Source organism: Chenopodium quinoa, unplaced genomic scaffold (assembly GCF_001683475.1).
Source record: "Chenopodium quinoa cultivar QQ74 unplaced genomic scaffold, ASM168347v1, whole genome shotgun sequence".
Classification (NCBI taxonomy): domain Eukaryota; kingdom Viridiplantae; phylum Streptophyta; class Magnoliopsida; order Caryophyllales; family Amaranthaceae; genus Chenopodium; species Chenopodium quinoa.
Window position 1 is genome coordinate 3,138,663 of NW_018744066.1, and position 71,901 is coordinate 3,210,563.

General features: G+C 35.9%; 4 protein-coding genes and 1 long non-coding RNA gene across 9 annotated transcripts; 3 read left to right on the plus strand and 2 right to left on the minus strand.

The window, feature by feature from the left end:
- The first annotated feature begins 11,121 nt into the window (after positions 1–11,121).
- On the plus strand, positions 11,122–15,783 carry LOC110691055 (probable serine incorporator). Of its 4 annotated transcripts, none has more exons than XM_021867993.1 (13): positions 11,122–11,582; positions 12,591–12,856; positions 13,308–13,381; positions 13,492–13,651; positions 13,751–13,775; positions 13,862–13,951; positions 14,195–14,366; positions 14,460–14,533; positions 14,628–14,697; positions 14,810–14,881; positions 14,969–15,105; positions 15,518–15,591; positions 15,724–15,783. In XM_021867993.1, exons 2-13 carry the CDS (start codon positions 12,616–12,618, stop codon positions 15,780–15,782), a joined length of 1,248 nt encoding a protein of 415 aa, XP_021723685.1. In that variant the 5' UTR covers positions 11,122–11,582; positions 12,591–12,615; the 3' UTR covers position 15,783. The 4 variants fall into 4 exon arrangements, with proteins under 4 accessions (XP_021723685.1, XP_021723683.1, XP_021723684.1 ...); XM_021867991.1 differs by having other exon boundaries at positions 11,123–11,582; positions 12,473–12,856; XM_021867992.1 differs by having other exon boundaries at positions 11,123–11,582; positions 12,490–12,856.
- A 2,294-nt stretch (positions 15,784–18,077) lies between these two features.
- LOC110691054 (probable ADP-ribosylation factor GTPase-activating protein AGD14) lies at positions 18,078–27,537 on the minus strand. 2 transcript variants are annotated; one of them, XM_021867989.1, is made up of 15 exons: positions 27,323–27,537; positions 26,994–27,107; positions 24,498–24,559; positions 24,283–24,370; positions 24,147–24,208; positions 23,012–23,108; positions 22,324–22,767; positions 21,547–22,176; positions 21,364–21,465; positions 21,169–21,282; positions 20,954–21,061; positions 19,203–19,389; positions 18,993–19,038; positions 18,639–18,743; positions 18,078–18,606 (listed from the first exon to the last, which is right to left on the minus strand). In XM_021867989.1, coding segments are annotated over exons 2-15 (2,142 nt in total). In that variant the 5' UTR covers positions 27,090–27,107; positions 27,323–27,537; the 3' UTR covers positions 18,078–18,605. The 2 variants fall into 2 exon arrangements, with proteins under 2 accessions (XP_021723681.1, XP_021723680.1); XM_021867988.1 differs by having other exon boundaries at positions 18,078–18,743.
- Positions 27,538–39,281: 11,744 nt separating this feature from the next.
- LOC110691056 (heavy metal-associated isoprenylated plant protein 35-like) lies at positions 39,282–41,699 on the plus strand. The gene is made up of 3 exons (XM_021867994.1): positions 39,282–40,182; positions 40,414–40,489; positions 41,237–41,699. The coding sequence occupies exons 1-3, from the start codon at positions 39,976–39,978 to the stop codon at positions 41,362–41,364; spliced, it is 411 nt and encodes a 136-aa protein (XP_021723686.1). The 5' UTR covers positions 39,282–39,975; the 3' UTR covers positions 41,365–41,699.
- A 2,769-nt stretch (positions 41,700–44,468) lies between these two features.
- On the plus strand, positions 44,469–48,190 carry LOC110691058. Its single transcript, XR_002505197.1, has 2 exons — positions 44,469–45,136; positions 47,908–48,190. It is a non-coding gene; the product is annotated as an uncharacterized LOC110691058 (long non-coding RNA).
- A 7,785-nt stretch (positions 48,191–55,975) lies between these two features.
- Positions 55,976–57,232, minus strand: LOC110691100. The gene is made up of 2 exons (XM_021868033.1): positions 56,851–57,232; positions 55,976–56,769 (listed from the first exon to the last, which is right to left on the minus strand). Exons 1-2 carry the CDS (start codon positions 57,230–57,232, stop codon positions 55,976–55,978), a joined length of 1,176 nt encoding a protein of 391 aa, XP_021723725.1.
- Positions 57,233–71,901: the final 14,669 nt, after the last annotated feature.

A 71,901-nucleotide genomic window follows, 5' to 3' on the forward strand; every position in this document is an offset into this window, starting at 1 on the left:
TCATTAACATCGTTAATAGGAGAACAATCAAGCGGAAAAAGTGGTAAAATAAAGATGCAAATCCCTGAACCAATTAATTAATTATTTTGATCAATCTTTGATTAGTTTATTAAAGCAACGACATCTTGTCCTTTGTTTCTTCATTACTTTGGACTTAATTGTCCACTTACTTTATATTAAGATCATTTTTTATTTTTTTTAATACTGTACTAATTCTACTTTTATGTAACCATTGTAAGAGTATTTATCTATGTCTCTCTTTATTATTTATCTGGGGTCTTATTAATAGAGCGCATTTATATATTACTATATTAGTATATAAGTTGTATAACTGTATATGAAATGATATTTAAAGCAAAAATAGTTTCTAAAAGAATTGAAAAAAAAGAGCATAATGATAATTAATTAGTTCGGAGTATGTAATACGAAGTATTCTCTATCATATGGTAATGGATATTATGATCACGTAAATTATCATCATAATTTACAATCCATTTGCACTTACCAATGGTGCATGTCACCATATGTATATTCAATACAAGTTTTATGTATCCGTGTTATAAAAGATTGTGTAACTATATACATTATCTACATAGATATGAGTATTTCATAGTAAGTTTTGATAAGATAAGAAGTAGATGAATATAATATAAAACGTACCCAAATTTTAAATGTATTGTTCATAATTAACATAATTTACTTTCCTCCTTTACATCCTATATGAAATATCAAAACCTAATGTTTTGCATGATTTAAAAATTATGTACCGTACTACATTGAAAAATATCCTCTAAATAATTAATAAGTTTATAAATATGAAAACAAACTATGTACACATGCAGTCTGGATTTGGGATCCATAAAATCATGAATTATTGTGATTTTGAAAGCTTATCATCAATAATACACCATATAATTATAATGTGTGTTTTTCAACTAATTGAATTATTGAAAGTTGAGCATCCTCGTCGGACTTACAGTGGCCTTAGTGCTTTATCATTAAATACAGTTCAATTTCCAGGCAAATGCCAAATCTAGTACATCTTACAACTATAGTCTAAACTGTTACGTTGAGGTATTAGCATCATACATTATTTGAATGGAGTATTAATTTATTCCTCTTCCTGTGTTAGCGGTTTTAAATTTTTATGATATATAATTGGGTAAAACTACTAACGGTACACCAATAGCTAGATTTTAATTTCAATTATATTGTTATTGTTGAGCCTTTTGGTTTTGATGGACAAATTGACAAACTCGACTAATGAATGTTTTGAGTCTTTGGTGAATAAAGGGTTCAAGCAAAGTTCGTTCCGGAGTAGGAACTTGGATGCGGAGTAGCATTCACTAAAAAGCCTCATGCAAATCTCACGTTCTAGTTTTAATTGTGAGCACTCAATAATATAAAGCCGGAAAGGAACTCAATGACTTATGTTATTAAAAAAACTACTGGAATAAAAGTTAGTTTTAAAAGATAATTTCTTAAAGAAAAGATAATTTATAAAAGTTGTATTTAGTCATCTATTTTCGAATAAAGATAATTATCTTGTTGTTTTAATATAAATAATTAATTTATATTTTCAAATAAAATCTTTTTAAACAAACTTTTGATAATCTTTTTAAACAAATTTTTGATAAAGTTAGCAAGCAGTTTTTCTGTGTGAAAATCTCTGATTATACGGCTAATGTTTATCAAGTTGTTGAGATAGTGGATTAGTGAGATAAGGCTAGGAAACCTCCTTCATGATCACCATCTGTCAAGATAACTCCACAAGTTGTTAGTGGGGTGTTGGCATGTGGACGGAATTATAGTGGAGGTTAATGACTAAGCCTTCTCTATAAATACTCATGCAAACTATCTCAGCAAAACATAACTCTTGAGCATAAAAATTCCAGTAGCCATCTAATAACATAAAGAGAGTTATTATCCTTCTTATATTCTTGAGTGCAATAGGTATTTGTAATCACAGATTGTATTCAAGTACTTTGGGGTTGGGATTGTGAGTTTGTGTAAGGTGAGGTCAAGGAAGCTTCGCTGCTGAAGTCTTCTGTGAGAGTTGGGAACAAGTTCCTAATTTGTGGAACTTGTTAACGGGTTTGAATCTTCACTTGTAAAGAGTTTGATTACATAGTAGAAATTTAGAAAAGCCTATATCTTCTCTCGTCATTATTTCATTTAGTTAAATTCCGCAAAAGTTTTTAGATTTCACCTCAAATACAATTCACCCCCCCTCTTGTATTAGCCAGTTAAACTTTCAGTTGGTATCAGAGCGGGAACTCAGAGCACGCAGGCAACCCTGTTGAGTAAATTCCTGGGAAAATGGCTTACACAGAGGAAAAGGAATTCGGGAGTACATCCATTCAAAGGCCTCCATACTTCAACGACAAATATTATCCTTATTGGAAGGATAAGATGGAAATCTTTATCCAAGCAGAGAATTATCAGGTATGGCGGATTATACAAGTAGGAGATTACGAAATTACGAAAACGAATGCTAACAATGAGGTAATCCCTAAACCTATAGATGAATATGAAAAAACTGATTTCGAAAAACTAGAAATGAATGCTACTGCCAAAAAGTTTTTAATTTGGGGACTTGGACCCGATGAACATACTCGTGTCAAAGGGTGCAAGTCCGCAAAGGAAATTTGGGATCTTCTGGAAGTTACACATGAAGGAACGTCAGATGTTAAACGTTCCAAAATAGACATTCTTTTATCTCAGTATGAGCGCTTTGAAATGGGAAATAAAGAATCCATTAAAGACATGTTTACTCGATTTAAAAGTATTACTAACGAACTAACGTGTCTTGGTAAGATAATTCCTATAGATGAGCAGGTCAGAAAGGTCTTAAGAAGTCTTCCAGACAATGACATATGGAGAGCAAAGGTTGCAGTTGTGCAGGAATCAAAAGACTTCACCAAGTTCAATCTGGAACAGCTTGCGGGTTCCCTCATTACCCACGAGATCCAGTCGAACAATCGGACTCAGGAGACTGTCAAAAGTCAAGGGCTAGCACTAAGAGCTAATGAAGAATCCGAAGAGAAGTCTGACATTGATGAAGAAGAAGCTGCAATGTTGGTGAGAAGGTTGAAAAAATTCTACCGTAACAACAATTTTTTAGACAAGAAGAAAGGATACAGTAAAAGAAATCAGGAATCCAAAGTCAAGTCTTCTTGTCACAAATGTGGAAGCACCAACCACTTCATCAAAGAGTGTCCATTATGGGAATCTGAGAAAGGCAGGGGAAAAGAAGCTGATCAAAACAGAAACTCCAAGCCTAACTTTTCTAAAACAAATTTCAGGAAAGCAATGATTTCCACGTGGGGAGAATCAAGTTCCGAAGAAGAGGAACAGGAACACACAGACGATGAAGTAGCCAATCTCTGTCTAATGGCAAAGCATGATGATGAGGTAGTCATTCAACCTAGTTATTTGAAATCTCTCTCAAAGGATAAATTAATCTCTTTATTGTTAGAAACCTTAGATGAATATAAAGAATTATGTGCAAAACTAAGGCAAGCCAAAAAGGCAACTGGAATTTGTAGAGATCATGTAAAGTATCTGAATAGCTTAAGAACTGATGTTCAAGGCAGATTCTTTGAATTGTTAGATAAAAATATTATGCTAAAAGAATCCCTTGAAAGAGTAAAGAGTGAGAATATCATGCTGAATATTAAATTGACTCAATATAAAATGCTGTGTACTAACATTGATTCTTGCAGGTCTACTGAAGTTCCTTTAATCATGTTTAATAATGAACTAGAGCATGTTAAGAAAGAGATAAAGGAAACTAATGATAAAAATGAGAAACTAGAAAAGGACCTAGAAATAGCAAGAAAAAGTAGAAGTACAGCAAGCACGGGTGTTCCCAAGTGGGTAAAGGAAGCTCAGACAAAAAGAACAGAAGGTCTAGGCTATGTCCATAAGAAGAAGTCTACTGGAAAGAAAAAGAAATATGTGAATTTACCTAGTGAGACCGTTTGTTCTTTTTGTGGTAAAAAGGAACATCGCAGTGAAGAATGTACTAAGAAAGCAAATCAGTACAATAAGAATGTGAACTATGTTTGGCAGAAGAAAACTGATTTAAATGTGTCAACACAGGAACCCATGAATGAAAGGGTTCCTGCTACTAACCCTTAATTTCTTTTGCAGGTCGCAGTGAGGGGGAACAACCAGTGGTACCTCGATAGCGGTTGTTCTAAGCACATGACAGGAGATGAATCCAGATTTCTCTCACTGACGGCCTATACAGGGGGAACAGTGACCTTTGGAGACAATAAGAAAGGCAACATTGTTGCTGTTGGCAAAGTAGGAAGGTCAAGTTCCCATGCAATTGACAATGTATTTTTAGTCGAGGGTTTGAAGCATAATCTACTCAGTATATCTCAGTTTTGTGATAAAGGAAACTCTGTAAGCTTTTCTTCTGAAAAATGCAAAATCATCAACAATAACACTGGAAAAATCGTTTTGGAAGGAACTCGTAAAGGGAACACGTATACCGTGGACCTTAACAAAGTTCCAAAATACAATCTATCCTGTTTAAGTGTTATTGAGGATGATCCACTTCTATGGCATAAACGTTTTGGACATGTTAGTCTTTCATTGCTTGACAAATTAAGGTCAAAGGACTTGGTAATCGGATTACCTTCTATCAAATTCCTAAATGACAAAATTTGTGAAGCTTGCATCAAAGGAAAGCATGTTCGATCATCATTTAAATCAAAGAAAATGGTAAGCACCACAAAACCATTGGAACTCATTCATATGGATTTGTGTGGCCCCGTTAAAATTCAAAGTAGAAGTGGAAAAATATATGTCTTAGTTCTTGTGGATGATTATTCTAGATTTACATGGGTCATATTCTTACATAGTAAAGATGAAACTTTTGATATGTTTATGACTTTCTTGAAAAAGGGCTTAATTAGGCTAGATTTTATTTCTACTGAATGTCAAATTGCTGATATATTAACTAAGCCTTTAAGCAGAGACAAGTTTGAAAAGATGCGTGTGGAATTGGGATGCTACGGCTAAAGTGATTTTTGTTTGGAACCCCTAAGGTAAAATCGGATGTAACTAACAATGCTATGCTCAATCTTGTGTGCATAACACAACTGAAATTACCCAGGGAAAAGATTTGTGAAGTATTGAAAAGTCACTTATACATACTTTTAATATGTTAAAAATATTGAGCCATGTTGTTTCAAGTTCCCTTTTCATCATTCTTTATTCTCTGTATTATGATCACGTAAATTATCATCATAATTTACAATCCATTTGCACTTACCAATTTTTTTTATATTGTTAATTTGTTTTCCTTCCTATTATTATCTTTTTTGCCTTCCTTATTTTTTTTATCTTTTATTCTTATCTTTTATTCATATTTTTATCTTTTTTTTTCCTCCTTATTTTCCTTTGTTCAGTTCTGCTTTTATTTGTTACGTAAGATAAGAAGCATGTATATCAACTCCTTAACTTACGATTTTATTTTATCAACATTGAATTAGATGAGTGCAATTATTTCACCAAATTAAATCCTACTACCTCTAAAACTACCCCACTACCTCACCTTTTAAACCGTCACTTTTCTTTCTCACTCCTCCCAATTAAACTCTTCTTCTTCTTTTCACTCCACCTTCACCTATCAAATCAATTAAACTCCCCATAAACTCCCATAACCAGCCTCACTCTCTCTCCTTCCTATTCACACTATTCATCTTCTCCTTCCCTTCATTTTACCTTCAACACCATGAAAACCAACCGAAACACCACCCCAAAAACCCGATCACCACCATCCAAACCCTCCTCAAACACGGGGTCTCCACAACCGGTGCCAATTGCGATGATGCATCCATCTGCTCAGCCAAAGAGGAAGGCTAAGGTTGTGAAGGGCGGCGACAGGAAACGGCGCGCAACCACCAAATTCCCATCATGGAATTACACTCTCGGATATCACATCAACTATGATTGGTGTGTGGCGAGTAAGTTCACTGAATTTACTTCTTTAATTGATTATCAAAAATGGACTCACTTGTTCCAGAATTGTTCTCATTACCCTGTTTATCCTAAACTTATTTATGAGTTCAAAAATACCTTTCAATGTGATAATGGTGTGTGCTCGGCCGTAGTTAATGATATTCCAATTTCGTTTGATGCCAATTATCTTGGAAATCTATTTCAAGTTCCTGTTAAAGGCTATTGTTCTTATTTAAAGCACAAACAATCTGTAAATATTGGCCATAATGATGAATGCAAAATCCTTCAATTTATTGGAGGAAATCCGAAAGTGAAAACTACTCACCATCATGCCCTAACACCCCTTCATAAGCTACTGTTTACCTTCACCTGGAAGGGTATAGTACCCCGTTTACAAAAACGGAGTACTGTATCACTCTTGGATGCCTCCCTCATATTCTGTCTTGCATGCAAAATACAGATTAATTTCCCTGCTCTAATGATTGAACACTTGAATTTTTATGCTCAAAAGACCACAATTCCATATGGCTCTTTCCTTACTGTGTTGGTCAAATCTTTTGGTATTGATGTTGAATGTGAATCCCCAACATATCTCAAACCCGATAATATCCTCTCTGAACAATCATTACTTAGACTGAGTCTTAGGCTTACAAATGGCAAAGTATGTTTTGTGCCTCGGAAAGGGGGGGAGAAAAAGAAAGGGAAAGGGAAAGAAGCTGAGGAAGAATGTGATGCAAGTGATGAGGAGGGCAGTGACCAGGGTAGTGAGGTTGCTAGTGAGGGTGCTACCACCTCCAGTGATTCTGAGGGAGATAAGGAAGAAGAAAAAAGTTCTAACGGAGAGAAAAACAAAGAAAAAATACTTGAGGGAGATGTGCAAGGAGAAAAACAGGAAGATTCTGAGGGGGAACATAAGGAAGTTTCTGAGGGGGAAGCTCGAAAATCTGACTCACATGAGGGGCAGGGAACTGATCAAAGTGAGGGGGAACATACCACAGACTCTGAGAGCACAGCTGGACCACCTGTCATTCCTGTGTTTACAGGGGGCCTTAGAAGAAGTAAGAGGAATGTGGTCAAGCCTGCCCTTTCTACTACACACCCTGTGACTGTAGAAACCATCAGCTCCTCAGACAAATCTGATCCCACCTTCAAACCTACCCAAGTCCCCTTTGCCATTGAACCCTCTTCTATTCCTGTCTCATCTACTAGGCAGCCTCCTCATTCACCTTCTCCTCCTCCATTTCAGCCTACTGGCTTTGCTGCTTTCTCTGGAACTCGTGTGTCTGTTTATGATTTTCAACAGGTTAAAGCAGATATGGAAAAGTTGACTACTCTGGTGAGCAAGAAACTGGAGGAAATGGCCTCGGAACTGCTCTCTCTTAAAGGCCAGGTGCAGGCTCTGGCAGAATCTCAAGCAACCGGATTTGCAGGCGTGGAGGCAAAGCTTGCACAGGCTGAAGGCAAGTTTAGTGAAGGCAACAAGGAGATCTTGGAAACTATCAACAAAGTAGCCTTTGAGGAAGTCGAGGAAGACTCTATTGATCCCACAAATCCAACCCTTGATCCTACCAATGCAGCCTCTTAAATCCTTGATTGCACTTATTCTAATTTCATATGTTGAACAATTTTATTTTGGTTTTGTTTAATCTCTCTGAACTTTGGTTTGTACGCCTTTATCCTTTGCTACATTCTCTATGTTCCTTTTCTATTTCCTAAATCGGAACTTGGCTCGTATTTTTCATATGATTGTGTGTGTTTGCTGATAATTTAGTACCTAACTTATTTTTGCCTTGCATTATTTGAGCTCACTATTCCCTACGTAGTCTAGTGGGAGTATAGCAAAATGTTTTTTTTCAATCTTTTGATAATGCCAAAAGGGGGAAAAGACAAACTTCATGGCGGCTAAGGTGTTTACCAAGGAACTCACACATCGAAGGTACAAACTTTTGCTAAGTTCAGTTAACTCAATAAAGTCCTAGTAATCTAAGTTTTTAAAGTCTTTGTTAATTTTTCTTTTGCTTAATCTTTTTAAAATAAACACTTTTTAGTATTTTTCTAAGTTCTTTAATTACTCTGTTTTTTTGTTTTCATGTCTTGCTTTAAATTTTTGTTGCATGCCTGGATGATTTTATTTACCTAAGTTTGTCAATGTTTGTCATCATCAAAAAGGGGGAATTTGTTGAGCCTTTTGGTTTTGATGGACAAATTGACAAACTCGACTAATGAATGTTTTGAGTCTTTGGTGAATAAAGGGTTCAAGCAAAGTTCGTTCCGGAGTAGGAACTTGGATGTGGAGTAGCATTCACTAAAAAGCCTCATGCAAATCTCACGTTCTAGTTTTAATTGTGAGCACTCAATAATATAAAGCCGGAAAGGAACTCAATGACTTATGTTATTAAAAAAACTACTGGAATAAAAGTTAGTTTTAAAAGATAATTTCTTAAAGAAAAGATAATTTATAAAAGTTGTATTTAGTCATCTATTTTCGAATAAAGATAATTATCTTGTTGTTTTAATATAAATAATTAATTTATATTTTCAAATAAAATCTTTTTAAACAAACTTTTGATAATCTTTTTAAACAAATTTTTGATAAAGTTAGCAAGCAGTTTTTCTGTGTGAAAATCTCTGATTATACGGCTAATGTTTATCAAGTTGTTGAGATAGTGGATTAGTGAGATAAGGCTAGGAAACCTCCTTCATGATCACCATCTGTCAAGATAACTCCACAAGTTGTTAGTGGGGTGTTGGCATGTGGACGGAATTATAGTGGAGGTTAATGACTAAGCCTTCTCTATAAATACTCATGCAAACTATCTCAGCAAAACATAACTCTTGAGCATAAAAATTCCAGTAGCCATCTAATAACATAAAGAGAGTTATTATCCTTCTTATATTCTTGAGTGCAATAGGTATTTGTAATCACAGATTGTATTCAAGTACTTTGGGGTTGGGATTGTGAGTTTGTGTAAGGTGAGGTCAAGGAAGCTTCGCTGCTGAAGTCTTCTGTGAGAGTTGGGAACAAGTTCCTAATTTGTGGAACTTGTTAACGGGTTTGAATCTTCACTTGTAAAGAGTTTGATTACATAGTGGAAATTTAGAAAAGTCTATATCTTCTCTCGTCATTATTTCATTTAGTTAAATTCCGCAAAAGTTTTTAGATTTCACCTCAAATACAATTCACCCCCCCTCTTGTATTAGCCAGTTAAACTTTCAGTTATGCACGGATTTGCATTATTGTAATCTATACGCTGGGTTAAGTTATACCATATAAACATACCCAGCGTCTTAACATTAGGGCTACAACTAGTGTGTTGTATATTTGGACCTGTTTAAACTCGATTTTAACATAATAATATATATACACAAAGTTATATAGAATAAGTAGTTATTTGTATAAAGCTAAAAGAATATACCTCGTATATAACCATTCTCTTCTCTTTCTCAAGTGTTCAACATGCATCTAGATCTGTATTAATTTTGTTATTGCACTTAGCTAGTGAGGGAACAGGAAAAGAACACGTTGACTAATTAACTTGTTTAATCTAATTAGGCGGTTTCGTTTCTTTCACATAATCTATCATTATGTCTGTAATCACCTTACACTTAATTGAATAGCAAGTTACTTTCTAGACATACATGGATATAGTTTATATTAGTGTGAACAACATTCACGTACTATTAATACTAAGTGCTTATTAGTGCATCTACTCACAAACAATTCACAAATTTCTAAGGTTTTAGATATGTTTTTTTAAGCTTACAATTGTTAAATAATCTTAAGAGAAAAAAGAGTGGAATGTTGATGTAACACCTAAATCAAATCCCTTAATTCTAGCTCATTAGTAGTTAAAGTGTATTATTCTCTTTTTTTTTTTTAAGTACACAATGACAATGAATAAGTTAAGATGAGATTATGAAAGTCCTTATTATATAAGTTTACATAATACTCTGTATAAGTTTAAGTAAACATATTATATATTAGTTAAACCGTTCTCTTAGGCTTCTTTGTCAATATTGGGATGAAAATTTTTATGTTTTCACTTCATTGCTAGTGTTCATACATATAGTTATGCATTTTCTATATAAGTAACAAGAAAATATATACATAGATGTTTTCAAATAGGATAACGTATACTACCCGTCAAAAAAAAAAAGTATACTAATTATAAATAAATTTTAAATAATATTTTAGAAAAAATAATTATTTTTTGGTGTTTAGAGAAACAAAAAGGCGGGGTGAGAATCAATTCCTAGACTTAAAACCGATAGGAAGTCTAAATGTCTAACCAGTTGAGGTATCCCGCACTCTTTAGAAAAAAGAAATATAAGTGAATTGATACTCGTTTCATAAAAGCTCATTATATTCCATATTTATCACAATATAAGTGGACGGATGATTATTTAAAAACAATGTTAATATATGAACCCTATCAAACACGTATATGGTCAATATACTCAAATCCACCAACATACTATTCTCTTTATACATTCAACCTACTTGATCTAGATACACATCAACTATTCCAAATAAAAATTCCAATCCACAAATTAAAAAGCAAGTGCATCTCTCATCATCTTCTTATCTAGAGACCTCCATTTTAAATAATTTGGTATGTGAAACTATTCCAACTTATCACAACTCTTCACCATATAATATGACATAAAATAAAGGTGTAATAATATGAGAAAAAAATTGGCCACAAGAGAACTCTAAAATGCCCTCTTTTATTTGGTACTATTGCATCTTCTTTTTAGTGGGCAACTCTTTTGATTTAAAGACAAGTGCCCCAAAAATAAAAATAACAACCCATTTTGAATGGACTTTCGTCACTCCAACTTCAAATACGATGCCGTTTCGTACAATCACATTCAATTGCCTAAAAGGCTCAAATCTTTAGTTGATGCTACGGCGGGAAAAACAATAATTAATTTATAAAATAAAATAATTAGCATTGTATTTTGTGTATAGCGGATCGTTTGTAAAATAACAAATAACTTCTATGACACTAATCGAGTAAAACCCCTGTAAATTTGTAATATTAACTGAATAACCACTGTAATATTAACTGAGTATTATTTGTCAAAAAAAAAAAAACTGAATATTCATTATAACACTGATCGGGAAATCCTATTAACACTAACAAAGTAATCTCTACAACACTAATCAAGTAACCTCATTAACACTAACAACGTAATTTTAATAACATTGACCAAGTAATTCTCATGATGACCGGTCACATATAAGAATCTGTAATTAACTAATTAAATAAATAAATAAAAGCAAAAAAATAAAGTTAAAATAAAAGCTACTCAATTCAATAAAGCTAGCCTATATATAAAAAGAATTTGCAGAAACAAAATCATAAACAGAAACAGAGAAAACTTACTTATAACTTGATCTTTCACACTTTCTCTCTCCTCATTTTTTTTACCCCAGATTACCAAATTGTCTTAATCGCCGAAAGTGAAAAAGAGATAAATAAATTGAGCTGAATGAGCTGAAAAAGGTTGAATCTTGAAGATACTTTTACAGAAGTACTGCATAGATCTCTGTTTTCTGAATGGCTCATTCTCTCTCCTCACATTGCAATTCTTGATTTCTGGTAATACCCAATTGTAATTTACTTCATTTTTTGTAAGTTTACTTAATTTTCATGTTAATTACCACATTTTTGCTTCTGGGTAGTTTAATTTTTGTTTAATTTGCAATGCATGTTGCATTCATGAAGTTACTCTGTTTCTGGGTTTTGGGTTTTTAAGTATTTATGATTATGATGTTTAATCTTGTTTTGAGTAAGAATTATGGTATTATTTTGTGCTAATATGATCTGATACCTTTCTGGGTGTTTTGGGTTTTACTGATTTTGGGGTAAAGTTGGCTTGCCATCTGTTTTTTTAGATTCTATTTTTTTTTTTAATAATAATAATGTTGATAGAAATGACAAAAAAAGAATCTAAAATATCTTTTGAATCATAAAATTTGTTACAGTAGATTTTCTCTCCAGGTAAATTGGGAAGAAATTTTACTGTTTTTGTTTTTTGTTATGAAAATGGCTAACATATGTTGATGTAGTGAAATGTGATTTAAAGGGAATAATTTTTATCACACTAATAATGTTTGAAGATGAATTAGTAAACCCATGAAATTATTAGTTTTAGAAGGTGTTCCTTGAAAGCATCTCACCCAATTTAGGGAAGTCATTGGAAGTGCCTTATAAAGTAAGCAACTACATGAAAATAGTGGTGTAGGATAAAAGCTTTATCAACTAGGAAACTATTCTTGCATGCCAAATGTATTTTTTCTTGTGAAATTTGTTATATAACAATGTTTTGTGTGAGACTTTTATGATCATGTTGATGATATGCATGATATGCTCTTAGGTAAGCTAGGGCTTAAGAATATTGTTCAATGAGTCTTGATTTTCGTCTTATTGTACTAGTTTGATGTAATAATTTGTCATTAATTAGGCTCTTTATTGTGTATGTTTGTAAGGAAATTCTATGTTTTAGGTAACATTAATTATGAACCTCATTCGATTTGCTAGATCAAGAGAAGGGGTGTTGTGGAGGAATATATTCGAGTCTTATTTCTTGCCTCGATGAAATATCAGATGTGAAGGAATTGTTGCAATTGCAATGGATATGGAGAGTGGTATGAGCACGAGCACTGCCACCGCCACCCCCACCACCACCGCCATCATCACCGTGAAGGAAAAGTATCCGGGAGTAATCAAAGACGGGTCTTGGTTTGCCCAATTTCGTTATGGTTGTAATCCATGGATGGCTAGATATGTATATGGATTCATTTTCCTCATTACAAATTTTCTAGCATGGGCTGTTCGAGATTATGGCAAAGGTGCAATGAAAGAGATGGCAAGTAAGTCATTCTTTTGATCCTTTCTTTTTTCTTCATTATTAGGGGAGTCAATTTGTGTCCAAGTTCAACTAGCAGCATAATTTGCCCCTTTTATTCACCTCAAACACTAATAGTATATCGATTTACATTAAGAATGTCCAATAAAATCTTATGTAAAAGCATAAATTCGAGCTATAAACAATAATCAATTCATCTGAACGCGCAAACATGCTGGCTTGTATGAAAACTATTTATGACTTCATTCTATTCATCTGAATTTTATCTGAATTAGATTAACTTTGTATATCAAACTTGGCTAGGCCTTATCTAAACATTTTGGCCCTTGTGTGAACTTACTTTTACATTCAGTTACTCTTTCAATTGAAATGTCATGAAATAGCTGAAGACATATGTGATCTTCAAACTTCATACCAAGAAATTTTCTAATCCTTTAACCTTTATGTGTACACAGGATTGAGAGGATGCAAAGCCGGTACAGACTGCTTGGGCACTGAAGGAGTATTGCGCGTGAGCATGGGATGTTTTGTATCCTAATCAACCTCTTTAGCTTCTTAAAAATTATGTAGAATTTGAGAATGTTCTTTCTTATTGCTTTGAGTTTGTCTAAACTATTGTTTTCCTTAACCACAAATTAGTTGTTTTTCTTCGCAATGTTCCTATCCACTGTCGGTACCTCAAAAGTGCATGATCAAAGAGATACTTGGCATTCAGGCTGGTGGTCTGCTAAATCTAGCATGTTTTTTGTGCTTATGATGATTCCATTTCTCCTTCCAACCCCAATCGTTGAGATGTATGGTCAGTGCTCTCAAATAACTTTTGAACTACCTTGTTTTCACAATTCACATCTATGTACTCTTTTTGCCAAAAACTTATCATTTTTTTTTCTGTATGCAGGAGAGATCGCGCATTTTGGTGCTGGGTATATATCTTGTGCCTGTATAAGTAATTTGTGTATTGAAATATTTTTATTGAACTTTCCTTACACTTTTCTTTATGTTCTTACAGGATCTTTCTCTTAATTCAGCTTGTAAGTGTGATTAGTTTCATTTTCTGGCTGAATGATAGTTGCCAGTCAGAGAAGTATGCAGATAGATGGTGAGTACGATTTTTTTGATCTTTTGTCCTCATATAACAAGTAGAGATCATTAGATTGTTCTTAATATGACCACAAGATCGTTTTGATCTGTGATCCTACACTGGGGGGAATGACAAAGGGGAGTGTTAGTAATCTCCCCTGGAGGAACAAAAACGAAAATCCTGTCAATTTAAAAAATGCACTCCTTAGCTTCCTGGTGGCATTGAAGAAATATTTTTTAACATATATGCTTGCTTTTGCAGCCGTGTCCATATGATGTTTACTGCCACCACCGCGTATGTTCTAAGCATAGTTGGGATAATTTTGATGTACATCTGGTATGCACCAGAAACATCATGTCTCCAAAACATTTTTTTCATCACTTGGACTCTCGTACTTCTGCAGTTGATGACAAGCGTCTCCATGCAACCTAGAGTAAGTTATTCAGATAAAGAATAACTAATGCTTGGATACAGTAATAAAATATCTAATGCATCTAATATCATAGCTTATTTCCAAATTCTGCAGATCAGTGCTGGATATCTGACTCCTGGGTTAATGGGACTTTACATTGTGTATCTATGCTGGGGTGCAATCCGAAGGCAAGCCCGATATCTTAGTATATAGGTTACTTCTGATTACCAAACTTGTGCTTAAAACTCTTGTTCTTACACAATTACATTGTTTTGTTTACAGTGAGCCTCCAGGAACGAAATGCAACAAGAGGTCGGAAGGTTCAAATCAAACTGACTGGCTTACCATCATTGTAAGTTATCAAGAAATTCTTGACATCTCTAAATGACAATTTCAGAATAAAAACTGCGAGTTATAAACTCAAAATTAAAGAAAACAATACTAAGTTTTGTTTGTTCATGCAGAGCTTTGTTGTTGCACTACTCACCATAGTGATCGCAACCTTTTCAACAGGCATTGATTCCCAATGCTTTCAGGTCATTATCTTCTCTCATTTTCCCTTAATTAGCCGGAATCAATAGCTATTAACTTGAAAGTAACAAAACAATAATGAACATATGCAGTTCAAGAAAAAAGATAAACAACCAGACGACGATGGTATTCCATATGGTTATGGTTTCTTCCATTTTGTTTTTGCGACTGGAGCCATGTACTTTGCAATGTTGCTCATCGGTTGGAATACACATCATGCAATGAAGAAGTAAGTTTTCTTCGGTTATTTTATTTTTATAATGTAGTTTTTCTTTAAGTTGTTTTCTTACAATAACTTGCAATCAACAATACTTTGATCTTGAATTGGAAACAAATAAGTAAAAAGAGTTTGTAGTGACATTTGATTGACCTTAATGATATTACAAGTAAGCTTTATACATCTCATTTGTTACAAAACCTACCTTAGTAGGACAAACGATGGGTGTAATTTTATGAGGGCGGACTTGCCATAACAATTTTTATAAACGTAATTTCATGCGACATAAATCTTTTTTTAGGATGTAAAAAGATGACTTGTTTAACGGTTAAGTCATGACTTATTGCGCGTCTCACTTAAGACAAACAGGTCCGGAATCAAACCATTGTTCAAATTTCAAAAGAGACTAATGCTTGTTTTGCAGGTGGACAATTGATGTAGGTTGGACAAGCACTTGGGTCAGAGTAGTGAATGAATGGATAGCAGCTTGTGTATACAGTAAGTATCAGAACAGCAGAACCCTTGGCATTGTCTTAATTTCTGTGTTTTAAATAATTCTTTTTCCAAAAAAATACTACGTATAAATATTCTTACAAAATTTAAAAATTAAAAATCATGTTTTTGATGCAGTATGGATGCTTGTAGCACCAGTAATACTAAAGAGCAGACAAGCAGATGAATTCCCCTGAACAAAAAAACAGCCTTATTTATTCTTTATCAAGACAAGATCTGCCCATCTAAAGCTGTCTTCATTTGACAATGACAAGAGAAGAAAAGACAAATATCAGAATTCTGGAGGAATTTGACTATTTGTGTTGGCAATTGGTATATATACAGCTCGTGGGGGTGTTCAAAATTACCCGACCCGATTGACTCGGTATACATACAACTATACAGTATCAATAATTTGTACTCTCCTTGTGACTGATGAAATGACTCTAGTACAACTACAATTCTACAAAAGGGTTTCCTGATGATTTTTGTGATATCACAATATTCATTTGTACATAGGGTGCTATATTTATTCTTATTTAGAGATGAAAGAAAAATATACATTTAGTGTTAGGTGTTACCAAAACAATTTTGATCTCCTTTTCTTTTAGAAGCTTAGATTTTCTAGTATGGGATGAGAATACATGTAAGTCTGATTCAAGAAACCGAGGATGCGCATACCAAAATAAGCATTAATGATTTAAAGATGGTTAGGAGGTGCAAGATCTCTCAAAGTCATCAAGCAAGCCGGGGAACAAACCAAAGATCAGTAGTGACAATAAAATTTTCGAAAGACTTCAGTAATGAGAAATCTCAGCTGTTTATCCCCTGCATACGGAAGGATGTGTGATTCCGAAGGGCGTAATGGAAGAGAAAGGCGAGGAATGTTGGAAATAAAGAAAGGAAATTCAAAGGGTTAGATATGGGCGCCCGATCAGGCGCCCGACCGAGCGAGACCCGCCCGATCGGGCGCGAGAAGAGTCGTAAAATTCTGGAGTTCTGCCGCCCGATGGGGCAAGCCCTGCCCGACCGGGCGCGAGAAGACGTCCGGAAAAAGGGAGTGCCCGCCCAATCGGGCGAGCTCCGCCCGATCGGGCGCGTGTTTGTCCGTTGGACTCCAACGGTTCCCTTAGATTCCTCTTCTTGTTTGATTTCTTGTAACCCCCCATTTAAGAGGTTGATTATGGTGTTTTTAATCACCATAATATTTCTGATTTTTTTTTTTGGTTCATAGAAGATTCCTCCGTGATCTTTCATCTTCTTTATTCATCTTTATAAATTGGAGGATGTTTTCTGATTTTGAGATATACAAGAAATACTTATCAAACACAAGTTTGCTTAAACACATACTCTATATTGGGCATAAGTTACTTGGCTCCAGCCTTCCACCCAAAAGTGCCTTTGTGTGGAGTGGTGTGTTAACCTTAGGAAACGTGCCGGCGAATACAATAATGCACCCCGGTTGCGCCGGAATTTCGTTTTCAAGTCAGTGATTTGCATCACGACACACCGTACTCTTTCATTGTCTCAAGATCATCTTTTCGATCTTCTTGTTTTAGAGTATAGCCTTGAAAATACTTCTTATATTACAACATGGAATAATGAGCAGATTTCAATCTTAACTGATTCAGAAAAGATCTGCAAGAGTGCAACTTAGTTAAGTCTAGAGCGTTGGGATCGCATGACATCTCCTCACTGCAAAATGATGTTAGAACAATAGGAAGCTCTTTCTTCTTTTGCTCGCTGATATTTGTTAGCGAAGAAAATAATGTTAGTCCATGAATTTGCAGGAAAGGCTGAAGCGGTTAATACTCTTTTTAGTCCTTGTTCTGTCTTGCTCTTTCTGTTAAAAAAAATAAAGATGGTCACATTCCTGCTATCGTTTGAGCACAAATATGGATGTCAATGAGCAAAACCAAACCAAACTTCGATCAAGCTGTTCACGAAAACATTGGCTCATTGACGTCCCTGAACACGAACAATTTCTGAGGCGGATAACTCTTAAGGATTCAACCATCGTTATGGGGCTGGTAGAGTATTTATTCTACGAGACTACATAATAACACTGTGAGCCTATAACAAAGGTCAGGGCTTGGGGTCGTCGTATTGCAAGGAAACCCTCGGTCCAGTCGATACCGACTGCAACCAGCCAACAATTCCTTCCCTTCCCATATATATAGTTTAAACCTTGCTCACAAAAAAAAAAAAAAAAAAAAAAAAAAAAAAAAAAAAAAAAAGTTTTAAACCTTTGCCACTGGGTGGATGGCAAGAGTCTAACCAACTCAGGTAACCTTCAACTTCAACCTTTAAAGACTGTTCTAGTGGAGAATAATTTATCTAGAGATACTACAAGTCTACGATATTCAATCAAATTTTAACACAAAAAGAATAAAAGAAAAAGAAAAATTTAGAAAAGGTGTGGCTAATATAAGTAAGAATTAAGAAATACTTGTATGTGGTTATTGCACGTAATATTCAGATGCTTCAAAATGGAACACAACCAGAAAGTCTCATATAATGATATGCAAGATATTTATTCAAACAAAACATCTATATTCACATAAATAAATTGGAAAAAAAAAATAAAAAATTTAAAAGGGATACAAAAAGAGTTCTAACAAGCCAACTAAAATATATTTTTCACAAATGGATGCCGCTTACCGGTATAAAAGCAGTAGACTCCAAACTAGGTTACAATAAGATTAAAAAAAAATTGTTACAACTTAGAGTGCAGAAGCTTAGAGCAATTGCCAAAGGCTAATCCATCATCTAAATGAACGAGACTCCAAAAATGGTAAATATGGCAATTCCGCAGTCTTTCATGCTTCTTTTAAATCACAAGATTTACTCTTTGTCTCTTCATATTCTCTGGATGTATTCTACATACAGGTGCAAAATATCTTTACATGGGAACAAGGCAAATGAACCTACGCCCCAAGACCTCAAAACTTCCTATTTGAGGTGGAGTATTGATGTATCTACTCTACACAAGGACTTAGCGTTGCCACAAAAGAATTGTTTAAGGGGGTGCAGCAAGACGGGTTTTTGCTTTTCAGCCAAATGGGTTCCCACCAAGGGAAGGGTTTGGCATGGCAGCAGCCGGATTCAATGAGGCAAAAGCAGGAACTTCATTACCAAAGCTACCAAATCCCTGAGGCCTGCATAATTAACTCCAATTTCAATGAATGCAATGTGTTTTATAGGAAAGGAAATCGAAAATTGTATAGGAATTCAAGCTACAATCTACACTAGATTTCATATACTTCTAATAACTATAGACAACCATAAAGTGATGCTCAAACTGAAATCTTGATGTCATATTAATAATTAATTTGCATAAATCTACTCATTCAGGAAATACGATATTGAGCATTAACATAATTTTAAGGTCTGATATAAGTATTCACCTGGATGATGCCATGTTAGGGGGTAATTGCTGGCCCATGTATGTTCCTGGCAATATAAAGCAAATGTTAGAAGCTAAAACAAAGCACATTGGGCCTCCCTATGTCCACAACGACCCACTTTCTAAAGCAACAGTAAAGTAACTCTGTTCCATTTGAAAAACAAAGACAATTTAGATTATGGCTGGAAGACTGGAGGTTGCATTAAATTACCGCCTGGCATGGCTGATCCGAGAGATGGTGCAGCTGGATGCACTGTTGACGTCTGAGGAGGAATCGAATTAGCACCTGGCATGGCTGATCCATAAGGCATAGCAGTACCGATGTTGGAAGGATGCACTACGCCTCCTGGAGCCGCTGCATTGGGAAGAGCAGCATGCAAAGTTGACATAGAAGGGAACTGCATCAAAGCATTTGTTTAGGGTTTAAAATTTTCAATACAAAATTACATCCTCCAGTTTAAAGCCACATGTAAAACTCAGATTAGACTTTTTCCTATCTTGATTTTTAATGCATTTACTGTGTAAATAAAATATTTACAACAGTCAGCAATACATTCCACTATTCTAGCACCTCTTCATGGCTACAGGTCAGACACAAAGTGTGTATAGTAACTAACGGCAACAACCAACCCAATTTGAACAATTTGATTGCACAAAAAGCCTACGAATAGTAATGAAAAACATAGCAGTGTCACAGGGGCCTAGTTTATATTAGAAAAGACTTTTCATTCAATAGAACTAAAACCTTAAAGGTGAGTCAACTTTACAGACAGATCAGTCAATCGACAAAAAGATTGACCGAGAGGCAACTAAATTGTCTAAACAGCAACAATTTGGTAATATCATCATGGGTATATAGGACCTTTGCTTGAGGCCCCACAACAAAAAAGAATATTTTTAGGAATCATCAACATAGTTACAAGTTAAATGCTTAACCGTCCCCACTTCCCACCCTAAGAGGGTACTGGCAAAAAATTTAAATAGGATGACCGTACTTGTTAGAAGTGGGGAACCGGAAATCAACAATTCCACAATGTTAGTGCCAGAAAGCTTTTGTGTATGCAAGGATGATAATTAACAAAGTTGTCCTTGATGCCCACTACAAGGGATTGCAGTGATTTCATAAACTGGGTTGTGAGATTGCAGTGATTTCATAAGAACCACAACTACAAGGGATACAAATCTCCATAGTTAACCTTTGATTAAAGCTCATCTGCTTCACCCAAAAAATTTCAAGTTTATCTAAATTCATCTGAACTTCTATATTAGCTTATGAGTACTTTCCTGTACTTCTGAGAGTAATTTTATAACCAGTTTTGAATTTATGTGAAGAGTTTTAAAACACACACACACACACACACACATAGACGTATGGATAGTAAGGTCAAAAAAGGTTCACGAAGGCAATATATCCCTCTCAAAATTATCACTTCCTTGATTTGGACATGATAATCACATCATTTCAAGCCCTCGTACATAAGAATGTAACATGATTTCACTATGAACTCAATAAATGAGTACAGACCCCGTCCTCACCCTATCAATTATAGTATAGTTGGGAAAAATGAAAAATTCCGATCATAAAGCATTACTAATTAAGAAAGGTGATAAACATCATACCATAGTATATGCGACTATTTTATAACATAGCATATAAAACATACATGAAGTATCACTCAACAAAAGTCGGCTACTTTAGATGGTAAGATTTTCAGGTAGTCATTCTCAAGACTTGGATACTCAATCCATTTTGATGAATAATAATTGCCTTCTGTGACTCTCTGGAAAACAGAATACAAAAACTACAGGTGACTATATCTACTTTTACTAATGTCCACCCTAAACCTGAATCTTTCCACAATTTCATTTTATTTACTCATTTCTTTATTTTTAATTTTATTTCCACAGTTTGACCTAAATGCACACAAAGAATAGTTAGTTCAAAGTAATTTAATGGCCTACCGCTGCAGGTTGCCCAGAAGATCCTTCAGCATCAAAAGGATTAGATGATTTGTTTGGCTGCGGAAATGTTTGCTGCGGAAATGTTGGCTGCGGAAATGTTGGCATAGACTGCAACATGCACGTACCAAATTAGCATATTTGTAAGCACATGAAAGCATATGTTTGTTTAGTAAAACCTATAAAAAGAGTAATTCAAATATATGGGTTTGACATACCATTGCTGGGTTATACTGCATCGGATATTGCATGCCAGGATACATACCACTGACACCAGGTCGCCAACCAGGAGCTTGATAAGGTGCAAACGAGTATGTAGCAGTAAAGAGATCCTGTGGAGAATTTAAGAAGGCATTATGAGATAATCTACTACTGAACATTAAAAAGATCATAAAAAGCAAGCACATCTATACCGCAGGAAGTTCTCTTCTATCATTGGGTTTAACTTCAACTGTTTGTGACTGAAGAGTTGCAATAACTTGAGAAGGTTGTGCAGCACGATTGCCAGCCACACCCTGAGTAATTAAGGCAAAATGTCAACAACACGACCTCAGCATCTTTACAGTGAAAAGGTTAGGATTTGTAGTCAATGTTACCTGACTACTAAAACCATTAGGAAAACCTGAAGCCAATTGTGCTGCAGCAGGCTGACCTCCAGCATTATGGGTGAAAGCCTGTTGCTGATGCTGTATCCCATACTGCTGATAATTACCACCATTTGAGGGCAATGTTGGTGGCAAGTTAGAACCAGCCACAGCACCTCCAGATGGGAAAGATGACAAAGTGGTCAATGGTGAGGATGCAGGAGCAGCCCCAGGGAATGCATCTGTTGGTGTACTACCCACAGAAGCAAAAAGCAAATCGCCACTAGTCGATGATGGGAACACGCCATTTGAAGGCATGGGAGCAGCATTGCTACTAGTGGATCCAGATGAATGGCCAGGAATTGGAACCGACAACAACGTAAGAGAGTCCAGTGGATTCGTACTTTGAGGTGCTTGAGACACCTTATCCACCGGAGCACTGTCGAAACAAGCCCAATCATTATCATTTTGAGTACTTGTTGGCTGGACAACCGATTGATCAGCAGTTGATAGCTGAGCTTGTGTTGCAGCAGCAGTCACGGGCGGTTCTGGCTCAGCATCAAAATCAATCAATGATGTTTCCTTTTTAGGTTCTACGGGATTTCCATTGCTGGATGCCAAACTACTAGAAGAGGCAGTTCTCTGCAAAACAGATTATTAAAGGTGTTCAGTATACATTGGTTGCAGCAATACAGTATGGTAGGTATAGAGATGCAAAGTGAGCCGTTATTGGCTCTTGGAAGCTCACTAATGCGAAAAGGTACAACATTATGTCAATAGTATCATCACCTGGGTAATTTTAGGGCCATCAACAACCCTGCCGCTATTGGCTCTTGGAGGCTCACTAATGCGAAGAGGTACAACATTATCCCCCAATATCTCCCCAACAAGCCGTACAACAGGAAGGCTGGGGACAACAGAATCCTTTTGGCTATCAGACGACTTGATTTCAGGCTTACCCTCCCCATCAGAACTATGACGATCATCAGATTTCCTCCCATTGGAAAACCTGTCTTCCCGTCGCCAATTATTGATAATCCCAGGGCGGACAGGACTTCTCCCATAGTCACTGTGCCTCTGGTTGTCTTGATCATATCCTGGACTTCTTGCATCATAGCCAGGACTTGACCTGCCACTAGAACGGCGTTCATATCTATCATCGTATGGTGGGCTTCGAGATCCACTCTGATATGCATCCGATCTCCTATTTTCATTTGGTTCTTCTTTGTCACCCTAAGAGGCATACAAACCAAGATTTAAACAATACACAAGGGAATGCAACAACATATTACAAAAATTATTGTCAGACTTCCTTCAAAGAAACACCACCTAACCTAAGCCAATCTTTTATCTTCTAAAACACCCCAGGGGACCAATATCCCACCCGGCAAGACATCAAGATAGACAAAGTGCTAATCCTACCCCTGACCAGCCAAATTTACAAGAATATGTTAGTCAACATGTCAGAGAATCTAACCAGTTTTCCACGAGGAGGTCTGTCACTGCCCCTTTCACCACTATATCTCCTATCCACATACACATGCTTGATAAAGTCCCGAAGTCTGTCCACGTTGCTGCAAGGGAGTAACATAAATTAAGAAATGACCAGGATAAAAAAAAATAAAAAATAAAAAAATAAAATAAAAAAACATAGTGAAAACTTGTTATTTTCAGCATGCAACAGTCCTTTCATTCCAAAGATAATGTCCTAGTAGTAGGAGTTGAAGTTAATAGGATGTAGCCATTCGTGTATCAGCATTATGTAACTGGAGAAGATGAAAGTGAGAATATGCATTTAACAAGGAAAGATGACAATAAGATTGGACAAACCAAAATAGCAAAGAAAACATTAGAACTGCTCACAAGCTGAGTCAAACTCCAGCATGACCTGATTTTTATTTTATTAATACCACCAAAATTGGCCGAATCAAACTACATTGACTAGGCTTGAGCTTTGCTAGTAGAAAATTTTCAAGTTTTGCATCATCTCATTGAGTTTGAGCTTGGCAAGATAACAATGTTCAAATAATATAATAAAGTACGTGATTTTCTTTTTCTCCTTCCCTCTAGGGTAATGTTTGACTAGAGAAACTTGTGCTAAGAATTACCTTTTCTTTATAAGTTTAAGCTTTGGAGGTAATGGGGCATAGCCGTATAGGACATGAAACAAACTCACAAAATTTGGAAGATATGTATTATGTTTCTTATATTCACAAGCAGAATTCAAGTGATATTGAGTTGAACTCATTTCGAACTCAAACTATCATATTCAATTAAAGCCCTGCTCATTCACAAAACCAGTCAAGACAAGTCAAGCTTCTTTGCAATATGAGTCCAAACTGTTTGTGAGAGGATCTATTCGTGGCCATCCCTAGAGGACCAGAGGATAGAAGGCACTATCAGAAAGAACAGAGGGAGTATTTCTTTGTTTCCACTATGGTTCATAGATCATTAGGAAAAAAAAAAAAGTGGAAGCTCTGTAAACACTGTGGAGACAATCGCCAACCCAGGAAGATAGTATAACAAATACTTCTCGTCCCCCACCCAAAAAATGGCATTGATCACAAATAAGATTACACTTGCACAGTCCAGTAAAACCAATAAGAACTCACCTGCTATCAGGAGCAGTTTGCCGCTGAGTGTCCCATTCTTTGAAGTGTATTTCCTTTGCCCGCTGTGATGATAATAGGTGGTATAAGGACCTCATGAGAAACCTCAAATGATCCATGAGAGAAGAAAAAAAAATACCTCATTTCCTCCAGCTTGAAGTGCAGCAATTTCTTGCGGTGTAAATTTGGCCATTGATACTGACTTTACTCGGTGTGTGAATTCACGGCTGAAAAAATTTTACATTGGGCAGAATAAATAAAACACCCTTGTTGCACCTCTTGACTCAACAAGAGCAAAAATACATAAATGGAGAAGATAAACCAAGCATCACTGCTGAACAAAGGAGCACTTACTGAATCCCACCACAAGTAGTGCAAACAAATGTCGAGAAAGTGATGCAAACATATTGGGGACCCTGGTGGGAAAATAGAAATCAGTACATTACTACACATACAAAAGTTTGTTCCTTGGATGAAAATCTTTATAGATACATAGAATTTACATAATCAAAAGAACATGATTAAAATCACAATTCCAATACAGCCAATTGAAAATGAGAAACAAATCAAACTGAGCACACCTCCAACAGATAGAAACTTAAAGAGATAATCTTGAAGCCTGCTTTCTTTGGTATAAGAAGCATGTGAAGTATAAAAATGAATCTTACAGTATCTTGGCTCAATGGTTAATATTGAATTCCAGCATGCACCAGAATATAATTCAACTCCAAAATCTTTGGAGAAGTAGCAACAAATCCAATGGTTATGCATACCGTAGATGATTGCCTAATACTCCCTCAGTTACACATTATAATGGATGGATAGAGTTTATTTTAAGCTATTACCAATGTATAAATATGCTCAAGGGTCAAGGCAATAGCGATTTTCCTGCACCTCATTGAAAAGAGACACACTTAATATGAAGTGGGAACATATCTTGGAAAAAAGCTGTTTGACTCACTAAGATCACTTACTTAGACCCAAAAATTAAAAAAAAAAAAAATACTACCTCCGTTACATATTATTCGCAACAATTTGACATAAAGTAGAGAGAAAAAATGTCTAATCGTTGCACATAAAATGTAACGGAGGTAGTACATATATGTACCAAAAAAACTGCTGCAACGCATACACCTAGGTGCGCCTTTTTTAGATATGGATCATTTCTAATTTACCCGTATGGTTACAATTAACTTTATCTGCTTTTCGACATTTGACATTATGACCCACAATATTACATTACTTCTTCTCCATTTTTTCCCAATACCTTATGCTATCATCTTTTACTTACAACATTGTACACAATACATTGTAAAACTTTTTCTTACAACAGTTCACTACGTAAATTACTTTTTTTTTCTTACAACATACAAATACTTACATTACTTTATTATCAACTTTTTTACAAAATGCTTCCACTTTTCTCTTTTACTTTCCAATCTTTTCCTTAGTTCTTATGAAATGTGTTAGTGTAACCATAACAATGAAACGGAAAGAATATTACATAACAAGATGCGAACACAGAAGGTAGGTAGACAGCAGTCACATCACTAATGAATCACACAGCCAGATCCTAGGTTATTCCTCACAAGCACACATAAATGTGAAAGTTGAGTAGGAAAACAAGTCAAGTTGAGGCATAAGTGCACAGAACACACAGGCCAAAAATTACACTCCTGCCAACCATTTAGTGTTCAAACTATCAAATATTCGATTGTATGATAAAGCCCCCAAAGAATCATAATAGAAACTAAACTAAAATAAGTACTCCTAAATATTACTTATAAGAAACTGGACATCCCCCCGTATGGAAAAAAAAAAACACATAATCACTCTCCATATAGAGCAACCTAAACATTCAAAGATGTACAAAGACAAGGACACATATTTGTGTTCTTTCCATAATGTAGAATTTAACATGTCATACATGAGGTCAGTTCACAACAGATCTAACATGTGATCACAACGATAGTAATGACCCCAATACAACTTAAATAATAAAGAGGTCATGTATAAGGTAATAAGTTGCTACCTAGATATACAAATACTTCGTATTATATTTTAAAGAACTTACAATCATGTACAAATGTTGGTTTGGCCTTAAGCATTTATCATCAGAGGTTAGTATATATTCTCACGTCAACTACTATTTTAAGGGCTAAATTTGAACTATGGAGTTCAAAGGATAGTCCCTCTTCCCCTACTCCATATTCAACGAGATTTCTATAACAAATCAATAAGTAATGTCACTCCCCATCCAAAGGGAAATTCCTAGTAACTTTCCAAGCATGTCGAGAATTGTATTTAATGAAGTCGTTACCTAAAGATTATGCCAACAATCCTATGTTGCAGAACTACCAAATAAAGAATATGATAGTTCATAGAAAATACAGTTACCTCCTATTTCCTCCACCCATTATCATCCATCCTCATAACCATCCTTTTATCACTACTCACCAAAAATATACCAACGAAATAATCCACTTAGTTTCATATACCAACACAATAAACCAACGATTTGCAAGTCCTTAATACATGTACGTAACCGTAAAAGGCGCCTAATAACTAAGTAACTACTCATTCTTGCCGCGTAGTGCTAATTGGAACTCTCAGCATGCAAAAGACATCAATCTCCACACTAAATTTCCTAAGAACAATCGATACAAGTAGCCAATTTTTCAATTTCCTAGCTAATCAGAACAATGCAAAAGCCTAAACCTCTTCGGCTCGAACAACAAAACAATTGCTACAGTATTAACAATCAGCATTCATCCATTTAAAAACAGTTCCCAAACATATAACTGTATCAATTTCAAGCAATTTCACTACTCAAATAACATCAAACATTACCAAAGTATTGCAATTAATACACTTGCGATTTCCAGGTTGCTTCAGAAGACCTCGTATAATCTTCTCATTCTTCTCATCTTCTTTCCGATTCGCCATCTCTCTCCAATTCAATCACTGCAACATAGTCAAACTCATAATCAAACTCACCACAAAAACAAATTAAAACTGAAATCAAACATAACAAAGTGATCAAACACAAATTAAACTTCAAAAACAAGATCAAATACCTAAACCTTAGATCTAAAAACGAAGTCAAATTCGATTCAAACACAAGTCCAGTAAAATCACAAGAACCCTAAAGAATCAAGCAAACAATAGCAAAAACTGACCTGAATCGTTGAAGTGAAGGTTTGTATCAATGGAGGAGAGAGAAAGAGGAGGAGAAGCTGGTGAAGTTGATGCCGACAGTGATGATTAGTCGTCGAAGAAGAAGGGTGGAAAGTGAAATATATTTGATAATTTGGGAAAATTATTTGCAGAGGAGAGAGAAAAAAGAGGGGAAATTTACTCAATAAGAAGATTCATTAATCCAAAAATGAAGAATAAGAATTAATAATAAAGTTATTATATCTATTTAATACAAGTTGTTGAATTTTTTAACTACAGTTTTGGGTTATCGTGTTTTTAATTCGACCATGACTATAGTACAGCTAAACTTTAACTGCACTCTTTTTTTTCTTTAGGTGAATAAATGGAATTATACGGAGTATGAATTATGAATAAAATCTACGGAGGAGATCATATATATGCTAATGTGCGAGATATGTTATTTATAATTTATAAATATTGATTATCGGCGTTTATAAGAAAAATGTATAAGTAATAGGAATGTGTTAGTAAATAGTTGCGGAAACAAATCCTCTTGCATTGAATATCCGGTGTATATTATAAACTTGAATTTATTTTGCAAGTAAATGAATAGGAGTGCAAAAAATAGAAAAAGGAAAAAGATAATTCTCCAATTTAGAAGGAGAGAATCCAGAGGTAATAGTGGAAAATGATTATTTGGTGTCTAAAGTTGACGCAGTATTATTTTGACCATGATATTGCTTGCATGCATGTTGGCTCTATTCTTGATCTTCTCAATCCCCCGTTTTTTACTTCTTACTTGTGTGATTTGTGTGAAACTTCATTGGATTCTGCCCAGAGTAAACTTATTTTCGATCATTTCTAAACAAAAAAATAAATAAATTGTTACCGTATAAGATTAGTAATGTACTCTGTATAATATATCTTTATTTTCAAAACATAGCATTTTTCATAATTTGTAAAAAAAAAAAAAAAAAAAAAAAAAAAAAAAAAAAACTAAAGATATAATAAAAAAAAAATCAAAATACTTCTCTCTTTCTAGTATACCATACGAATGTGATTATATCATACGAAATGTGATTATATTACTACAAAATTCTATCATCCTAAAGATAATTATATAATCTCAAATCATTAAATGGTTTAATATGAGATTATATAATTCAAAATATGACTCACAAAAAGATAATTATATCGTCTAAAAAAGTGATTATATCATCCACAATGTGATTATATTATTTGAAAGTGTCAAATTTTGAGTTCACAATAATTTATTGTAGACCGGGTCCATACAAGACCAATTGGGTCCATAATACTCATAATTGCAAAATATGTTATCATTAACTATTCATATATTAGTGATATAATTATCATTTTTATATAATTTCGATCTTTTTAGTTTTTGAAATTAAGTTTGTCAGCATGCATGATGATATGATACTATGACTACTTTTTTTTTCCATTTGAAATAAGAATATAAGGTGTTTATTCAATCTACTTCTTTAAAAAGCGCAAACTTAATGGTGTTCTCCTAAGGAACCATTTTAAAAAACGGTTTTACCCTCTTCCTTTTGTATTACGTTTTTTCCTTTTCCGTAGTATTAAAAAAAACTTTTAATTCTAACATTACTTTTAGTTCTTTTAAAGAGAATAAATAAATAAATAGAAAATTTTCCTTTCAATCTCTTTGCTTCCTTGGCCATCCCTTTCCCTTTCCCTTTCCCTTTCTACAAATTAAAGTGCAACTTTTTAACTTTTCCCTTGCTTAAAATTATTTCAATGTCCTACCTCCTACTAGTTCTACATAACCAACTTTTTTTTTTTTTTTTTTTTTTTTTGACAGGTACATAACCAACTTAGGTTGAACTAATTTTGATTTGACTCATTTTCAAAGTGTTACCATTTTATATATGGTAAGATTCTACATTTAAATGTTATAATTGTAGATTTTTACTCCAATAGTTTTCAGTTTTACATTTTTACTTCTTACTTGTATTAGTTATCTTCTCTAGCATAAGATATACTATTTTTGAATATATCTAAACAATAATCCTCACTATATGGTCCACTATATGCATTTTCTTACAATTTTAACTATTTCAATTACCCCACTTGTATCTTATTATAATTATTACAAGTACATGCATGTCGATATTCTAAAGTATGTACATGTCGATCAAAGTAATACTTTAAATTCAAAACTGAAGGATAATTAAGATATGGTAGACTTAGCTAAGTTGTTGTTTTTTTTTTTTTTTTTTTTTTTTTTTTTTTTTTTTTTAATAATTGCAAAATTGCAAGATACATACTGCATAACTAATTTGACCAGTTTGACTTCAAACGAGCCTAAAGTTGGAAGAATACAACTACATGGAATGATGGAATTCTAGTCTTCCGTTGCCCAAAAGGATTTTGAATGGTTTTCAATTTCAACAATTGATATGTCATTGTAACTTTTGAATCTTAAACTGAGATCCTAATTATGTCATTGAATAGTTAAGCGTTTTAAAAGTACGTACTTTAGTCTTCAAGGGTTCAATAAGAAACATATTTGAGAGGATTGGCTAATACAAATACTAGTAATTGCTCGTAAATAAATAAAAATAAATACAGTTTAAAAGAAAGTAAAGTCCTTTGTTTTAACATGCCTTAAAAAAATAAGTTGATATTACGCTTAATATGGTATTTTCAAAATAGTAACTATACGTAGAAAAGTCTTTCCTTAAGTCCACGATAGGATATATGATATAACGTATCTTACTTTTTAAAGATAGAACTCCTGCTTATATTTAAAATGATTATCACATAAAGTCCATTACAAATTTACAACTGTATAAGGCGAAAATCCTACCAACTATACACTATTAAACGCATACACATGTTACACATGAAAACATCATATTAAATACGAATGTATATTGTTTGGACATGAAAACATGATTATTTTTTGGCTAATCACATGGACAAGACTTTCATGGTTCATATTGCAATGTTTGGGCCGGCCTTATATATTATGGCACATTACTTGCATGTGGCCTTTGTCTAATGCACATTTGCATTTGTACATTTCTGCTAATTCTGCATCATTGATTTTAATTTTTAGGAATTGTTGGCCCAATTGTGGTCACTTGTAATCAAATTCAGTCCCCCTTAGCAAATTAAATGTGGTTTTTAGACTTCATACCAAATCATTATTTTTCTTAATATAGAGTAATGTTTATTAGGGATTTTGCTGCGCTTGTCCAATGAATGTATCCTTTATACTAGAGTTTTGAAAAACATAACATTAGCAACAAAATTCTAGCAAATTAGCAATCTGGCTAGTGACTTACATATCAACACGGATAACATGCATCACCACTAACATGAATGAATCATTCGTCAGTAGCAACACCCCCGGAAGGCGGCAACGGTCTTTAGAATGTCCTGTTTTATCCTAGACAAATCACTAATGTTGTATGAAAACACAATTTGAGCTCCTTATTAAAAATTATTTAAAGTAATAATTTTATCTTGCAAAATAGATGGATTCATACTTTTTTTTTGAAACCGGAATCATACTTAGTATTAGCTATTTAACTAAGGATGAAAAGAAAAATTGTAAGCTTTTCTATAATAATGTCATATGATTGGATGTTTTGCATGACATCAAATTTTCAATTAGCTATTTTTATACCAATCTAACACATGTATTGTAGTATTTAAATAATTAAATCCACTTTTAGGCTATTGTCCTATTTTTATCAACTAAAAGCATTATGTAATACACTCTTATTAGCCTTAGAGAACACCCGATTAGGCAATACAAGCATTTAGAAGACTTGAAAGTTGAAACAATAATATCTTCATAATTGATCGATATCACTCTATTAATTTATTGTATCAAAAATATTGAAAGAGCACATAATAGATTATATTATATAAACATGATATGATCTTTATTTTACAAGAATGTTTATTAAAAAAAAAAAAAAAAAAAAAAACTTGGTAAAAAGTACACCAAACAATTATTAGAGACCAAACTAGCAGTCTTGAATTATTAAAAACAAGCCAAAAACATGAAACAAAAAAAACAAACATTTGAGGCTGGCAATTATTTGTCATGCACTCACGTAATTTCTGCAAATTCCACTACATATAATTTTGTCATACCCAAAATTCTAGCTGTAACCAATCACAAATTAGGACAAAAATTAATATAAAGCCTTATTTTCATGTTTTATAAGTTGTAACCCCCACAAATTTAAGGCACCGTTGCCAAAAAGCAGAACATATGAAACCAATATTTTACAACCCAATTTATTTATGTTGTTAGTTCATCCTCATGACTCTTGTGACTCACACGTGCTTTTCATTTTGCCCTTTTTCTTTTTTCTATTTTGTTTTTGGTTTTTCAACTACCAATATTGTTATAACACAAGATAATTCCATTTATGGAAATGTCCATTGATGTTGAAATTGATTTCATGTTGGATGGTTGCTTTTTATTTGATATATATATATATATATATGGATGGCCTATATATGGGTCGGGGAGGGAATGCTCCCAGGTTCGGGAATAGATTTTCAACATCTCATCCAATTTGTAGGAAATACAAAGAAAATCAATTAAAGGTGGTACTTATTAACACGAAATACATTTTATTATAACCTCATCATCAAGATCGACGAATGAGAGATGTCGTAGTGAGGTGGGTGGTTGGTGATATAAAAGAAGGTCAAAGGGAGAGTTATGGGTAAATAAATAGAGATTGAGTGTAGAGTGGCCATGACTCCATGAGTCCTCCTAAGTCCTGAGAAAACAAAGAAAGTGGAAAAGGAGAGGCACAAAATTTAAATATGATTGACATATCTAAAATCAAGACAAGGTTTAAGGGTCTTTTCTGATTAACAACACTGAGTTGAACTTAACTTTACAGCTGAAATGAATTGAACTGAATATTTTATGAGATAAGGAAATTAAGTAAGAACTGAACTGAACTGAACTGAAAATAAACTGAAGAGAACAGACCCTAAGTTTAACAAGTGTTCATGAATTTGCATCTATGAATTTATGTAAATACAAATATTGATGTACTTAATTAATCTCCTAGGTAAATTCATGCCTAACTAGGTTAATTAGTTCTTACATTATAAATAAATTTCCGAAATAAATCACAAATTGATGCTCACTTCAACTCAACTCACCCCCACAATTTTTATTTATTAAATTTAAGAAGAAGGCACATGGACCAACCTGTAGAGAATAGACACGTAACCCATAAGCTCAATAAATAATTTACGTTCATCCAATAATTGAAGAGCATATGATATGAGCTCATACTTGAGGAGTTGAATTGAGGGCCTACTAAAATAATTCATGTATTGAAACTATTGAAAGTACTTTAATTAGGCACTCTGTTTACTACCACTATATACTATAACAGTTATATGCAAGAAGATGAATTGACAATAGCAGGTTCAACCAAAAATGAGCATGAAATAATGTGACAAGTTAAATTGATCATCAAATCTATCTACTTATACATATAACATTGCCATTGGTACATATACTTTCCAACTTCATGCTTTGCACTTCAAATGAGCATTTCTTGTCGCACATGATATGTTGTTTAATTTCTAATAATTCACGGTTCTTATATATTGCAATGCAATATTGAAACTTTTACCCTAGTCACATATATGTTGTATTGGAATACCAACTGTGATTTATCTTAATATACATACTTTCAAAATACGCAAGATTTAAATTATGCTCGATGAAAAGCATACTATCCATCATGCATGTTGCAATAGATTAGTAATGGAGGAAGTAAAACTAAGCTTTCAATTTCTTAATACTATTTTTGTTGTTGCCTCACCATGCTACTAAAAGGTCGTGTACAAGCTAATGAGCTATATATAACAACAAAAATCAGCCGTTCGTTAATCGTTATCTGATCTATTGATAATTTAGGGTTAACATTTTTGTAGTTTATAAATTATGAATAGTCTATAATGCGTGCATGACGCATGTAATCAAGATATATTTAATTTTTGTACCAAAAATAATTGGGGTAGCTTAATTATAAACAAGTAGGACTACTATTTGTTGAACTTTGTGTACGTAATGGAATCTTTAAGTTAGATTATTTGCACTTGTTTTATCTCCTGAATTTTACAATTTAGTATGAAATTTTTAGAATTCAGCACCTTATATAAATGTTAAGATAAAGTTAGATAACCTTGTAACTAGATCATTTTCTCAATGTCTTAATTAAATAATTAGGTGTTGGACGTTATAGATTGGGCATATTCATTTAGTAAAAACAAGTTAAAAAAAAAAAATAAAAATAAAAGAGATAAGTTGTAGTTGTTGTAGTAGTTGCTATCTATTATAGATGAGTTAGCCAATGTTGTGATTATTATTTTTTTAAATAGGTAGTATTGTTCCAAAATAGCTATTAATCTGAGTATAAATAAAAACGAATAACAAATTAAATTAGTTTTTACCTTAAAAAGCTAGTAAAAAGGGTGATGTTGATTGCACAAGGTAGAACATATGGGAGGTTGAGAACTTGCACGAAGGAAAACATTTATACATGCACATAAGTCACTCCTAACATCAAATATTGTGATTGAGTGTATGAATTGTCAATTTGTCATGTATATTGTGATGAGAATTTTGCAAGTTTACTTGTATATTCAAAACTATTACCACGTACTAAAAAAAAAACTCTAGCCTCCTTTTCTCTATTCTCTCTCCTAAATCTAGTCTCCATTGTCAATTTTAAAGGGGCTTCCATCGGATTTCACCGGTGGAAAGCCCCAATCTTTATTTTTCTTTTAAGCCTTCTGTTTTAGGTTACAATAATGTCTCCCTCGAAAGAAAGGGTTTATCTCCTTCGAAAGACAAGGTTTTTTCGATCTCCTTCGAAAGACAAGGTTTTTCGTACTCCTTCGAAAGACAAGGTTTTATTTGTGCTTAATTTGGTCTCCGGTTGTACGGGGCTACTATTGATTGTGGCTCGGATTTGGGTTAAGGAATCAGCACAAGAATTGATTTTCTCACAAAATTGCGAAGCGACGACGGATCCACTCAAAAAGTTGTATGAGACAACGAATCGAGAATATGCCGAATTGTTATATTTATGTATTTGGATTCTTAGCCCTTCCCCGATTAATTCTTGTTTGATTTTGTTAAATTCGTTTTCATTATCGTTCATTGTCAATTGTAGATGTCGTATGGCTTATATTAATGAAATTTAGTGTCCTTTAGGACTTTTTTCAAAACTACTACCACGTACTAGTATATATTAAAACCAATTGTTTGTAAAAATCAGATAATAATTATATACTTTGTACTAAAGAATAAATAATGTTGTTAATCCATTTCAAGCTAAAATTAATTAGAACACATGATTTATATACTTCGAAGAACAAAGTACCATAAACACTAGTCTCTTTCAAAAATGACTTACTTTCTCAACAAATTCAACTTTTTGAACCATGCATGAAGACATTAGCCCATAACTCTCTAGAAAAGTGACTACTATATGTGCAGATAAATATCCACTAACTTTGAAAGTCTTCCAATTTTAGTGGATATTGATTAAATGTAGAAAATATCACTTTGTGACAAAGTATTCTCTTTCTTGTAAAAAAAAAAACAAAAAAAAAACAAAACCACTTATCAAATAACTCAAGTATAAACTAAACAACTTTATTCATCAGCTCAAAAGTACGTATAAATTTAAATCAAACTCCCCACTATACTTAATTATTGTATTATTTTCTTAACCAAACATATACGGAGTACACATTAAAGCAAAATGACTAGTATACCATTATAATACTACCTCCGTTACATATTATTTGCAACGATTAGACATTTTTTCTCTCTACTTTATATCAAATCGTTGCAAACAATATGTAACGGAGGTAGTATAAAAAGTTAAGACAATGTGATAACCAATTCTGATCCAACCCGTAAAAACCGGGTACTAGACATATACATCATGGGCAAGCTAGTAGTCTAGTACACAGCACTTGTGAATAAGATGCAATACATGACATGTTTGACCAATGACAGAACAGAAATCTGAAGTATGCATGGCCCCTGAAGTTAAATTTATGAGGTAGAAGTAGTACTTATCTTCAATATTAGATCAACCCAAACTAAGCCAAAAATTGGTGGCATGACAAGACATTCTCTCTCCAATTTTATGCATATGATGCATGCAATGTTGGAGGCCAAAGATTCCAAAAATAATAAACAAAAGATATACTAGCACTATATTTTGCACCTCCTTAGTTGGTATTTCTGACCTTTGTTTCCTTTGCTTCTGACACTTGTAGCTCTACTCATGTAAGTATTTGCTAGCCTTACAATACTGTATGTACCACTGTGTCTAAATTCAAGTGTCCTACTATATTCCCATAAAATATTTTTTATATATTTTTTATATGTAACTATGACAATTGACAATCCTTTAAGGGCATGTTCTCATACGTTTATTTTCATTTCAATTCAGGTCCTAATTTTCTTCTCTTATAAAATATTCATTTCAACTCAGTTCAGTTCAACTCAATTCAGTTCAGTCTATGAGAACAGGCCCTTAAGTATACATTTATTCGTAGATGTTAACTAATTTAGTCAAAATACTAGCATAGTGCCCGTGCGATACACGGTTTATAAATCAAATTATTAAACCCGTAGGAAAAATAAAAATAAAAACAAAGTTAATTCATTTACTATTAAAGGACTTGGTTACTAATGGTCAATAAAAAAAAATTAAAGGAACGTTATTTGAATAGTATTTTATGTTATTTGAATTTCTTTTAATTTTTTATAATGTTATTTTATTAATTGAAAATTAATTGAATAATACTCCACATAGCTATATAAGAAGTGGACTAATTTATTTATATTTCCCGTTGAGAAAAAACTAAAATTTTCTTATCATACCATCTGCATCAGTAGCTACAATCAATCTAATATATACATGTTTTATTTACCCGTCGCACTAATTAAATCTATAGACACAATAATAACCTTATATGACCTACCAGAACATATATTTTCCTAAGTTAACCATTGTGCCAAAAACTATATATTATATAATAGTCACATATATAACCAACAGCTGATTAAATATAGTATACAACACAAATACTTCGTATATAGGTATGGATACTGATAATTTTATATAAATAAAATATACGGAGTATATATTACTAAGATTTATCCCTACCTTAATTATAAAAAGGTTAATAAAACTCTTATAATAGTGCATGGACATTTATATATCTAAAAATGTTCTTTTTACATATATTTACCCCCATTTAATTTTAAAAGCCTTTAAATTGTCTCTTGAATTCGCTAAATTGATTTGAAATGTTAGGTTTATTTCAATATTTAAATCCATTTACTATTTTTCATTTCCTTTTGTTTTAATTTTTCTATTTAGAATTTATTAGACTATTAGGTTTCAAGATCGAAGTCAATATCTTTTTACCGTACAATCACCAAATCAAAGTCGTTCAACTAAAGTTTTAGACATTGCATAGCTACACAACATTTAACACATTTAATGATTACATGCAAATAATTTTAATAAAACTACGCATTCGATATAAGTTATTAAAAAATTTAACTGTATATACATTTTGATAGGTTTATATCTTTCATATTAACAAAATTTTACAAATGTTATTATTATATTTTGAAAAAAAAAATTAGACTTTGGAGTTTTGTATAAGATAGATAAAGGATAAGTTAATTCTCGTCATATATGCATTGAGTTTTGGGTGTTCTATCCGGTTCACCCTTTGGGCTAATCCAGATTTGAGGATCAATTCTAGGATATTAGGTTCCATTCCCCTTCCGATTGTTGTTGCAGGGGAGCGAACACAGGTCCTCCCTACCTAGTGTAGTCTCAATCACCACTACACCAACAACCAATTGGTGTAGTGGTGATTGAGACTACACTTGGTGTGGAGGACACGTGTTATAAAATATTATATTATATACATATACTTTTTTATATTATAAAAAATATTATATTATATACACATACTATTATAGTTAAAAGTATTATTATGTATAAAACAACATAAGTTATTGCACATGATTGTTGTATATCTAGTATAGTTTATGAGCAATGCATGGTTTTTAAATTAAAATGTTAGTTTTTCTAAAAAATTCATAAGTAATAGCATTGTTAATACAAATATTATAATTTAAAACACGAGTAATAGTTATAATACATTTTATATCTATCCCTTTTCCGTCAAATGTCTAATTCAATTTAACTTTTATTGTTTTTGTTTAGATTGGTTATATATTGGTTCAGTTTTTTTTTATGCAAGACAAAAAATACTAAAAGACATTGTATAGAAAATGAAAGGCTGATTAAAATTAAATTTATGTTCAAGATTATGTATTTTTTTCCAAGACAATATTTCAGCTCAGCATTCAGTATTTGTCAAAGAGTACAACAAACGATAAAACTAATGTTTACACTATTTTGTATCTTTAGCAAAAGCTTTTGTATTCATCTATCCGATTACTTGAATTGAATTTAGGATAACTTACCTTGTAGACTATTTTGGGTAACTTTTATCAATAAAACATAAATAACTTTCATTCATTACAGGGTAGCTTTTATAATAGGTGCACAATATTTTATTGTACATCTGATTTTTTTAAAATGTTTGTATTGATTTCATAATTGACGTCAAACTAAATTCTATAGATTTTATTTAATTTTCATAAAAAAAAAACAATATTAACCTTTCAAAATACGAAATATTTGTTTCCTTAATTATGCCACTTTAATCATATTGCTTCAAATTAATTATTATTCTTTAACTTGACTATGAATAAAGATTGGAAAGACTTTATGGATTATTTGTAGTATTTGAAAATATATATTTATTATAAAAAATTAAATAAATATTTTGTTAGGAAATCATGAAAATCTTATGCATGTATAGAAACTTGTTTTTATTGTTTGAAGTTTAACAAAAATAAGTATGCTTGAATATGTAAACCGTAATTATATAGATATATTTTATACATAAGATAAGCCAATGAGAGAGTGACATTTGTCATCCTCATATTGAGACGCTTGTCTTTTAGTATAATATATATAGATAGATTAAAGTGACAGTTTTTAAAATTTGAAGTGAAATTCTGTTTCTATTTTCATAATAAGATATGGATGTGTTTCATAATCAAATCTTAATAAAATTGAATTGGATTGAATTGAAACTCTTGATAAATAAATCCAAATAAGTAGACCTAAGCGTTCACTCAATCATTGAAGTGTAGGCTTTTGCCTAAAGTCATTTTGTAATGAACAATAAATTATTATTATTATTATTATTATTATTATTATTATTATTATTATTATTATTATTATTATTATTATTATTATTATTATTATTATTATTATATGTCAAAAACAAATAAAGTCATACAACCTAAAAAAAAATACTCCGTATTGGGTAGCTGAGATTCAATTTGAGCCCCCACTCATCTAGCTAAAGAAAAACCTACTCTAATAAAAATATGAACAATAGCACATGCCCCGATGTCTAGAGCCATCGAGAACTTCTGAAACTGCTTCAACAACTAACACAACAACCTCATATAATCTTTGATAATAGCTATAGAATACTCATATAAATAAAGTGAATTATAATACATTAATACGTAGTAAGAGTCTGTTCTCATTGAATGAACTCAGCTGAATTGAATTGAACTGAACTGAACTGAACTGAAATGAATATTTTATAAGAGAAGAAAATTAGGAGCTGAACTAAACTGAGCTGAACTGAACTAAATTTCAATGTAAGAGAACAGCCCCCAAGTTACTATAAACCGAATTCCTAAGTTTATTTAGCATTAATATTTAAAAATATCATATTAATGCATATGGTAATGAAGGGTATCTTTGGAAAAAAAAGGGATAAATAGTCACATGAGAGTGAACTGTGAAGTGTGATGCTCATTCTTCCATTCCCACTGTTAGATCTGACATCAATAACACTTCCTTCTTTTCAAAGCTGCTCATCATCTTCTTCCTTTTTTTTCCAACTAAATATTTACAAGTATATTATCTACTCTTTCCTCCGATCTTTAGATAGAAGCTCTGATCACCTAATGACAAATATTACACTATAGTCAGTATGTATTAATGTATTATTAGTATACCCTTTTTTTAAAAAAATAAGATTTATTTATTCAAAGTGTATTATTAATTTCTTTATATCCTTACATCTTGGATCTTTCTACCATATACACCCAATACCTTATAATATGTAGCTAGCTAGTATTATTTTTTATTATTAGCTCATCAAATTAGCTTCCTTTCTTCTTCATTAATTTATTGGGTCTTGTGAAAGTTCATTTTTTTAGCTCCCCAATGTATTGACCTTAAGCTTTTAATCACTTCTACTTAGTTTAATTCAATTTTAAGCATTGTTTAAGCTTTAGGTAATCTATATTATTATCAAGTGAGATGAGCTAAGCTAGTGTATTACATATATGTTCCTCTCCCATATTATACATACACATATATTAAGGAGGAATAAACCCTTTTTTTTTTTTTTTTTTTTTTTGCTCACCTCATTTTTTTTGGTAAAATTTTGAGGAATTTTGGAAATAAGTAAAGGCAAATTGAAGAAGATGAAGTTAAGTAGGATGTTGGATTCACTTTGTCTTGCTTTTGATTCAAAGACATGTTTTTGTATCAACTCTGTTGAAGCTCATGAAGATGATGAAGAGTTTGAACAAGAAAGGAAACCTCTATTTGAAGGCCAAAAGAAGCAAGTTTTAACTCTTAAAGATGCTATTTCTGGTACTCAAAGCTTGGCTTTGCTCATGAAACCTAAGGTATGTTCATGTACTAATATGCATCATATTCATTCCTCTCTCTTTTTCAAGTCATATGTAAATATATTACAGAACAACTATGAGGTCGGGTTTGGTTTTTACATAGGTTAATCTTGTCTATGTCACTGTCCTTCTTTATGATCAATTGACTTATGAATGATCATACACATACTTATAACCTTATATCACTATAAGAATGTTGATATGTATTATTTGTTTGTGTTTGTTTAGACAGTGGTACTGAAGGTGTCAATGCATTGCAATGGTTGTGCAAAGAAAGTGGAGAAACATATCTCAAAAATAGATGGTATGTTCCTTTTAATTATCTTTAAGTTTCATGTTTTTTTTTTCATCTTCAATGTTAGATTGTAATCTCTTGTTGATCGAGGATTGTAATACCAAAGCAATTGTTCAGTGTTGATAGCCTAGAATTACGTCTAATTTCAAATATCAAGATAGGGACCATACATAGTTTAGTAGGTCCTAATTACAATTAGATTATCTTTAATTAAGTAAAAACAAGGCTAATCTGCAACTACTAGTAGTATATTAGCATGTTAATTAAGAGTGGACTACTACATTACTACATAGTTAATTAGTTAGGTACATAAAAATTTATGTTTACCCTTTGAAAAAATAACAAGTTATTTATTTAATAATATGCTATTCACTATGGATATAAATTAAATTTACATATTGAATTATTGATAAGTCTTAGTGCATATATTTATTTGGTAAGGTAGCGTCCATTTAGGGATTAAGGGGGGAAACCATATAACCTACAATAATATGAATTTCGCATTTTTTTTTTCTTAATGTTGGATATCATGCATTATTATCAATCTCCCAATCTCTTATCAGATATTGAAAGTCTTACGAGATTTCAGTAGGAAAAAAATATGAAGAGAAACTGTAAATTCAGGGACTATCCGATAGCTTCTCTTATATATTAAGTATATAAATCCCGTTATTTGTACAACTTATAAGAATGACTTATGATATATACTAACTTGTTTGTTAAATATTCTCTGTCTCCTCCAAAAACCAAATTTAGGAGTGATGTCTTACAAAGTAGACTTGGAAAGCAAGATGGTGGTGGTAATTGGTGATATCCTCCCTTTTGAGGTATTGGAGAGTATTTCCAAGGTTAAAAATGCCCAACTTTGGACTTTTGGCATCTAATCATAACCACACAATTAAGAGCAAGGATCACAAACAAGAGGAGAAGGATTATGAAGAAGATCAAAGCATATTGTACATTTGATATTTTTGTGACCCTTGGTTAATTAAGCTATATTACTACTTAATTATGGCATATATAGTATGATTTGTATATCGATCGATATGCCAAAAACTAATGCATCCATCTTAATTTCTCGTGATGCTTAATAGAGTAATTTGCAAGGGATATTGCATTTTGAAGAAACCTTGCAAATTCTTAGTAGGAAAAAAAATATATAATATAATATATATATTCCAATGTATCATTTTTATATGTATTGGTTATTAAATTAGTATTATTAGAAGACCAATTTTAAATTTCTTTGACTCTTTGCGATCTTTGCACGTCTATTTAATATTATGGATCTATCTTAATTGTAAGATTATATTAATACATAATAATTAATTAGTATGAATTTATAACAATGGCATACATGATCCTTAAACTACGTATATGGGAGTATATATGCTTTAAGGCACCGGCCAGTAATATAATTGCCTGCTTTTTTTCGTTGCTTAAAAAATTAGAGAGATTGAGGAAGGTGGATGTGGCGGTGGAGTTGCAAAAGCTACAAAAATTTTGTTTGTTATGTACTTTTAAACTAGTGAATTGACATATTTTAGTGGTATAATTAGTAAGGGAAAAAATTATGCATGTTACCTACATGTTTAATGTGAAATAGGTAGATCCATCATGTCAAATTATATATGATATAAATAAGAATATGTTGGAGAATAGTATAATCAGATTAATCATACATACAAGTTTAAATAATATAGTCATTTTATTATAGCAAGTTCAAGTTAATTAAGATTATTTTCCGAAGTAATCCACTCATCTTATCAATTTTAAATAGTGATGTGTCAAATGTGGTGTCATAATATGTGATCGATCTTTTCATTGATATTAATTAGAGTCCAACATAAGACACACACTTGATACCAATTCAATTAGAGTCCAGCCTTACAAGGTACAAAGTACAAGCAAGTGACAAATAGAGCATAAAGGGTTGAAATGAGCACATTAGGGAAATCTTAGCACATGAATGCAATTTCTTGTATAAAGCTTCAATTATTAGCTTTTGACAATCATTTCCGTTCTTCACAAGGAGAAATAATAAATGCGTCACCTCAAATATAATTAGAAGCTAGATAATGTGAAGTTCGACATACTATACATATATTGTATCAAGAAAAAGACAATAATAACGAGATAATATTAATTAGATTATGGTTACGGCGTGAGTTAATAATAACCTTAAAGTCAAACTTAGCTTGTACCCATCATAGGCATGCATAGTGTACATGACTTTTCAATGTATAGAGGTATTCATGCTCAATCTTCCATGCGAGACAAAGGAAGTTTTGGTTTCAAGCAACAATATCACACCAACATCAAAAGGCTATCTAAGCTAGATGCTACTATGCTAGATAGTAGAACAAGAATAGCTTAGTCGGCATTGTTCCATTAAAATTTGATAAGATAAGGTCACACCTAATAATCTTAATCAATACTTAATTAGTGGTAAATACAATAATCATAGCTTAGACCTCATATGAAATAATCTTTAATCTATATCATATGATAAGATATAGGCCATATAACAATATCATTAAATTGAAGTGCTAGTTGGTAATGTGAGAACCATAGACCATGTGCTTCATAAATCCAAAATCACATCTATGTCGCTTTAGGTCCAATTGTATGTTTGTAGGTTGGACCATCATTTGTCACCTAAACCTGGCTATACGTATATGGATCATTATGATAAAATTGGTCATGTGCCAAACTTTAATTTAACTTGACCCTTTTTATAATTTTAATATTATTATATGGGTCCGATGCCACTTGATTTATTAAGGCTAAAGAAGCTTATTTAATTAGTTCTTAGATTAGGATACTCACTTTGTTTTCAAATAAATAAATAAGCGCGTTACATATTTATGCATAGAGCTTTAGACAAGTAAATAGAAGTATTCTATAGTGTAACCAAGTCAAATTGAAATACAGAGTATAATACTTTGTAAAGTTAATAAAAGATGAGTGAGATCATGTCTATTCACATCTGATAATGCATTATTTATAAAATGAAGCACTTATTCTAAAACGAATGAATAACACAAGTGATGATCTACTTATTTAAGAATAGAGGGAGTATTATACAATTGTTTTAGGCTTTCAAATCTTACTCGTTTCCCTCTAGTCCTAAAATAATTGGATAATACTCTCTCTACTCGACTATTACTAAGTGCTCAACCACTTCAACCACATACATAATGAGGAATTATAATTTATAATTTAGTAGGGCCTATAATCCTTAGGATTTCCTTGTGGTACTTTGGCGTCATATTCAAAGTTTTTGGTGTTACTCCTGTACATATATTATGTATAGTTTACAACTCATACATTTAAAAAAAAACCCATAGTAAGATCTTTTTAAACATCAAGACACATATGATAATTCCATTTTTAGACTAATACGTAATATATTGAATTACAATATAATAAGACCTCCTTGCAATAACTCTAGTTTTTTAATCCTTATTTTAAGTGTGCATGGACATAACATGTATCGACATGCGCATATCACAATATCAACATATCATGCGCATTCACATTTACACTACAATCATTATTATGCATGTATATATAGGCAAATATAGTTTAATTTTTATCATTTATCAACATATCAAATTACATAGGGCTTGTCCTGATTTACTGAACTGAGTTGAACTGATTGAGCTGTATTGAATTGAAAATTTCATGTGAGAAGGAAATTAGAAACTGTAGTGAAATGAAAATAAGTTGAAGAGAACAGACCCATACTCATCTAAGTTATACTCTCTAATCTCTATTACACGAACTGACAGTCTGAGAGTTGAAGAAATGAAGAGTACAAAAAAAAAGGTTTTATGAAATACACTCCATGTCTCATAAGAATTTGACTTATTTGTGCTGACTTTTTCAAACTTTGACATAGTTTGACTTAAATTAATAAAAGCCTAAATTATCTTTTTCTAAAAAATAAAAAATCTTAGAAATCGTGTTGCCCTGATTGAAAGTCGTAAGCGAGTCCAATTCTGCAATCTCTAACCAACAATCTGCAAACAATAACGACGTCGTTTCAATCGCAACATCAATGTACGAATTTTCAATCCCTAATAAAAATTGAAAAATTCAACTAACTTTAAGATTCCACGTTCGTTGAAGAAGAAGAAGATAAACCTCTGAATTTCGAAACCTCCAAATTCAATCAACAATGTCGAAACGTTTCTTTTTCCTCCCACTCTCTCTCTTCCTCCTTCTTCTTTCTCTCTCCTCCGCAAACCCTAACCCTAATTCTCTGTTAGCAGCACACACAGAACTCACAAGCTACGGCTTTCCCGTCGGACTTCTCCCCTCGAACGTCGCCGACTACTCAATCAACCGAACTTCCGGCGACTTTTCCGTCAAACTCAGTGATCAATGCAAGCTTACTCTTCCGCCGGACAACTACCTCGCGTCGTATTCGAAGATCGTCAGGGGTAAAATCGTCAAGAATAAGATTGCTCAGCTTGATGGAATTAGGGTTAGGGCTATGTTTCAGTGGTGGTCGATTACTGGGATTCGATCCAGTGGTGATGATTTGGTTTTCGAGGTTGGGTTGTTGAGTGCTAAGTATCCCGCCAAAAATTTCAAGGAGAGTCCTCCTTGTGAGGGTCTTAAGGCCGATTCTTGAGCTCGGAACTTGAGGTTTGAATTTGATTTGTGTGAGCTTAATTGGTTGTTTTATTTTGGGGTTTTTAATTGTGTAGTTCTTTGATTGAATTTTAATGTTATGATTGTTATCTAGGGTTTATATTAATTGATTGTTTTTTCTGTGTGGTTTAGTTGGGCTGTGATTTTCTGTGTGCTAATTTTTGTTTTTGATGTTGCTTTACGCTTTATTATTCTTTTAGTTATTGAATTTCTGGTAATTAAAGTGATTGTGACTTTGTGAGGTTTTAGTGGTTATGACTGATTGTTGTTGGAGGGATGATTAGTTTATCTCAGAGATACGGGCGTTTTCGCTTTACTTTATATATGTATATGCTGATGAAAGTAGGAAATTGAATAGTAGGTAAGAAACTTTTATAGTGATGAAGTGAGGGATGAAAAGGTTGATCTTTTTGGAGATTAGGAATTCCATGTGGTCGTGAGGGACATGAGATTTTTCTCGACGAAAACTTGGAGTATACGCTCATTGCAGGCAGTTCTTGGAATATTATTACGATTGTGATGCGTTTTAGATGCTGAGGGGTGGTTGGTGCGCCTTTGCCACCTTGTCTTGATTGATAACAGTCTGAGGAAAGAAGACTTTACAAGCTGTTATCACCAGCTATATGGATTGTCGTTTAAGAATATTTGTTATGCAATGCTATGGTGCATGTTCTAATTGGTGGTTCAAAGAATGGTGAGAATCTTTGTGTGGGATCCAGAGAGAATCTGGGGGACTTATCGGAATGGAAGTATGAAAAATCTTTGGAGAACAGAGTTGAGGGTTGAAATTCAGCACTTTTTATGAGGGATGCCTTGGTGAGCACTTGAGTGCATGTGATTTAAGAAGGTCTATATTCCCTGTCCTGCTGTCCCCTTGCTCGAGTTTTGCTGATTGTGCAAATACTCCTAATCTCCTACAGTTCTATGTAATCATGAGATGCCTAATTAGTTAGGCTAATGGATCAATTAGCAATTAAGTGATAGTGAGCGATGGAGCTAATAGAAACTTAAGAATATGGGACAAAACATTCCTGATTTTTGGCAAAGTTCAAAAGGCTTTTGGGAAACAATCCTGTCTTATACATATCCAAATGGGGAGAGTACTTTTATTGGTTCCCTCAAAGTTAATTCCAGCTGAGATTTTACAGTTAATCTAACTGAACCGATTTGCAATTGCTATTATCTATCATAATGATAAGAGAGTAATGTTGGGCTTGTTAGCTTAGTTTGAGTGAACTCTATTGTTTTAATGAACAGTATAGCTGAAGATCCTGATTATTATAGAGAATTGATGGTGAGGCTTGTGTTGCAACATAGATATGGTTGTCTCTGTATACAACAAAAAGGTAAGCTATACTGGGAAAATAGGGAAGAGAAATTCTCGGAAATCATGGGAGAGAGTCTTTTTGAAGGTAAGAGCATAAAATGGAGGAATAAGAAAGAAAAGAGAGATAAAGAAGGGAAGTGCTGCAAGTGCATGATGTGGTTCTGGAAGAGGTTATATTATCTACTCTTGTTTCAGAAATTATACCTAATTATTTTGTATATTATATTTTATAGATTGGGCCTTGGGATAATATTGATATAATGGCTTCAAACTTTGGGAAGTTATAGGAAGAGCAAGTAGGACTATTAGCACTTTGCTCTAAGTAGTAGAGAGAGAGAGAGAGTGCCAAAATTGATTATATTGCTGTAATTACAAAATTTGATGACACATCTGAACTATAAGACACTTTCTGATATGTATTTTTGGAATGGCTTTTGAGTGAACTGTTCTGGAGTGGGGAGGGATCAAACCATTGTCACACCAGTACACCACCATATTACTGCAATACATTGGGTGGAAAACTGGAAATGCATCTATCTTGTGTTTTTGACTTGTGAGATAATTTGCAAGCTATCAAATGACCTATTTTAATTTTGAAAATTTCAATTTTTATGGTAAGTTTTCCATATATTCAACAGATATTATTGCTCAAATTTGTAAAGTAGCCAAACTAGGTTGTTGTTGTTGTTTGGGTTTTTTTTTTTTTTTTTTTTTTTTTTTTTTTGTGTGGCTAATTCTGGTTTTCTGATAATTTTGACCTATGCATTGTGTAGTTTACATGTTAAGTTTTTGGTGGGTTAGACCAAACTATTTCTAATCAATAAATTGACAGTTTCTTGGGACAGATTAAGCTAGCAGATATGATATTATCTTGTCAAAATGTGGCATTTTTCAAAAGTGTACTTGAAATCAACTTGGTAATGAGGTTTTGCTAGTACTGCCCTGTATGCCAATTAATAAAAAAAAATTACCAGAAAATGCTTAAATGTGCAAGCTTGATGATTTTGAAATTTGAATGAGGGTCATAAGCATAATCAAAAGGAATTGTTCTCTTGAAGGGCAGGGTATAAATGAGTATGAAGTATTAAGAGGTTGATTAGAACTTCGTTTTAAAAATTTGGATCCTAAATAATCGCAATAGTTTGGATTTGACACTATTCATATACTGACTTTGACTACATTGTGTAGTTTATACGTAGTATTAAAATCAAAAGTAGTTATTTTAAAAAAATGCAACACATCCTATAATTGAAAAAATCTAAAGTAACACAATATAGTAACAAATCTAAACCAATTACCTAAGCTCCATGTGGGTCAAAAAGGGAGGGAGTATATAATTACATGTATTAAAGGTCAAACTTATGTATTGGCTTGTTAGTATTCAGGGTTGGATGGATAGTATAGACTATAGATCCCCTAACTCTGTTCTTGAATGCAGGGTTTCACTCATCTTTATTTCAGTTTCGCAAGTGTACATGCTTGCTCTCAAGTACCATGCCCCAGGAGCAACTACCTCTATTTTATTGCTTTCCTTATGTTATGTGTATAGATGCTGTAATCGTGTTATAATATAGACTTTCAGTGGAATAAAATGTTACTGATAATATCTAAGGCTTCTAAGCTTTGTCTGTAATTTTATTAACTTTTAATGTTGTATATACATACTGCAAACTGCTGCTGTTATTTTTACTATGAAGCTGTTGGCATCACACTTGAAACTAGCACTGATTTAGCACTTGAAGCTCAGGTCAATATAAACTATGCAGTTTTATACAATGTACTTCGGGGTTTTTTTTTTTTTTTTTGTTAACTTGCAACATATAGCTAGTATTAAGGAAAGCGGAAAAATGGTGTAGACGTGTAGTGGACCACAAAGCCATGCAGTTAGCCATGTAGATGAAAAAGTATGGGTATGCTGTGCGTGCTTGTGTAGAGAAAAGCTCGAGATCATTGAGTGCAGGTTAGTATCTTTAGCGTTGTAGTATATACAAGGCGGATCGACATCGTGTTCACAGGGCGCACCTAATTGCAGGGGAGGCTGCTACTCATTTCATCTGCTTTAATAGTTTTATGTATTAGTTTTCTTCTTTTTATCCTTTGTCAAAAAAAAAAAAAAAAAAAAAAAAAAAAAAAAAAAAAAAAAAAAAACTTCTAAAGGTAAATTGATAGGAATATGTCATAATAATTCAAATACACTCTTTAACATAAATCTGACTTTGAAAACCAAAAAGGGGGACGTGTAATTTGATTTTAGAAAGATTTACACTTTATGTTAGCTGAAAATTTACAACTTTACAGAAAAAATAAAGTGGAAAACCAATAAGGGGGGAACGTTTAATTGGAGTTGTGTGGAGTTGGAGTTAGGAATAAAAACAATGGGGTCGGCTTTTAAAAAACAAAGAATAGGCCTCATAGAAGTGTTAATTGTTGGGCCAAAATGAAATTCAACTTCTCGGGGTCGACTTTTACCCCTGCCTTTGTGGCTCTATATACATCAAAAAAGGAAAATTGTTCTGTGTACTGGTGTACCCTCGAAGTTTTAAAAAATGTAATGTGTACCCTTAAAAACTTTCAAATGCACTATGTACCCAGTGGTTTATAAATGAATGTACTAAGGGCCGGTTCTTATACATTGAAATTCAATTCAGTTAAGTTCAGCTCAGTTCAGCTCCTAATTTCCTTCTCTTATAGAATATTCATTTCAGTTCAGTTTAATTCAGTTCAGTTCAGCTCAGTTCAGTTCAGTTCAGCTGAGATTAGTCAATGAGAACAAGCCCTAAAGAGTCAAATACCCTAATCCTCTAATAAATGCACATATCATTGACTTATTAAATTAAAATCATGCCCACACACTAACTTACTTTAAGTACTTTATATTTATACAGTAAAACCGCCTAAAAGCATGAATTAAATCAAAATTTAAACTCTGTCGATCATTCTAAATCATAAATTTGATGCATATGGGGTCTCAATTTAACAAAATTAAGATTTATTGTGAGTCTTAAGGGTATTTGGTGCAAGTTTTTACAAATATCAAGGGTACCCGGAGCCTTTAAGAATTTTCAGGGATACACTGTGTATTTTTTAAAACATCAAGGGTCCATGAAATAATTTCCAAAAAAAAAAAAGTGTTAATTCTTGGGCCAAAAAATTAAATTTAACTTCCTAGTCTACCACTCTACCTCGTTGATAAATGATGAACATCGGCCAAGCAACAAGCCTTTTATTAGTTTTATGGCTTTTAAAGTGTCTAAGCAAAACTTAAAAGTAACTTTTTCTAATTTGTCAATGAGTTAAGTTCAATTTATTTATTTGCTCTTAATTTTGATTTTATTAGTCATATTTATTCAATATATTTATATACTAGTGTAATACTACAGAAAAAGATATAAATTTAGTAAGTTGTGCACTAACAAATTTAAAACTCAAAGTGTCATGAGCTCAAAACTAAAATACAAAGTAGTATATATAAAACAAAGCACGTAAATTTTGAAAACTTTACTCACCTTCTTAATAGTCAAATCTCTACCATCTAATCAAGATGTGAAATTAGTCTATGATAATATGACTATTGTCAATATTTTTAAAAATTTCACCTAACCAGGACCATACAAGAATGAGACTTGTATGAACTTTTGCATATTGTTATTGATCTTCCATAGTAAATTATCGATTTATTGCTCTAAAGTAGCACATTAACTTATAATATTTTTTATACTTTTTTTTTTCATTTATTTGACTTTTTTTTGTTATTCATTTCATCATATGTGTCATTTTGACACTCTAATGATTTATACTTAATGAAAAGAGAAAATTGTGAAAAATGACCTTTTAAGTGGTCGACTTTTTGAAAAAGGTTATTTTAAATGAAAACTTGTGAAAAATGACCTTTTAAGTTGTATATTGTTTGTAGAGGGTACTTGGGTGAGCTTACGTGGTGGTCAACGCTAGAGCTCCGGCGATGACTATCATATGTTAGTCACGTGACTTATTTTTTTTAAAAAAAATTCCCTAAATTTCCCTCCTTTCCTGACCTAACCCAAATTGAAGACAAAGCATTCAATGAAAGGGATAGGTCGGGAAAGGAGGGAAATTCGGGGATTTTTTATTTTTTATTTTAAAAAAAAAAAAAAAAAAAGTTACGTGACCAACCGCGTTGACCATCACGTCGAAGCTCCGGCGTTTACCACCATGCAAGCTCACCCAAGTACCCCATACAAACAAAATACAACTTAAAAGGTCCTTTTTCACAAGTTTTCACTTAAAAGGTCCTTTTTCAAATAGTCGACCACTTAAAAGTTCCTTTCTCACAATTTTCTCTAATGAAAATATAGTAATGTCATCAACAAGATGAACTTGTGAAAGGTACATAATTGAAACAAGTCCAAATTAAATTAATTAAAGATAGTTTCTTTTCTTTTTTTTTTTTTTTTTTTTTTTACGAAATTAAAGATCGTTACAACATGTAAATAAGGATGCATTCTCTTAAATTTCATAGGTTAGTATCTCAAAAATCATAATGGGTGCATGTGGAACTTTTTCATTTATGAGCTCGATGTTACTATCCATTGATATATACTAAACCCTAATTTTTTTGGTCCACAACGTGTAGATAAGTGGGAGCCATGCATGCAAAAATGACATTACCATGCATCCAAATAATTTAAATAAAAAGCTCCTTTTAATAATTGATGAGGGCCATCCTTTAATATTTTCATCTGTCAACTATCTATTACTCCACTTGTCCAATCCTTTTATTATTCCTTTTCTGATTAAGGGATAATAACTGTTCAAATAAATCATAATAACAATGTAGAGGAAAATTAGAGAATATGATATAGATTAGACCTCAATATTTGCTAAATAATTGTCGTATTATTTTCATTGCATTAGAAGCAAAATTTGTCATCATCATTGTATTCTCTATTTCTTCAAGTGGCGAGTGTATAGGATTACACGTACACTTACACAACTTCTTTTAAATTCGTGCTCCCAAGTCCCAAACTCAATTGGTGCTCGAATGCCAACTCCAAAAATCCAGGGAGAGCACGCAATTGTAAAGGAAAAGGAGATTGGATTCCGGTTTAACAAATTTGTTTGGTGAAGAAACAACGATAACACTTTAATTAATTGCGTAAAAATCTACTAATAATTCAATCTTGAAATTGAGTTAAATCTACTAATAATTCCGATTTGACACTATTTTGAATTATTTTGATACATATAAAAAATGTGTTATTAAAGACTTTTCCGTCTTGCTATTCAAAAAAAAAAAAAAAAAAGACTTTTCCGTCTTTAAAATCATTATAACTCAAGCACTTATCATTTTTCATTTACCATCCAATTAGTCTATCCCCTTGAGATGCATAAATTCAATTGGTGCCCTTTTATATTATACAATATAGATAAGATAAAATACTATACCTTGAAAAATAAGGCCAACCAAGTCACTTCGTAGAATGGTTTTGAGTTAAAGGACAAATTAGGTCATTTTTTTTTTATAAAACTGTCTCTTTCTTTGGTAGCTAGCACATTGGAAAGACATTTTATTCTTATTGATTAATTGGTAATTCTTTCCCAAATATTATAAGATTGGTATGAAAGTTAGTGTGTTAGTGATACTAAATTTGTGCTCTTTTGGTGAAAGTGAGGTGTCAAACAATTAGGGCAAATCGAATTACTTTCTACTACTAAACTATACAGTACAATTAGAGGAATTCAAAGTGTCACAAACTTTTATAGCTTAGGCCTAACATAAAAGAATAATAGGCATTACAAGCTTGCTTTGTTTGACCATTAATTTTAAAATACGATCAAAGTTGTTAACTTTCTATTAACATAAGATGATACAAGCACAAATTCCTCCTATAATTAAGATTAAAAAATTAAAAAAAAAAAACCCCCCTCAAACTTCAATCAACCCTAATCATCATAATTTATGTTAAATCTCATGCTTAGAGCTGTCAATTCGGGTAAGTGGGTCGGGTTTGAGTCGGGTTAGTATGGGCCGGGTCATCTCGGGGCGGGTCAGTACGGGTTAATGTCGGGACTTATGCGGGTCGGGTTCGGGTTGGGTCATGCTTGAGTCGGGTTACGTCGGGTCATACATCTTATCGGGTTTGGGTTGGGTTTAGGTCGGGTCAATAAAAGGTCGGGTTATATTCGGATCGGGTGAAAAACAGGTTGGGTTACATTCGGGTTTTTACGGGTTTAAACGAGTTAGGGTCCTGTTCGGGTTCGAGTCGGGTTCGGTCCAAGTTAATTATTTACGGGTTATAATCAGGTCGGGTCATTATCGGGTTCGAGTCGGGTTCGGTTCAAGTCAATAATTTGCGGGTTATAATCAAGTCGGGTCATTCTTGGGTTCGAGTCGGGTTCGGTTCAAGTCAATACATTTTTATTTTTTTTTTTAAAGCTCCAAATCAAATTGCATAATTTAAAACATTTTAAAAAATATTAAAATAAACAAGTGAATACTAAAATTTGAAAAAAAAAAATATAAGTAGTTATATGGAAGTTTATTTTGAAGTTTATTTACGGGTTATAATCTTATGTATTTGTTAACGTCGAATCTCTATTGTAGATGTCGTATGGCTTTTAATTAATGAAATGTTTTTGCTATTAAAAAAAAATTATTTATAAGATAAATTTAGAAAAAAAAAAACATTTGGCTGATTTAATTAGACAAAATCACTATCACCGATTCACCTCACTCACCTCATATTGCCTCAATTACGTTTAAAAAACATTGACAGCTCATAGAGTCACAACTCTACTCTAATACTCTATCAACTCATGTCCTCATATAACTCATTGCTCATATAGGAAGTTGAAGATAATTAGGAAAAATAAAATCAATCACATTAGAAATTCCATGGTGGAAAATTTCGTCAATCTCGCCATTAGAGTGCAACCTTCCTTAATATACTAAGATTGAGTCTTTTTTTTTTTTTGTTGTTGTCCAGTTCAGTTTTTCTTTGATGAGGATTATGTAAGAGATAAGTCAAGTAAGATGAGAAAGGCCACTTTTGTTTTATAATTGGAATCCATGTTAATAAATTGAAAAAAAGCCTGAAACTCAATAGTCAATACGGAGTACTCTTTTTATCCTAAAAACTCCTAAATCCTAAACTTCGGGTTAGTAATAGGTCGAGTTTAAATTCGGGTCAGGTCAATAAGAAGTCGGGTTGAATTTGGGTCGGGTCAATAACAAGTCGGGTTGATTTCGGGTTGGATTTGTAACAGGTCGGGTTAGGAACGGGTCGGGTTGACCTCGGGTCGGGTTAGTAACAGGTCGGGTTGAATTCGGGTTTTGACGGGTTAAATCGGGTTTGGGTCATTTTCGGGTTCGAGTCGGGTTCGGTTCAGGTCAATAATTTACGGGTCACATTCGGGTCGGGTCCTCTCTGGTCGGGTTCGGGTCTCAAATACTCAGGTCAACTCGGGTCTAGGGTTGGTTTCAGGTCGAGTTCAGATCACCATTTTTTCGGGTTCAGACGGGTTAGGGTTAGGGTTAGGGTCGGGTTAGGGTCGGTATTTCGGGTCAGGTCAGCTTTTAACAGCTCTACTCATATTACATGTATTTATTTATTTAGTCACGTGATGAAACTATAATATGATGGTTGTAACTTGTAATTGTCTTTTTATTGTATATTATAAATTTAATTTCTTTTAAGATTCGGTTCATATTAAATACATCACGTGGGTTCATTTGCGAATTGCAATCAAAGGTCTATTAAAAGTGACTTTGTGAGTTATTGTTGATGCCAATTATTGATAATTAAGTACTACTCGTTGATTTGAAAGTTGTATATTGTTTGCATATATACAAAATGAAGTTACGTGCTATTTATGCACATTTGAATTAATTATTAGAAAAAATATGTGAAACTTGGAATACGACATGTATCTCTAAGTAACTCAATCGGCTAAATAAAGAATGTGAATGAACCAAAACTTTATAAAAAAGAAGATTTTTATGTGTTGCACCCAGACATATACTCCGTATTGATCGGTGTATATATATATGATCGGATTTTGATCATAATAACTACTTGAACATATTTATTGATCAGATGGAGTATATCTGAAGACGTAGATCCAGTGGTTTAGTTATTAGCTATTTAATTTCTTTGTTTCATTTTAGTTGATACACAAAAATAAAGTTTAGAGCTTTTAATTAAAAGTGTAAATTTTTGGTTGAACTAGACCTTTGACAATATTCAATCCATACATTTACACTATTTACTTGTAAAATATGTGATTGAAAAACGTTGTAACCAAATCAAACTATGTAAACCTTTTCACTCCTTTTATCTGCAACTTTGATATAGGCGAGCCTATTATGTACACCCCATTCAATTAATAATTGAGTAAAAATATTACTCCGTATTTGCTTTTTTATTGATTAAATAAGCATATGAATATATGACTCTGGGTGTACGGTGCACCCGTATCATATCTTATATTTCCCACAAGGCTAGAAGGGGATAAAATATCAATAGATATACGAAGTAATATACTAAGTACTAGTATAACATTTAGCAATATGTAGACACTTGATTACATAAGGACATTATTCATCTACAATTTTAGATGTAGGAAGTTCTTCAATTTCCACTTTTGCCTTAACAAGACTCTATAGGTTTGGGACATTATATGTTCTAAATTGAAACACACTCTATCTCAAAGCGTTCCCAATTTAATTTTTTATGAACTTGAGTCCCGAGTAATAATTTGAAATACATGTCAAAACAACGAGTCAGTCAATGTAAAAAAAAAAGGGATATTCCCATTGATACACTCCAGGTTTTGACTTTTCTCAATGGTACCACATTTTTTTTTGACTTCCTGCTGATACACCCAAGGTTTTGACTTTATAATTCACGTACCTAAGTCTGTTAATCAGGCGTTAATAACTTGATAAATTAACATCTTAGGCTTAGTAAAAGATGAAATGACTAATATACCCCTTTTTTAATCCATTCCCTCCGAAATTTTCCGCTTAAATTGTCTGTTATTTCCCTCTAACTTCTCAAACCCTATTCCCTCCCTAAAAAAAAAAAACCACTTTTCCCTCTTCTATTCTCCATTAAAGTTCTCTTCCATTGTTGCAAACTTATCTCATCTCCATTAAAGCTCCCTTGCTGCAAACTTATCTTCTCTTCTGACATTGCTGCAAACTTATCATTGATTGTTTATGTTTAATATTGAGATCAACTAAAATAGACAAAATAACTAAAATGTGGGACAAATTGAAATAGACAAAATGGCATCAGTTGCTAACATTCATTAATATATATAGGTTATTTGGGAACATTGCAAAAATCCAACTTTCAACAGTAAAGTTGTCTACTAAATTACCAAATAACAACAGCAAAAATCATCCCAAATGACCAAATAAAAAACAAAGTTAACTACAAGTTTTGACTTTCTAACAAATTATCAAAATGCATATGCCACTATACTGCAGAACAAAAGACTTAAGAGCTTGGAGAATTTGATTTTCATTGAGACATAGGCACTGGTTGGCTAGGCAACTGTGAAGCTGTCAGTACTGTTGCTTGCTCAGCTGAGGGTCTGCCCTTCTGTCCCTTTGCTTGTTTAGCTGAAGCTGCTGACTGATATCCAACTTCTTCAGATTTCTTTGCTGCCTTAGCTGCCTTTGTTGCATTACTTTGGTCTCTGACCCTAGGATTTTTTATGACAACAGGCTCATTTGACTTCAGTTCTTTCCCAGTTAACCCTCCCATACAAGTTGTCTTATTATGGCCAAAGCAACCACATTTGCTACATTTGACTGTTTTGGACCTTTTTCCAGGTTGCTCTTCACCTTCCTCCCTCTTTCTATTCCTACTTGGTCTTCCAATTCCCCTATTCATCTTAGGAGGCATGATGATTGTATCTGACTCATCTGCAGGCCATTGCTGTGTATCAGGAATTGGGTTAATGCAGACACTATAAGCTTGCTTGTAAGTCTTCAGAGAATACCAGGAACTGACAAAGTCATGTGGGTCAAGCTTTGCATCAATGCAGGCCCTAATGGCATGCCTACATGGCACACCTGTCAGGTGCCATGCCCCACAGGAACAAATCTTCTTGTTTAAGCTCAGAGGAAACTGTGATCTTCCTTCATGAATTTCATATTCTCCTGGACTGGACTTGAAAGCTCTACATTTTGAGGTAGCTTTACCTATTTCTTTCACTAGATTCACAATTTTAGGAGTAATGTCTTCATCTTTCCAAGACCTTGCATTCTCCATCCTTGTTGCAATTCTCACCATACAAACCCTTCTTATTCCTGCATTCAGTATCATAATTAGATGTCTTACTAAACCAGTTTGAAATAACAATGATATCACATCAATTGAACAATTAATACCTTCTAGCAAAGTCAAAATAGGCCTACACCTATTCACCCCAAGTGTAGAGTTGAAGCTCTCTACAAAATTAGAGGTATTGGAGTCATTGCAAACATTTGGGTCAAATGCATGCTTACTCCATTTAAATTGCTCTCCCAAGTCTGCAAACCAACACATGACATAATCACCTCCTACTTTCTGCAACTTCTCCATAGCTTTCCTAAATGTGAAAGCTGAAGATGCATTGCAAGCTCTCCAAAAGAGAACATGCATCATAGGGCCTGGAAAAAGTTTCTTGAAGTTTCTACTGAGATGCCTATAGCAAAACCTCCTATCAGCTTTAGGCCAGACTTGTTCTAATGCAAGTTCAACTCCCTGATACAATGAGTACACAATAAGCATGTTTAGGGATAGACTCATATCATAGCAAAACAATGATAAAATTGAAACACAAAGAGGAAAGTACTTGCCTTTTGCCTATCAGAAATAATGGTCCAATGCTCCCTTTATGAGTCTTTCACAATGTTCAACAAATGCCAAAAGAAGTATGTCCATGATTGCTTGTATTCTTGGCCAACTACAACATATGCAATGGGGAAGATCTTATTATTTCCATCTATTCCCACAGCAAAGAGCAATACCCCCCATAGTTACCTTTGAGATGGGTCCCATCTACACCAATTAAAGGTCTAACACCTTTTAATAGACCTTTCCATTGTCCAGTGAAGGTGATAAAGATGCTTGTAAATTGCAGCTGTTTAGGGATAGACTTAGTTTCATTCCATGCACAAAAAGCTTTTGACTCTGGGTTTGTTTCTATGCACATCTTAGCATATTGTGGCAGCATTCCATATGACTCATCATGTCCTCCAAACAACTGCTCAATCACATAGCTCTTTAACCTGTACAAGGTTGACTGCCTCATGTTGATGCCATATCTCTGAAAAAGAAGTTCATTGAGTGCTTTCCCAGGAATGTCTGGGTTAGCCCTGATGTCTTCCATGACTTTTTGTGATGCCCATTTTACATTGCATATGGGGTTGTAAGTCTCTAAGTCCCTACAAGTGTGTACATTAGGCCATATTTTCTTGATTGCCCAAGTTCTGCCATCTGACAGTCTACTGGCACGCAATCTCCAATCACAGCATTCAGATTGGCAAACTGCACTGTACCTTTTGTTGTCAGCATACTCTACATTGATGGAAAATCTTTCTTGAACAACAAAATCCTTCAAAGTGTCCTTAAAGTGAGCTTTGTCAGTAAAAATCATCCAAGGCCTGAGTGTTATTTTACCAAAATCAGCATCCTCATACATTTCTCCATTTTTTTACAATCTCTGAAAATAATCTTCATCATCTTCATCATCAAAGAAGTCAAACCATTTTGTTGGTTTCCAAGTGTCCTTCACTTTTGGAATCCTATTAAGCTGCTCTTGCTCATCTTCTGGAATATCACCTGTTGGTGCAACTTCTCCATCAGAGTCTTCTTCAGCTTCATTATAACCACCTGATCTCTCAGTCTTTATAGACTCAGAGCTTTGGACAACAAATTGCATCCTTCTTCTCACCCTAGAGCCAGAAGAACTGCCTGCACCTGACTCAAATTCACCCCTGAAGAACTGCCCTGCACCTGACTCAAATTCACCCCTAAAGAACTGCCCTCAGTCACAGTCACATTCACCCTAGAAGCTGATCCATGAATCTGACTCACAGTGTCACCAACACCTAGCATCCTTCTCTCACTCACAGTGTCACCAACACTTAGCATCCTTCTCTCACTCACAGTTGAACCTATCCTTAACCCCTTTCTTATAGTTGTGGACCTAGGAATCTTTCTTCTAAATACAGAGGTCTGAGTTAATGGTTCAGCATCAGAAGTTTTAGGTGTCTTAGTGACTGCCAAAGGTGAGAATCTAGGACTCCTTCTTAGTGTTAAACCCTTGAAAACAGTAGTTGGTGACCTAGGAGATGGTGGTTGCATTGGGGTTGTTTTGGTGGTACTACTCTTTTTATTCTTTGTAGCCTTAACCTTCTTAGACTTTTGTATCCTGTCCATAGATTTCTCAAACTCTATTCTACCCTTGGTATACTCAGAAGCAGATTAAGGATTATTTGTTTCTTCTTGGGGTGAATCATAACCCTCATTATACCTAGGTGGAGAGGACTCATTATTTGGGATTATCTCATTAATAGAAGGCTGTTTATCAATTTGGGAAGGGTAAAATTGGAATGGTTATGTTTGGGTTGTTTCATTTTGAGTGGGTTGATCTGTTTGGAGTGTTTCATTCTGAGGGGGTGGATCAGTTGGTGGTACAGTTTGGGAAGGTTCATCATTATGGGGTGGTACAGTTTGGGAAGGTGCAGCAATTGGTTGTTCAGATTTGGATTTGTTCCTTAACCTGTTGATCATTCTATTCAAGGCACTTGGTTTCTTGGCAATCCCAACCCAAATGTGATACATCTCACAGTCACCTAGGGTATGAATCATCTTAAAAAAAAATCAGCATCATCTAGTAAAGGGTGATTCTTTTCATTGTGACCATAACCAAAGGTAGGGTTGATTAAGGGATACTCAGTGTTTCGGGGTTTTCTGATGTCCTGCGGGAGAGTTACAATTCCGAGACTGGAACCGGACGCCTGTACCTGCAAAATAACGGAGACTCCTGAGAGCTCCGCCTCCAACGGTCAAGTTAGTACCTGATTAAGGAGTAATTAATACGGAAATTAAAGTAATAAGATCTCTCTAGGTGAGAGTGCTTAGTGTTGGTAATCTGCGTCGTTAGCGAGATTAGCCGGTTGTCGATGTTCCGTAATAACTCTGTTCTTCTCTGCTTGAGTTCTTTTGATTTGTTCAATTACCTAACTAATGAGGATTAATTAAGTATTTATAGCCTTGAGAAGCGTGCAACTCTCTAGGTTTAAAGTAAACCTAGGGCTGATCGGGCCTCTAAACTGGATTGGGCCTTGATGGCCGGTTTTCCCATTTGGCATGGGTGGACACGTGGCGTGTCTTAATTGGTCCGTAGAGGACGTATCTGTGACTGACACGTGGCAGGCTCCCGTTGGCCTTCGTGAAGGACACGTGGCGGAACCTGGTTGGTCCACTTGTCTGACGGTGATTGGTGGATAAAAATCCCCTAATCATTTGCCCCTCACAGGTGGCACGTGACTGGTCACGTGTCGCCTGTGACAGGTGTCGCATGGTGACAGGCGACGGCCTGCTACAGGTGTCACCTTGCAAACGGCCGAGAGATTTTCCCGCCCAAATTTTGAATTTGGAAGCGACCCTTCGCCTTCTCACTTTGCCTATAAAAGGAAGTGCTGACTTCGGTCATTTTCACATTTGAGAACTTTGCGAGAACATTCGGACCCCTGAACTTGCTCTGACATTTCGGACCTTTTCTGCCTACCGCCTGTTCTGACAAGCCGACTGACCCGAACTTCCAGGACTTCATCAACCGTCACTCGTTCAGGTAACTCAGTTCTCTTACTCTTAATTTTCTTTTTATTTTTTGAAATGGCACCATGGAAGCACACGACACGACCTAAGTTAGTGATCAGCCGGTCACCGGGGACGGCTGAATCTAGGACTAGGAGTGCCGCCTGCCCTTTTCTGGACCCATCTTTGCCCTTTATACAAAGTCCGACTGTATCTGTGTCTATGCAGAACGTGATGGCCAGAACGAAACAGACTGCTATGATATCAAACTCAGACGGCTCTTCCCAAAGGGTGCTCCTTAGTGAAACATCTGACCAGGCGCCAGATGTAGAACGAGGCGACTGTCAAGCCGACAGTTCTGAGAGAGGGGCCAAGGTGTTCCCTTCCCATCTTACTGTTGACATGTCTAATTTTCCTCCTGCTCCTTCTAAGGGAGAGGAGGCGGGCCCCTCTAGGAGAGGGGAGGAGTCGTCCTCCTCGGACTCGTCAGAGGACGAGTCTGAGTCCAGCTCTTCTGGCCACAGTTCTCCAGGCTCAGAAGAAAAACATAGCCGCCTACAAGAGGCGAGACTTTCTCATGCAGTTGAGAAGGGGGACAATTGGGCGGAGCCATCCGCCTCTTACAGAGAGGAAAACGCCCCCTACTACTGCAGGGTACCCCGGGGCCGGATTGCAACCATGCAAGACAACGTGGCGAGCTTTATTGCTAACCACAAAATGGGCCCGGAATTTTTACTGTTTGTGCCGGATCCAGAAGACACTGTCGTCTGGCCGGCTGGTACCAGCTATGGTGACGGCTGCTTTGGCTGCTATGTGGCGACCATCAAAGCTGGACTGCGCTTCCCATTACATCCGGCTGTTCAGCGGATTTTAGATGGGTATGATCTGGGGTTATGGCAGTTAGCCCCCAACTCTTGGGTAAACGTACTCGGCTATGTGGCCGGGTGCGAAATGTACGGGGTGGAGCCAAGCTTTGAGGCTTTCGCCCACATGAACTATCTCAGCCGGACCCCTAAGTCGGGAGGTACCGGCTGGTACCAATTAACAAGCCATAGGGGTTACCTCATGACGAGAGGTAAGGCGAACAAATGGAAGGATTGGCGGAACACCTTCCTTATCATTGAGAGTTCAGACATGGAACTGAACAAACGTTTTAACAAGTGGAATAGGGATCCGCCTCTCCTCGCAGGCGGCCGCAGCATGCCGCCTGTTCCCCCAAAGGCTAAAAAAGAGATCCTAGACAAAGGACTCTTCAAAGTAGAGACTAGGGTGAACTCTACTTCAGGGGTACGAGAGCAAGTACCCCTAAACTGCGTCCCGAGCTTCAAGTGGCTCTATGACGAGTACTTCTTGGCCGCCTGTGGCCTCGGCAGTCGGTGCTCTAGAGGTAGCCGGCCTGACAAATACTCTGTTTTTTCACGCCTTGTTTACTTGGGACTTTTACTAACTTTGTTGTTTATTTCTTGCAGCTGACGCCATGAGTAAAATAACAGCATCCAAGACTGCGGCGGCCATGTTGCGGGCCTCGCTCATGAAACAGTCGTATGCCGACTCCCCCAACAAGGAGGCACCCTTGGTAAGCTTCGAAAACTCTTCCTCTTTTAGTTGTCTTATGCATATACTAACTCTTTTTGTTTTCAGTCTGGTACTCCAAGGGCTTCTTCCTCGCAACAGCCGGACCCCAAGGCCCGGAGGACGACTGTTGCAAGCTCTCCTGGGTCTTCCAGGAAAACAGTGGCGGCTGAGAAGCAGCCGGCCACTTCTTCAAAAACCCAGGCGGGGCCGCCTAGATGTATGGATACTCACTTGTAAAAAAAAAAACTCCCCCTTGCTTCCTCCTTGACTAGGTCTAACTTGTTTTTTCCTTTCACTTAATGCAGCCGGCCCCCAAGGGCTTGACTTGGTTGAGGTAGCCAAGTCAATGGTTAAAGTAGTTCCTCCGTCTGACAGGGAGGCGGTCAGGGGTGCCGGCACCCTTGACCTTGATGGGATTTCAGGGGTCCTTGCTGAGGTACACTTAGCATATTTTTGAGCTTCTGAGTTCCAGGACGCCTGTTAACTTTTCGGTTTGGAAACTGACGCCTGTTTTTCTTTGTACTTAGGCCCTGCTCCGAGTCAACAGCCTTCGCAAGCCGATTGATCGGAAAAAACAAAGAGGTAAAGGCCGCAAAGGCTATGGCCGCCTCCAGCTGTGATAAGGCAATGTTTCAAATTGCCCAAAATGAAGTACTGACCATTGATCTTCTTTATTATCAGGCGCAGGCTACCGCCGCTGTTCGGGCTCAGTTAGAGGCGGCCCAAAAGAAGGTTGACGAGCTGGAGGGGACCGTCACCAACCTTAAGGCCGAGCTGAAACCTCTTCGCCAAAAAATGCACTCTTACGAAGCCATGGAGAAATCTTTGGCCAACGTAAAAGAACGCCTGGTGAACCAAGAGAAGAGTCTTACCCAAGAGCTCTCGGATAAGGCCGAGCAAGAGAAACAAGAGCTCGTCCGAGAGATGGTGGAAGACTCCGCTCAAATCCAGCGCATGACCTGGGAACGACTGTTCCCCAGTGCCGACTTTGCCTCATGGGAAAGAACGTACCGCCAGTGTTCGGAAATATATAATCAACAGATCTTGGCGGCTGCTGAAGAAGAGGCGTTGGACGGTGCGTTGGAGGAGGAAGAGCCGGTCGTGGCGCTTGTGCCACTTGGGGGTAAGGCATCAAAAGAGGGTGCAGCTAAGGCCGAGTCCAGCAAGAAGAGTGCTGACCAGGCGGCGGCTGCTGATACTGAACTGCCCCCTTCTTAAGCTTTAAGTATTTTTTCCACGGCCTGCGTGCCGTTTGCTTTGTAATTACCCGGCCAGGGGGCCGGGGTTTTTAATATTCTGCTGGTCTTTAATGGCCGGCTCATTTATCAAATTTTTGTTTTGGTTCAAATTTGTCTAAGTATTTTTAATTTGTTCACTAGACTGACTGTTGTGTATGGCCGAACGTTAAGACAAGTACAAATAGTAAGTATGCCGCCTATGCCCCTGGACGACTGGTGGTCTGTTTCCAGGGTAGATGATCATTCGGCCATTTATTCAATCGGTATTCGAACTATTTATTCAATTTGTCTGACCAAGTAAATAGAATTACCTAGTCGCCAAGGAACAAGCGGCGGGTACCGGTTGTTTCCCTTTATTGCCAATGTTGGCTTTTAACTCGTAATTTGTTAACCTAGCAAGAGTATTGGTTGAGAGCCCTTGTTTATTAAAAACAAGTGGACGACTCATACCTTTTAGGCTCCATACTAAGTTTGAGTGACTATTAACTTAGGAGTTACTTAGTCTTTGTCGCAATCTAGATTGAGTAGTAGAGGTACCAGACGGCGTAGGCCGGCTAGACCCTTTGATTAGCCAATGTTGGTTGGCTATTAACTCAATAGGTTACTTAGTAGGAATAGGGGTTCCATACCAAATTTGAGGGAGTGACTATGAGTTAACGTTGGAGTTACTCAGTCGCCGTCACTTTTGTTTGAGAAGTAGAGGTACCAGGCGGCGTAGGCCGGCTAGACCCCTTGATTCGCCAATGTTTGTTGGCTATCATCTTAATAGGTACCCCCTGCATCTATCCCAAGTAATACAGGCGGTCATCTGACTCAGATGTCAACTGCTACCACTGATTTGGTTAGTGATAGAGTTATCCTTGTCTCAAAAACGGCTACGTGGTTGCCCTTGGGGACAGTCGTATAGGTGCCGTGTAATTAGTTTATAGAACAATGTTCCACCCAAAAGGGAGCTGCTCTCTGCGACGAATTTCATCCGGAGGGATGCCGTCGGACGCCTGCTATGATGTTGGGACAGGTCGAATTAGTTTTGTAGATTTGATCAGTTGGCTTGGCGCCTGGTCTGATCATTCGGCCGGTGGCCTTTGTAAGTTCTTGGTGAACGTAGGTGCTAAGTGAGAGAAGGGTAGCCGCCTGTTAGGCACAGGGTCGGCCAGGCCCTAATCTTTTTAGCTAAGTGTTTTGAGTAAAATACTCAATGGAGAGTAGCCGACTGTAAAGGAACAGACGGCATGCCCCTCAGAAGATAGAGTGAAAAACTCAATGGAGAGTAGCCGACTGTAAAGGTACAGACGGCATGCCCCTCGTAATACAATTAAATAGTAAGTGCAAACTTATTAAGTAGCTCTTTACTTTACATCTCTCAGAAGAAATATTTTTTAAGGTTATCTACATTCCAAGTTCGAGGCAACGGTTGTCCGTCTGGTGTTTCCAGACGGTAGGTACCGTCCCTGACTTCCTCATAGATTCGGTAGGGTCCTTCCCAGTTGGGAGTTAGTTTGCCAGACTCATTAGCCCTACCTACTGCTTCCATTTTTCTAAGTACAAAGTCCCCTACTTTGAGTGGACGCCTGTGTACTTTTTTGTTGTATGATCTAGTCATTCTCAGGCGATAGATCTCATGGCGCAAAACAGCATTGCCCCTCTTTTCAGGAAGTGAGTCTAATGCCAAGCGCATGGCTTCCCAGTTTGCCTCTTCGTCATATAGCATTACTCGAAGAGTCGGCTCGTAGTGTTCTATTGGAAGAACAGCTTCCGCACCATAAGTTAGGAGGAATGGAGTTTCTCCAGTCGCCCCTTTTTCAGTCGTCCTAATGGCCCAGAGAACATGTGGTAGTTCATCCGCCCATAGGCCGCCTGCTCGTTCAATCTTTTTCTTGAGACCGTCTGAGATGATTTTATTAAAGGCTTCTACCTGGCCGTTTGCTTGTGGACGGCCAACAGATGCAAAGTAGTGTGCAATTCCTTGGTCTCCCAACCAGCTTTTGAGAACAGGCGTCTCAAATTGGGGACCATTATCAAAAACCATAGACATGGGAACCCCGAACCGAGTGATGACGTTTTTCCAAATGAATGAAATTACATCTTTCGTCTTGATTCCCTTTACAGCCTCCGCCTCTACCCATTTAGTGAAGTAGTCAACGGCAACAAGTATATACCTTCTGCCGCCTGTAGCAGGCGTATATGGACCCAGAATGTCCATGCCCCACTTAGCAAACGGTAGTGGGCTGTGAATGGTAGTGAGGTCAGTAGCCGGACGGTGAATTAATTTGCCAAACCTTTGGCACTTGTCACATTTTTTCACCATCTCCATTGCATCTGCTTCCAAAGTAGGCCAAAAGTAGCCCTGGCGCCTTGCCCTTTGAGCAAGCATCCTACCACCTATATGGGAAGCACAGAAACCAGAGTGAAGATCATCTAGTATCTCTCGTCCCTTTTCAGGAGTAACACACTTTAAGAAGGGTTGAAGGTACCCCCTCTTGTGAAGTTCTCCCTGTATCATTTCAAAACAGGAGGCTCGTTTTTTTTAGTGCTGCCGCCTGTTGAGGATCATCCGGCAGTGTACCGTTTGTCAGATATGCCCTGATTGAATCCATCCAGGTTGAGCTTCTGTCTAGGATTCCAATAGGGTTTTCCTCGATGCTTCTCTTCTCCATCACTTCCCAAAAAACAGTTCGAGGAGTATCGGAGGAGGCGGATGATGCTAATTTTGACAGTGCATCTGCCTGGTTGTTTTCTGACCTCGGCACTTGGATTAGGTGGAAATCCTCAAGGGAGCCGACTGCTTGTCGAACCGCCTGTAAATACTTGATCATGGCCGGATGGGTTGCTTCGTATTCGCCATTGTACTGACTCACTATCAATTGTGAATCAGAACAGGCGTCTATTTTTCTTGCCCCTGCCGCCTTACACATGCGGATCCCGGCTAGTAAAGCTTCATATTCTGCCTCATTGTTTGAAGCCTGAAAACTGAAGCGTAGGGCATACTCGAACCTGTCGCCCTCTGGAGATTGACATACGACGCCTGCTCCACAACCATTTGAAGTAGAGCTTCCGTCCACATATACCTTCCAGACTTGGTCTGGAACTTGAGAGTCAGGAGGACGAGTCATCTCTACAATAAAATCAGCAAAGGCTTGCCCCTTCACTGCTTTTCTAGGCTCGAAAGTAATTTCGAGGCTCTGTATTTCTATGGCCCATTTGATCATTCGTCCTGACGACTCCATGATGGTAAGGGGCCGCTTGATTGGTTGGTCGGTATACACGACGACTGCATGTGCCAAAAAGTAGGGCTTCAATTTTTTAACAGCCGTGAAGAGTTCAAGACCAAATTTCTCCACTAGGGGATACCTCAACTCGGCATTTTTCAGTACGTGACTGACAAAGTAGACCGGGAGCTGACAGCCGTCCCTTTCAGCAAGAAGCACAGCGCTTAACGCATGATCAGAGACGGCCAGGTACATGTAGAGATCTTCTTTGGGCAAAGGGCTGACCAGCCTCGGCAAGGAATGCAAGTGAACCTTTAATTTCTGGAAGGCGGCCTCAGCATCCGGCCCCCATTCGAACCTTGCCTTTTTCTTAATTGCCTGGAAAAAGTATAGGCATTTGTCGCCTGATCGGCTTAGGAATCTCCCCAAGGCCGCCAGACAACCTGTTAACTTCTGAACCTCTCGAACGGTACGAGGCGACTGCATGTCAATGACCGCCTGTACCTTCTCCGGGTTCGCCTCTATTCCTCTCTGATTGATAAGGAATCCGAGAAATTTCCCAGACTCAACTCCAAATACACATTTCTTGGGATTGAGCATGACATGGTGCCGCCTGAGTGTGGCGAAAGTTTCTCGGAGGTCCGTCAGATGATCTTTCTGAAGTTTAGTCTTGACAATCATATCATCAATATATGCCTCGACGTTTCTCCCAATCTGATCAAAGAACACTGTGTTTATCATTCGTTGGAAGGTAGCCGGGGCATTCTTAAGACCAAACGGCATGACCGTGTAACAGTACAATCCCTGATCAGTGACGAAGGCCGTCTTCTCCTGATCTTTCTTCCATAAAGGAATTTGATGGAAACCAGAATAAGCGTCCATAAAACTCATCAAGGCATGGCCGGCTGTTGAGTCGACCAGGTTATCAATTTTAGGCAGAGGGTAACTGTCTTTGGGGCACGCCTTGTTCAAGTCTGTGTAGTCTACACACATTCGCCAGGTGCCATTCGGCTTTTTAACAAGCACCACATTTGCAACCCAATCTGGGAAGTAACATTGCCGAATGAACCCTGCATCAAGTAATTTTTTGACTTCGGCGGCTGCCGCCTGACCTCTTTCTTCACCATGGTTCCGCTTCTTTTGCCGTACCGGCTTCTTTTTCGGATCCACAGCGAGTTTATGTACTGCCAGATCAGGACTAATGCCTGGCATTTCATGGACTTCAAATGCAAAGATGTCCTTGTATTCTTTCAACAGATTGTGAAAGTCGTCACCAAGGTTTCTCAGAGCAGTCGTCCCAACTTTGACTGTTCGGTCAGGACGTGAGTCGTCTAAGATCAGGTCCGCATGCTCCCCAGCCGGCTGAGGGCGGAACTCATCCGGCCGCTCCTCTGCCAATGATTGCTATTTTCTTGCTTTTCTTGCGGACTCTGTCTGGGACGCCTTTCTCTTTTTGTCGCCTGTTTCTTGAACAGGCGTACTCTCCTTGACATTGTCAAGGCCTGTTTTTTCTCCACTTGACCCAGTGGCCATAACAGTGGGCTTGACATCCGAGAGATAGCACTCTCGGGCCATCCTCTGATCTCCCCTCAGGGAGCCGACTGTTCCATTATCCCTTTCAAACTTAAGCAGCATAAGTGACGGGATTATAACAGCCTTGGAATTATTCAGGGTTGGTCGACCCAGAATCATGTTGTAGGCCGAGAGTTCCTCTACTACTAGGAACCGGACTACCATGTGTCGTCCTTCCCCTTTTTCGCCCAGGCGAATGGGTAGATCTACTCGTCCCAGTGGATGGACGACTCCTCCCCAAACCCTATTAAAGGGTGGGAGGCCGGATGTATGCAGTCCGTCTGATATTTCAGTTTTGACAGACATTTGCTGCTGATGAGATCTGAGGAGCTCCCGGTATCTATGAGGATTCGGCCAACTCTCTGGTTGGCCACTTTACATTCAATAACGAGAGGGTCGTCATGCGGCCCCCTTATTCCTCCTAGATCCTCCTCAGTGATGACAATCTCAGGAAATGTATATTTGGACGGCCGTTCTTGGTGAACGGAGTTTACATCTAACCGCCTTATATTATCTTTGTTGCCCCTAATAGTGGGGCCGCCTCCTGAGAAGCCGCCTGCAATGGTGTAGACGACTGCATCATCTGTATCGGAACTGTCGGCCTGTTGATTCTTTTTGGCCGACTGCTTTTTTGAGGAAGTGTTCCCCGTAGATTTCTTGATATAAGTGTCAAGATCACCTTGATCAGCCAAGCGGTCTAGGTACCGCATGAGACTGATGCAGTCATTGGTGTGATGACCAACGTCATCATGATAAGCACAGATTTTGTCTTGGTTCCGGTTGCTCGCAGAACCCTTCATGGGGAGCGGCTTCTCAATTGAGAACCGTCCCTTTATTTCTTTTAGGATAAACTGGTTATCCTTGTTAAACACATACTTTGGGGAGTATGGTTTGAATGCTTTTTTCTTTTTCTGGGCCGGCTGTTTAGAGGAGTCAGCCGCCCATACCTCTTTTCTTTTCTCATCTTTGTTGGACGACTGTTTCTGTCGGCCCTCTCTTTTGTCGAACCTCTTCCCGTCCGACTGTTTTATCGTACACAGATCAGTCGCCTGTATATAGGCTTCTGCTTCAATCAAGGCCTCTTGAAGAGTCGCCACCCTTTTTCGAACTAAATCAAATTTGAAGGTAGACCCATCTTTGAGACCTCTAAAAAAGTCAGTATAAGCTACCTCATCCGGTAACCCTTGAATCTGTATTCTCATCAGGTTGAACCGCCTGATGTAAGAACGAAGCCCCTCCTTCTCGCCCTGCTGAATTGTTCCCAAATCAAGGGTCGTTTTCTTCGCAGGGATGTTCATAGCGAAGTTGGAGGCAAATAAGTAAGCAAGCGTCCTGAAGCTGTTTACACAACCAGTCGGCAGGTTGCCGAACCATTGCTGTGCAATTCCCTTGAGAGTCGCTGGGAAACACTTGCACCAAGTGGGATCATCCAACCCTTGAAGGTACATCAGGTTGGTGAATGCCATCAGATGGTCTTCTGGGTTAGTAGTGCCGTCATAGGCGCCTACTAGTACATTTTTCACTTTGGCCGGCTGAGCGGCTTCAGTAATTTCCTTGGAGAAGGCCGACGGCTGTTCACCAAGTCTAAGCAACCGTAGCTGCCAGTCCATAGGTTGGACGTTTTTTGCTGCAGGTCCACCAAATGGAGGTGGCTGCATAAAATACTGTTGTTGCGGCACAAATGGTAAGTTTGGTACCGCCTGGGCACTATGAAAGCCGGACTGACGGGAGGTGCCGCCTGACTGACTCTCATGGTACGACTGAGTATGCCTCATCGAGGCATTTCGCAAACTGTCCTGAAAATTTGAAGTAGAAGCCGACTCTGATAATCGGTCACTCTTCTTCTGCTCTAGCAGGTGCCGAGCATCTGTGAACGTTTGCTTTGACCCGTCCGCCTGAATATGACGAACCGGCTTCCTATTTCCCGTAGGATAACGGAGTTTTGTGAAATCAAGAGCAGGTGGCTCCCGCTTCTTGGATTTAGGATGGGGAGTCGCCTCTCGCCCTTGAACTGGCTTCCTCTTCAGTGAAGTGGAAGGTTTCTTGGCCGACTGCTCTTTGACTGAAGCAGGCGGTTTTTTTGTTGATCAACTCTTGAATCTCTCCCTTGAAGTCCCTCATGAAGGTCATGAGTTCGTTCCTTGTGATGGGAGCAGACCCATCAGTCGGCTGTTGCCGAGCAAGCGGTGCGCCTGCTGGCTCGCTTCCTGTTTGAAGATGCTCCCGTTCCCTCATTTCGGTATGACGGGTACGTCGGGCCCTTAGGGTCCCGTCTGGAGCTGTATGAGTTTCAACTTCAAATTCACTTTCGGTATCATGGTCCGACTGAACTTGAGGGTCGTCTAGGGGACGCCTCTCTTCTGGAGTCGGTACAGACTTGGATGCCATCTCTGAAGTACTCTCCCCACAGACGGCGCCAAATGTTTCGGGGTTTTCTGATGTCCTGCGGGAGAGTTACAATTCCGAGACTGGAACCGGACGCCTGTACCTGCAAAATAACGGAGACTCCTGAGAGCTCCGCCTCCAACGGTCAAGTTAGTACCTGATTAAGGAGTAATCAATACAGAAATTAAAGTAATGAGATCTCTCTAGGTGAGAGTGCTTAGTGTTGGTAATCTGCGTTGTTAGCGAGATTAGCCGGTTGTTAATAACTCTGTTCTTCTCTGCTTGATTTCTTGATTATCTGATTACCCAACTAATGAGGATTAATTGAGTATTTATAGCCTTGAGAAGCGTGTCACTCTCTAGGTTTAAGGTAAACCTAGGGCTGATCGGGCCTCTAGACTGAATTGGGCCTTGATGGCCGGTTTTCCCATTTGGCATGGGTGGACACGTGGCGTGTCTGAATTGGTCCGTAGAGGACGTATCTGTGATTGACACGTGGCAGGCTCCTGTTGGCCTTCGTGAAGGACACGTGGCGGAACCTGGTTGGTCCACTTGTCAGACGGTGATTGGTGGATAAAAATCCCCTAATCAAAATCCATACTCAAATCCTCCCAAGGTCTTTCGGGAATTGGCAAAGGCTTGTATTCACCTCTATGAAAGGTCATTTTAGCCCTTTGACAAGTAGAACATCTAGCTAGGATTTGGTGCACGTTAGCTAGCATCTTTGGCCAATAAAAATGACTTTGCAAGATCTCTAGGGTCTTTTGAATACCCATATGACTAGCAAGGCCTCCTCCATGAGCTTCCCTTATCAATAAGTCACGAATTGCCCCTTTAGGAACACAAAGTTTGTTTCCTTTGAAAAGAAAACCATCCACCATCACGAATTGACCATTTACTCCATGTTTGCAAGCTTCAATGATTTCCATAAGTTCATGGTCATCTTTGTAAGCTTCTTTCATAATTTCAAAACCAAGGACCTTAGCCTCCATGATTCCAAGAAGAGTATGCCTCCTTGACAATGCATCAGCCACAATGTTGGCTTTCCCTTGCTTATATTTCGTAGCAAAATTGAAGGATTGAAGGAACTCTACCCACTTAGCATGCCTAGCATTCAATTTTTTTTGGCCATGTATGAACCTCAAAGACTCATGATCCGAATGCAAGATGAATGGTTGTGGCCTTAAATAATGTGACCAATGATCTAAGGCTCGAACCATAGCATAAAATTCTATGTCATAAGTGGAATAGTTCAATTTCCCTTGGCTCAATTTCTCACTAAAATAGGCAATGGGTTTTTTCTCTTGGATTAGGACAGCCCCTATCCCCTTCCCACTTGCATCACACTCAACTTCAAAGGGTTTCATGAAATCAGGTAAGGCTAAAACAGGTGCCTCACACATCTTTTTTTTTCACTAGTTCAAACGCCTCTTGGGCTTGAGGGTTCCATTGGAAGGTTCCTTTCTTTGTACACTCGGTGATAGGAGCCATGAGGGTACTAAAGTTCTTAATGAACCTTCTATAGAAAGAGGTTAGTCCATGAAATGAACGAACTTCAGTTATGGTTTTTGGGATAGGCCACGAAGCAATGGCTTCTATTTTGCTTGGATCCACCTTGATTCCATCACCTGAAACAATGTAACCAAGAAAAACA

What these genes read in the sequence shown, in the direction of transcription:
- LOC110691055 (XM_021867993.1), top strand. Translation starts at nt 12,616, where the DNA reads ATGGATATGGAGAGTGGTATGAGCACGAGCACTGCCACCGCCACCCCC. An exon ending in GCGTGAGCATGGGATGTTTT is followed by an intron (nt 13,382 to 13,491) that starts GTATCCTAATCA and finishes ACCACAAATTAG; the next exon opens with TTGTTTTTCTTCGCAATGTT. An exon ending in TGCTGGGGTGCAATCCGAAG is followed by an intron (nt 14,534 to 14,627) that starts GCAAGCCCGATA and finishes TTTTGTTTACAG; the next exon opens with TGAGCCTCCAGGAACGAAAT.
- LOC110691054 (XM_021867989.1), bottom strand. Translation starts at nt 27,089, where the DNA reads ATGGCGAATCGGAAAGAAGATGAGAAGAATGAGAAGATTATACGAGGT. An exon ending in TTCAAGCTGGAGGAAATGAG is followed by an intron (nt 24,209 to 24,282) that starts GTATTTTTTTTT and finishes TTATCATCACAG; the next exon opens with CGGGCAAAGGAAATACACTT. An exon ending in ATGGCCCTAAAATTACCCAG is followed by an intron (nt 22,177 to 22,323) that starts GTGATGATACTA and finishes TCTGTTTTGCAG; the next exon opens with AGAACTGCCTCTTCTAGTAG.
- LOC110691056 (XM_021867994.1), top strand. Translation starts at nt 39,976, where the DNA reads ATGAAGTTAAGTAGGATGTTGGATTCACTTTGTCTTGCTTTTGATTCA. An exon ending in CTTTGCTCATGAAACCTAAG is followed by an intron (nt 40,183 to 40,413) that starts GTATGTTCATGT and finishes GTGTTTGTTTAG; the next exon opens with ACAGTGGTACTGAAGGTGTC. An exon ending in ACATATCTCAAAAATAGATG is followed by an intron (nt 40,490 to 41,236) that starts GTATGTTCCTTT and finishes AACCAAATTTAG; the next exon opens with GAGTGATGTCTTACAAAGTA.
- LOC110691100 (XM_021868033.1), bottom strand. Translation starts at nt 57,232, where the DNA reads ATGCTTATTGTGTACTCATTGTATCAGGGAGTTGAACTTGCATTAGAA. An exon ending in TATTTTGACTTTGCTAGAAG is followed by an intron (nt 56,770 to 56,850) that starts GTATTAATTGTT and finishes TACTGAATGCAG; the next exon opens with GAATAAGAAGGGTTTGTATG.